The following is a 60,664-nucleotide window of genomic DNA, read 5'->3' as shown; positions in this document are numbered from 1 at the left end:
TCGTGCAATTGGGACCATGGAAGCAGCGGAGCGGCCCCAACATCTTGCTGTCGAACGAACAGATCCATACCGAGGCATCAGATACTCTATACGTTCAAGCAATCTCGCATCTACATTGCCACCCATCGCCATTTTCCCCTTTTCCTGGATGGCCTTTGCGGGGGATTAGAAAACCAATGCGTGACCCGAACGAAGAAGGTGACTAACTGGATCGGGACAAATCTTCACCTAAAGATTTTCGACGATTCAAGAGGATCAAGCTTACTGTTATTATCTCATCGTTCCATCTTGATGGGCTCCAACCTCGCGGCATCATCTTCCATGGATCAAACTACGGGCACACGAACTCTGCGATGCGGCACGGATTGTGGGGATTGAAGAATGTACTAGGTGCTCTAGTCGTTGCTGCCACAAAAAATGATCGACATGGTGCTCTGGTAAATGGATTGGAGGACTTGAGACTCCTGTACCTGGACCTCAAATGGGGAAAGAATATGCAGAGATGTACTTTTGGCGATTTTCAGGGAGCATTGGAAGAAAGAGGGCATGTGGGACCTCTGGAGACAAGACAAAAAGCACGAGCAGAACGCAATGCTGGTATGGCTTCAAACGATGTCGGGCAATGGGCTTCGAAGCAAGCTGAGTTTCAAGATCAGTTCCCAAAGGAAAAAGGAACTCGAAAGGGTGCCGAAGGATCACAATCGCTCTCTCACATACTACATGTCTCTCGGGCTCCCTTTTCTGCACCAAGTGCATCAGCAGATCAGGCGAGACGGTGGCGTGATCGTGAGGGGCAAGTATCTGGCCCTGCCATATCGCTTCCTCACCGGATTGCGGGAAACGTGGAACGATATGGATAGGTCCCGATGCCGTAATGTTTGGCGCTCGCACATATATGGGCTAAGGCACGTCAGGGCTGACAGCGGGATTGACAGTCGAACAGTCGTCCAGCGACTCCTTCAAGATAGCCCTGGAGCAGGTATATGCAATCTCTGAGCTAATTCTTTGAGAACGGTAAGGCCAAGTGATTTCAGACTTGAAGAAGTATGGCGAGCAGGGTGTTACATGTAGTAAGAAGGAAGGTAGGGGTCTTTCTGTGGGAATGAAGGAAAGAGGCGCGTTGACGAGCATGCGATGACTTGAGAAGCCTGTGATATCGCGACTCTCAGATGAAAGTAGCCTTACATACCTAGATAATCAACAATTCAAGTGTGCGAAAACAAGTGTCTGTCTCAATGATCACTCGGTGTTGATGAACCCTACGTTGCGCTATTGACTTCCATCTCGAGCAGGATCAAAGGCGTCGCCGAATGCATTACGTTGTTGTTTATATCAGGCTAGACCCTCGTATGCAGCATCGAGGCGACGATTGGATGTTTCGTGTTTTGTGTTTTGTGTTGGCGCTAACGCGGGGTTATTAGCGTATACAGAAAACGTTGGAATACTTGGCATTGAGATTCTTATACACACCTTATTAAAAAGTAGTACTAAGTAGATAAATCTTCTTTCATATCGCATTCTATTATCTTTTTTATTATATTTAAAGCTTTTATATATCTCGCTTAATTAATTTCTATTATTTCGAAATATCTCTTATAACGATTAATAGAAGAGATTTATCTTCGCTTATTTAGTCTAGAATTATTCGTTTATTATTTCTATATTAAAGATTTAATACTATTATCTAGAACGTCTATTGCTATATATAGATAATTTATAATATTTAAGAAAATCTCTTTATATATAGCTCGATTTATAAATTATAATTTCGTTTTAAAAATATCTCTTATAAGCTTTACTTAATCGTCGAAGACTTTTTATTAAATATCTTAAAGATTAATTATAAGCTATATAGAAAGAGATAATCTAATTTCTTTAAAAGAAGTAAAAGTTTATTTATATATTAATTTATAATATTAAAAACTCTTAAGAGAAAGTATTTAAATAAGAAAATTAATTAAAGAGTCGAATATTAATAGAATAAGAAGCTTTATCTATATTAGATTATAAAACTTTTTATATAATTATAGAGTAACTAGTCTTTATAAATAAGACTTTATTTAATAAGTTTATGGGTTAGCGATATAGAGTCTATACTTTTATTAATTAGAATAATTAATATTATATAGATCTAAGAAGAGAGTTATTTTAAAGTATATTTTCGGCGTATATAATAGATAAATATCTATTCTATATTAGATTTAAGAAGAGATAATTTAATATTAAGATCTTCTTTTAATAGCTAGTTAATAAATTATTATCTTATTATAATATTTTCTAATCTATTATAATATTATTATTATAGATAATATTAATATATATTATAATTTTTATATTAAGAAGATAATCTATTAGTATAATTATAAGATCTAATATTTACCTCTCACTTATTAGATTTTAATCTTATTAAGCTCTCTTTTAACGTCTTAAAAATATAAATTTAAAAATACTTTTATAAGATATAGTCTTAGTTCTAAGAGAACTTTAATAACTTCTTATAATATATCGTAAAAAGAAGTCGATATAATTACTTTTCGAGAAAGTATTTTAAGTATAATATTATAGAAGATTATGTTGAAATATTCAAGAAGGATGAATTGATTACTCCAGAAGCACTCTGGGACAGGGTTCTATATACAGGACAAATTCAGGTGGCTGGTCCAACAAGGTGGCTGGGAAGGCTGGGAAGCTTGGGGGCCAAGAATTCCAACAATTCCAACACGCCCCTGCAGCTAAGCGTACCAGCCCATCAACAAAAAACATGTAACTATACAAACATCTCATCGCCCCTGCAGCGTCACAGGCCCTCCAGGCCCCACACCGTCTGGTATTCGCAAGCCCTCCAGGCTCTACACCGTCCTGGTATTCACACCGTCTGGTGTTCACAAGCCTCAGGCTCCACACCGTCTGGTGTTCAAAAAAAAACGCAATCGCCGCAGTGACCTCGTTCTCGGTACGCTTCCGCTTCATACCTCTTATCATCTTATGATATCACTTTAAAGCTAATTCCGGATACTCGATATAACACACTAATCTATACATCTTACCACACATCTTATAACTCTTTTAATTATCACTCTTACTTATAACCCCCGCATTTATAAATATACTAGCTATCTCCTCCACCTCCGTAAGCTTTAGCTTTTCCCCTTTTCTCTCCTCTTTTAAAAGTATATTTACCGCTTTATAAGCCGTTATATCGGGGATAATAGCTTAGATTTTAATTAAGTATTAAAGATAATTAAAAAGAAATATCGATAGATAAAGAATTATTTATTTATCGAGTATAAGTTTAATGTTAATAGCTGTAATACGCTCTTTAAGTAACTTAATATAAATAATATAGTCGATTACGAAGTCGAATTTGTTATATTTAATAGTATAGTATTATACGATAAAGCGTATAAATTCGTTATCCTCGATAAGACGGTAGAGATCCGCGAGATAGAATATTATTTTAAAGTTATAATTAAACTTATCAGCTGTAAGTTATTATTTAACAGGGCTATTAATAGTAAGTATTATCGTATTAACAGTTTCTTTAAAAGAAATTTTTTTATTTAGCTAGAGCTGTAACGATTAATATCTCGAAAGAAGTCTCTTAAATATACTTTTATAACTTTTATTTACGTAATAAGATATATATATTAATAAGTTACTTCGAGTAATTTATCTTAGTAAGTTAACGAATAGATAACTTAAAAGAAATAAATCTAAGATAACTCGTTAGACTATGATTAATGCTAGTGTTAATACTAATACTAATATAATAAATACTTGAAATTAATAGAGATTAGAATTAGAGTTTATAAAGATATATAATAATAATAATATATATAGTAGCGTTATAAAAGCGTCGAAACCGAGCTTATAACCTATTAAAATATTTAAGAAGAATAAATTAATTACTTTAGAAGCACTCTGGAATAGAGTTTTATATATAGGATAAATTTAGATAGCTAATTCAATAAGGTGGCTGAGAAGGCTGGAAAGCTTAGGGGCCAAGAATTCCAACAATTTTAATAGATTATATCTTTAAGATAGATATAAGAAAGTTAAATAAAGCTCTTAATAAGTATAATATTTAGATAAATTTAGAAGATTAAACTATATTTACTACTATTATTACTATTTTAAAATTATTAAAGTCTTCGTCTATCGCTATTAAAAGCTTAAATATCTTTAAATTTATTTTAAAGCCTCTAGCTAAAGTATTAGAAATCTCTAATTATATAATAATATAATATATAATAGATATAAAGTTCTCTATTACTTTTAGATACTTAATTATTTATATATTTATATTAATAATATATCTTATCTCTAAGATCTTATTCTTCTATATCGCTTTAGAGATCTAAAATTTCTTTTATTTAAAGAATTACTTTATAATTAAATAATCTAGATTTAATTTATCTATAGAACTTAAGCTTTAAGTAGAAATAAGAGAAGAAGTAGAAGTAGGCTATTAAGTAGATATTAAGATATATACTTAAAGTAATTATAATAACTATAAAGTATACGCTTAAGATAAATACGCTTAAGGTAAATACGCTTAAGATAAATACGCTTAAGATAAATATATTTAAAAAGGAGGCGGAGTATATAGTAATTATAACTAAGGCCTTAATAATTAATATTCTTATTAATATATAGACGGATATACTATAGACTAAGAAGATCTTTACTACTATTAATATAAGATTATTTATTCTATAAAATTCATTATAGATTTAGCTAATTATATTTCTAGCTACTACTTATTAAAGACTATATATCTTATTATAAAGTTAATAACTTCTTCTCTTTCGCCTTTAATCTCCTTTCTTTTAATCTTTTAAAGAGACTTTCGCGAGTTAATATCTATAGCGTTTTAATTATAAACTTAGAAATTATATAGCTTAATAGAAGATTAATAGATTAATATATTCGATTTATTATTTATTATAGTCTTACTCTAAAGAGATTACTAAGTATAATCTATATTATAATACTTATTAGAGTAATTAATAAAGTATTAGCTATTCTTATTTCTATAGCGAGTATTATAATACTACTAGTAATTAAGTAGCTCTTTATTAAAGTTACTAATAGTCTAAAGTATATTTATTTTAATTCTTACTCTATCTAGTAGTTTATCTATTTAAGTAAGTCTATTAATTAATATAAATTCTTTTATTAACATAGATATAGGTTTTCGTAAAGACTTATTAACTTTAATTAAGATCTCGATTTTTATAATTAATTTAAACTTCTAATTATTAGCTTTTTAAGTAATAACTTTAATAACCTTATCTTATTTAATCTTAAAAAGATTATTAATTAATTATAAGATTCGTATAACTCTATTATAAATAGAACGTATATTAATTATATAGTTAACGAGTTTTTAGCCTTTAGAGTAATTATCTCTTTTCTTAATTATCTTAATAAGCGTTTACTTAAATAATAATATACTAAATACGTTAAGTCTTTAAACTTTAAGATTTATAAATTATTTTAGATATTTATTAACTTATAGAGTAATTAATAAATTTAAAAATAGATTATTAATCTATTTTTTCGCTTTTAATTTCTTTACGTCTAAAGTAATTAACTCGTTTTAAATAATTCTTAATTAACGCTCTTTAGTAAGATAATATCTAGTTTTCTCTTCACTATATTTAGCTATCTCCGCCTCTTATTCTTTTTCTATTATTATTATTAAGTCTTAACTCTATCTATTATTATAATCTATTAAGCTTATATATTTTCTAGAATTATATATTTATAAGCGGCTTTAATATAAGAGTTTTTAAATCTAAAAGTAAGGATAGCTATGCTTTATAAATTATTATTAAAACTTAATTAGTTATTTTTAGTAATCGCTTAGATATAAAAGAACGTCTTTTTAGGCCTCTTAAATTATTTAATTAAAAGAGAGATTAATAGAGAGAGGGAACCTTAATTACGTCGATTAAGAGGTATTTTGAAATATTAAGATAAAACATCAAGGATTAGCTAAGCGAGATATATAGAAGCTTTTAAATATAATAAGAAAGGTGGTAGAATACGATATGGGAGAAGATTTATCTACTCAGTACTACTTTTGGTGGGGTGTGTGTGAGAATCTCATTTTTAATTTTTTTAACTTTTTTTGCACACGGGTTCCTCATATTTCAGCCCCCACCATCCTGAACGTGCTCAACTTCAACATTCGTCTCATAAAACCGTCCACTCCATCAATGCGCATGAAAAAGATACAAGCTCTATGTGAGGCGTGTCTTTCAGACCGCTTCCCGGATGACTAGAGTATGACCACGGCGTGGAAATGATTCGTTTCGTGTCAAGATGAGAGAAAAACACGCCGCTGTTCATCAGGCCCCCCATGCCAGGCTTTGCCGCTGGGCTCAGCCTTCATCCTTCCAGCTGTCGATGTAATTAGCTCGGCGCCGAAATGATTGTATAAGATGACTGCTGCAGCCCATCATACCTCCATCAACTCTCCTTTGCACTTTTCGTCCCGACGACGATTGTCCTGTTCTCCTTGATAACCCATTTAGTTACGCGATTCCCAAAGCAACGAGCTTCGGGCAAAAACATCTCACAGTTGCGTTTTGGGGAGGCGCAGCGTTTGCCGATGCAGCGCAGAGAATTGGTCAGCAATCTCTGCGCATGACAAATTGGAAAGCGGCGAACCTCAACCCGTATTCTTCAGAAAGCCTTGGTCTTGCGCAGAGTGCTGGATTTGGGTTTTCAAGTCCCATCTTCTTTGACTCTGGGCTTCTAACGTGAGCTGTTGCTCTCATTCTGGGCTTGAGATGCAGACATGGTCAAATAGCGCAGACGTAGGAACAATTACCCTGGCGCAGGGGAGCAAAGGAGAAGCAAGGAAGACGAAATTCGTCAACCTTCTATATCCAGCACAGAGACGACGCTGTAGTAGTCAAGATGCCTAACGGCTCCTTGATATCTAATGGATCATTCACGCTCAACCCTTTCGTCGCCAATTCAAGCAATCTGTTATCCAACGGAAGCTACCCCTTCAACGCATCCTTGCACTACTCCTTTCATTCCGGAAACCTGAACTGGACGACCCCTGGAGCAAACTTGGGAATCCTCACTTATGACCCCTCGAAGACCAACATGTGGGCCATTGGGAAAACCGTGGATCTGCTATTCCAGCCCAGGGTCTTTTCCTACGAGCAGAAATGCATATATCCTATCAGCGGCCAATACGGGTTCTTGCCGCGACTCATCTACTATCTCTTACTCATCTTCTCTTTGATCCTTCGGAAACATTCTTGGCTGTCAACAGCGGCGCTTGGAGCAGCCATGACCTACGCCGCAACGGCTTCAGTGCATGCGTTTGCGCTGCTCCTGCGATACAGGTACCATACGCCGACATTGAGAAATCTTGACTGGATCTATCTGCCACCCAAGGAGCTCGGAGACATTGACTTACAGGCAATTTTCCCTATCCTGGTTGCAGGCAGTATCATGTTGACGCCAATCTTAAATTTCTCAACCACTGTTCGACAGCATGAAGCGCATTCCGTGATTATCTTCTGGGGCGTTCTCCTCTTTTGTGCTATGGTTCCTACCTTTGTCATTGTAATTAAAGGGGTCGTACCGTCGGTCATCCTAAGCCAATTGTCAACTTGCGCTCTGGACGCCGCCAAGGGTTGCACCTTCGAGAATCTGTCAGTCACTAATAACGGCGTATCATTGGATCTATACAATAAGTGTAATTGTACCGATACCTGTGGTAAGGTTCATTGGCCCAATATCGCATGTGAGGAGCACTAATTCCAACCTAGGCGCTTTCGACCTGCCCCATACTCCCTTGAGGCAAAACCAAGGTGCCTCGGCGCTGTTGATATCTGACACAATCGGCATCCTAACAGGCAGCGAGCTCGTCAATAGTCTCTTCTTGGTCAACTGTCTGTTTCTTCTATGGATTATCGCACAAGGAATACTCGGGCTCATCGAGAATCAATGGGACCAGACAACGGTGCGGAATTGGGCCTTCCGCACTTTTGCCGGGACCACTCCGAAGAAACGACGAACTGCATTCGGATCAAGACTTCGGTACTATATTGGAAAGACAGTCGCAGGCTACTATTTCCTCATCGCGATAGCTGTGGCCTTCATTTGCCCCTTTGTCTTCGTATCATCAGTGATTATCAACGAGTTTAGCACCTGGAGTTGGCCAGTCAGCGAGAGTGAGGATGCCGTTGGACAGGTGAGCTTCACAAGACCAACCAACTTCAGGAATTAACGTCTCACAGTGGAGCACCTGGGTCAGCGCCTGCTTCGTCATCATCGCCGCGATCATTCAGAGATATCACCACGCCTGGTTAATTTCGATCAAACTTGGCTGCGCCACGGTGGTCCATATCATCAAATGGATTTGGGGGAAAGAGAGTCTCAGGAAAGAGCGCAAAGAGTTGAGGACGAAGGAAAACAGCGTGATGGAAGACACGAAAGAATTCTTCAGGCAATGCGCGAAGCCGTTCACTCACACGAGAAACAGTATCCTGAACACTCTACGCGCATCGAGGGACTACTGGAGGGAATTTAAAGAATGGCATAACGATCCCGTCGGAGTATCGACAAGACTTTTGGCCCAACATACGTCTCCAATTGACGGCTCTGTCGATGTTAAGGTGCATTCGGTATCCTCTTGCGAAGATGACACACCGCTGGAGTGTCAGTACAGACATGCCACACCTCACCAAGTACCTCTATCCTCATTCGCAACGCTTCCGCCTTACACGACCCTATCGCCCATGGGCTCATACCGGCCTAAGCCTAAGCCTACGCCGTACCCACGCTCACAGTCTGCCATGATATATCATACATACCCCTGGTCTTCAGAAACAGAGATCGCGCCCCACAAGCCAAAGTCGAACACCGGAGACACACACATTGCGGCTCGCCCTCTCCGACCATTCCCTCGATCGGCTTATTCCTCCACCGAATTACCTCCGAGCCAAGGCGAATTAGAGCCCCTCATAGCTCGGGGACATCATACCGCAATTATACCACCGCAAGCAGCATGGGCTCCCACTGTCCAACAACGCCAAGTGGCGCGAAAACAATTGCCCCGACGCAGATCGGAAATGCCATCCACCAGGCCACCCATGCCCGGCCACGCGGACCTTTGGTTTGGGGAGCCATGATTGGGGTTGCAGCATGCACATGCACATCCCATGCACATCCTTTTTAGGCGGTGTCAGCCTGGCGCACGGAGCTGGTGCCAGTCCGGTTGCGATTGCTGGATTTTTCTTCGAAGGATTCTAATAAATATACCCCATCCAAACGCCAAAGCCAAAAGTACCTGCCATTCCCTTATCATTGTTGAGATACCCACATCTACCCACATCTACTCCTTGTTCGTATGTTTGCTCAAGTGCTTCTTAGTGGCCGTTATTGAGCTTGGCGTTGTTTCAAGAAACATGCGACGTACAGGCACCAAATCGCGTGTCTTCCGTTCATGCGCCAGATCCACTGCGAGTGGATACCTCCCCAGCTACCCCATTTCCCCACGCGAGAATCCCAACTCGCTTTCATTTCCCAGAATCCTACGACTCCCCACCAGCTCCACCTCCCCACCCATTCCGTAGGCTTTTCGGAACGCTCCGACGTGATGTGCAGCTCTCCCAATATCGAAACTGACACTTCCCACCCCTTTCTTCCGTGACCGCCCGTCCCAGTATGAGCATGCGCAGCAACCTGTCTCTTCTTCTCCTTCTATGCCTCGCGCCCCTCCTACCGTCCGCCGCCCCCGGCGCCGGCCCACCCGACTACGCCAGCTGGCAAAACAACGCCCACCCCCTCCCCGCAGCAACGACAGCCAACTCCTCAAGCCCCAACTGCACAGACCTCAGCAGCAGTACCGGCGCCACGTACCCGAGCTGCTGGGACAGCCTGCAGATGAACGAGTGGATGTTCAACTGGAACTTCACGACCAAGACGTGCGAAGATGGGGAGATATGGTCGACGTGTTTCCTGCGGCTGGCGTACGGGAGCGCCGGGTATGATTGTTCGACGTTCGGGAGTTTGAACTGTTCGGCGCCGCGGCTCGGGGGCCCGGTCACGGATGCGCATGTGTTCTACGGGGCTTTTAATATCTACGGTAAGTAGCACGCAACACACACACACACACACACACACCAAAGATCAAATGATAAAAATCGCTGACCCGGCATTCTCTGCCCAGCAATCAACACCTACTTCACGACCTGGGAAAGCGCCCTCTACGCCCTCAAATCCCAACCCGCCATCGCGCAACTGGCGCAAACCCTCGGCGCCGACGGCGTCGCCGGCCTCCCTCCCACTGACCGCCTCCTCCCTGCTCGCGGCCACCGTGTCCAACTACGGCCTCGACGCCGCCGCCGACCAAGCCCTCGTGTCGATACTGCCGTCGGGCCGCCGAGCGACGCGGCTGGACACGGACGTGACGTACTACTCGACGCAGCTGGCGGCGCAGCTGGGCCAGCTGCTGGAGGGCCTGAGCGGGGACTTCTTGAACGGGGAGTATCTGCTGCTGGCGGACCACGGGCAGATGATGGCGTATACGGGGGAGAGTCTGCAGCGGCTGGAGGCGAGTTTGGCGGGGGCGGTGGTGGAGAGCGTGACCGCGTTGGAGAATGATCCGTAGGGCTAGCGTTCACGATCGGAGGTCTGATTGTCGGGATGATAAGACTTTGGTAAATCAAACACGCGGGGTGTGCACCGTGTTCACCTGTACCGGTGTGGTTGATCCTCGCGAGCAGTCTCCTGACAAGAGACCTCGCTGGATCGCTGCCTCTTGCATCCATGGCGTGTCAGGGTGGGAAGGCAAGGCACACTTTTTCTACAAAGGGATACAACCGTAGTCTAAAAGCCATAGCTCGTCGTCACAGAAAATACCAATACAAAGGGCAGTCTAGGCGTCGGATATCTTCGCGATGGGTACTCAGTGGCTGCGGATTCATGACAAGCAAAGCGTTGTACTATACCAGAACCGCCAGTCGAAGCCGTAAGGTACTTTTTGAGTCTAGCAGCCGTACTGGAAGGCAATACTGCCATTCCTGTGAAGCGGCCTGGACCTTGCCCGTTACAGATATGCGAACCGCACGTGGACGAAGACTCCCGGCCATCCCTCCATTCAGAACTCGCATCTGAACACCGTCAAAAGCGACACCACCACCTGTGGACGCCTTGCGAACGTCTATCGTCAGCGAATGCCGGTTCTGTGGGCGTAGAAGATGGCGAAACGTTACCAGGACCACGGACCTTGTTCCTTTTTGAGAAATGTGCCCATGTAGATAAAATGCCGAGTCAATAGAGCGGGATTGTGTTGATGATGACGCAGGTGAGCCGTACTTGCCGAATGGCCTTTGCGAGGATAGATACACCCGCGAGCAATGACCCTATCACAGGCATTCAACGAAGCTCTGATGCCCCAACCCGTGCGAACGTTCCCAAAGCCACAAACGCTACCTCCCCATAGTCTTTGGAGACCAGTGGAAGCAACGCAGGCCGCGGCCGATCTATCCCAAGTCACAACCCCTGTATCGAGCTATGAGTCGTACAGCACAGCTTCAAGGAAGACTCGGATGGACGATCCAGTCGATCGTGTAGGTAATCGATTGTCAGCGGGTATCTCCCGTGCCCTCTAGGGTTAGGAAACGCAGATTTCCTGGTTCAATTTCCCATTTTGCGCCCTTGAACATCTCGTGCCGAGACCCCATAATGTCCACCAGAAGTACTGCCTTCAATACGACAACTCCGTCCATCCAAGCCAGATCCTCATCAAGGACCGCTGCATCGAGCGCGCTTGTCCGTCTCGATCCTGGCAGCGAAGACAAATGCCCAAACCCGACCGACAGAGTTCCTGGCAAATTCGCAAGATTCCAGAAAGAGGGGGTAGGCGCAGCGCTGCTCTTTATTGATTGATGAGTCGAGCGCGGACGATTGTTGCGGAGCCGGGGTATTGGTGAACGTTTATTCTGGAAAGGGTGGTGAAACGGGCAGGGCTGTGAAGGGGTCGAACCGGTACCGAGGGAGAGCGGCAGGCGTGATGGTATCGGCGTCGAAGACCTAGTGGAATGGGATTGTAATCGGATCTGAGTTTGATACAATACCTGTTGAGAGTGAGTTAGGGGAGACATGCAATCCAAGCCCTCGCCGACTTTGTTATTCGCCTCCCAATACTCAGTGGTACACTACATGATAGCCTGCCCGTAAGCCGTGACCGTAGCCGCCTTAGCTGCTGTGCAAGTTAGGCTCGCTGAGCTATACTTCTATTCTTCTTCCGTCTCTTCGTGACCTTCTCTTTTCGTGACTGTGAGCCCAGACCGAGAGTTGCCAAACCAATAGCGCCCACCCACATATTCTCCCGAAACAACTTCACTTCAACCCGCACCTTCCTCCTCTCCCTCACAGCCTCAAGTAGCGCCAGCATTCTTCTCATGTCCCCCATGATTTCGACCCACACACGGTTCACACCCGGCATGAAAATATTACTGCCGTTCTCATCCTGATAAACCGCCAACCTGAATCTCAACGTCTTCGTTGCGAGCGTTTCGTCATCTTCTACCCTATCTTCCTTCACGCATCGTAAAAGTCTGTTCAGGACTCTACCAGTGACTGAGTAATACGCGCCTCTGTTTCCCCATCCCTACAGCGCACGCTCCGAGACGTTGATCCTGATATGCCGCATACGCGGGATGTAGAGCGGAGAGATGGCTGTGCAGTCACTCTTGACAGCCGATGACCAGCCGACGTGATGCACCAGCCCGGCGTATTGTCTAGGTACCGCACATTGGGCGGCAGGAAGAGCCTCGCAGGCGGCGTAATGGTACAGTCGATAAAGTCACAGGACGAGCTCTTCCAGTGGGTGCTCTCCCAGTGGGTAAAGTCGAAGGCGATAGTGCTGGAGGTGGAGACGACGGGTAAGGCTTCGAGGTAGATTTGTCGGTTGGTGCGACGGATGGAGCAGTCGAGGCCGGAGGTGTTGTAAGGAGATACCAGGGTCGGAGGGACGGTTATGGTAAACTGTCAGGAGTTTGGGCGGGTCGGGGCTGAGGATGTAGGGGTAGATTTTGAAGCGTAGCTCAAGTGGTAGAGCCATGAACAACATGGTTGTTTGTCAGTCTTTGTGATCGTTCTAAAAGATGTTGCTGGTGAGTGTGCTATCAATTTGAAGCTTTGTGTGGGTGACTCGGTGAAAACGACAACATGACCAATCGGCGATCTGTGAACGGTAAGGTAGTTTGACAAGCCGAGACTGTGTTTGCACTACACCAATAATCTACTTCAGACGGAGAAAAGCCGAGGCTTCACTCTATACTCAATGCCTCGATCCCTTGAAGGATCCCCATCTCACGTCGTTCAGCCAGCCATGGCTCCCATCCCGGCACCCTCCCGCCAGCGAAAGCATCATCACCGAATGCCTCGTTCCAAGCCATGATGTCCTTCGCTAAGAACTTCCTCACTGGACCGGGCATTTTGACGCCTTCTTCCTTGGCCTTACCACACAAAGTGTTCAGGATATCGCAAAGCAAGTTGTAATCATCTACTGCACCACGACCCGACCCACCGCTCACGCCCCGTACGAAAACAAGATTTTTACGATCGCCGTTACCGTAGACCTTGACGTAGGATTCCATCAAGAGGCAACACTGGTCTATCTGCGGTAGTAAAGATCCGGAGAGAGGGACGCCGCTCTGACCACTGAGGGTACTGAGGCGTTCTTCGAAGGTGGTTGGAATCTCAGGGTTGTTTTGCACAATGTTCCCACTCTCCCCTTTCTGAAGAAAGCTAGTCCACTGCAAGTCTGAGACCACCTTACGCTGCATACGGCGCTGAAGTGCAAAGAAGTAGTGTGCTACAACGAGAGTATCGTTTGAAGGAAGCACCTGAGACCTGATGAGCTCGGTGCCGTAAATGACGTTGGCTTCAAGATTCTTGATGTCTTGTCGTAAACAGAGTGTGGGATCCCAGAAGCGGAAGTACCGCAAGAGACGGCGTTGAACGCGGCGAAACTCTTTGCGAGTCAGGACGATACTATCGGAGGCAGGCGCTAGGATGGGCTCGTGTCCGGCAGCCACGCGACCCCGCTTGTCCCAGACGCAAAACTCGGAGGGAGGAGTGGCGTTCGCTTCGCGAAAGATCCATTCAGGAATGAAAAGGCAGCGCGAGCGTGGAGAGCAACGGCGGATGCGCAGAAGAAGGGGAAGTAGGCATTGCCAGTCGGGACATTCGCCCATTTCAACCATGTGCTTATCTTGAATTATGTGTCGTGTCTGTGTGACTATATGGGAGAACTTGCGTGCTTGGATGGTTATTGCCGAGTCCATGTGTGCGTATTCGAACCACATACAGCTGTGACTTAGGACCTTAGGGTGGATTTCTTTCAGAAGTGATTGCACAATTTCTGATCTGTTCGCTATACCATCGTCGTTCCTGATAGCGGATATCACAACGGCTGCTGCTTGCTCCAGGTCCAACCGCAGCAGCGAGCCTATATTGCTTTTCATGAAAGCGATATCGATCTGCGTGTCGCAGCATGCATATATGTTTGCTTTCAAGCGCTTTACATCAGGGTCGTTGGGATTACGGAATTGTGGCAGACGGCAGTCGAGAACGCAGGAAGTGAACAGAGCGACAAGAGCTTCTTCCGAGAGCGAGCTGGGGTGCTTGGCTGATACTTGAATCTCTTCGGTGTCTATCAAGTAGTTGGGTATGCATGGATCTAAGCGGACTCGTGGCTCGCCGTTGTTCATGACCATACCAAGGTAGGTCTGGAGTGTGTGGGTCAACTTGTAGGCGGTAAAGTGCTTCATGGCTGCGCTGTACCTGCGAAAGTTGGGAAAGAAAAAGGCTAAGGAGTCATATATAAAGGAGTGCTTCGCCGTATCGATGATTCACATCGGGCCCACCAGGCCGGCGGACTCAAGTCTGCCTTTAGCGTAACAGAATCCATGTCAACGCTTGGCATCACATTTTCCTGCGCCCCCATGGATCCAAAATATCAATTTCTCAACTACAATTCAGATCGTAAAGACATCTACATATAAAATAGACTCCTTATCGTTATTATTTAAATGCCGCTAAAATAACGAATGTTTATAGAGAAAGAATTTGCTATAGAAGTAAAATAGCTCTTTATTCTAATTTTCAAATCTTTCATACCAATATATAAGATTTCTATCAACATTCTCGCGATTCCAACCCCGCTACCGTCCCTAAAACCCAACTTGTAGTAACGAAGTTGATGATTTGGATCTATGAGGTGCGTAGGAAATCATAAAGCCAAGCATCGACACGCATTTTGAACACGCTAGAACAACTGGGCTGAGTGACGGGGCTGAGTCACCTTGCCCACCAGCACGACCAATTCTCGAAGCGCCACATTTAGCGCTTTCGAAAACCCCCAAGCGATGTTGGAACATTTGGCTATTCTTGGTCAGAAACTCGCGCTTCGTTTTCGCACTTCATCTGAACACGAGGTCATAAAACCGTGATGGTTCCACCCAGTTAGGTAGTACTGTTTTACCACAAATAAGGTGGAATCAAGGGGAGGTTCTCCCGGCGATTTGGTGTATATAAACTGGACCATGGACCCCTGCATGGTTGATTTCCTCATGCTCTCTCTGTCTACATATTGATGCTCCAAGTCTCCGTCTTCGAAGCCTCGACTTTTCACCGATGCGCCTGCAAAAGTCTTACAATGCTGTCATGGTCGCTCCCCTTCGCGATGGCTACCGCATCTCTTCCTTCCAGATCAACAAGCTCGGCATCGGCTCCGCGATCGAGCAGCAACTGCCCCATGTCCTGGTAGCCTTCGCGCGCTGCTCCCATCAATGATGAAGTCTATTCCGGCTCTATCCCATCAACTACCTCTACCCCACTGTCTAGAAGACACGACGCGAGCTCCATGTTGTCCCCAGCAACCACTTCTCGCAACGCTCCTGAGCCAGCTGCCCTCGCACCATGCCCTACGAGGAAATGGATGCGTTGCAGGGTAGTAGCATCGTCCGTCGCGCATCTCATCACCATTGTGAAAAGATCGTTGCCTCCGGCATCGATGTCTACACCGTGAGCGATCACGAAATCAACATAATCGAATCGATCATTTCGTATAGCAATTTCACTCTGACATGACCTCCTTGCCCCTGAAGGATGCACGGCTGGCGGTTCGATCTTGCGGAAGCAATCCGGATCACGGAGCCCAAAGGCTCGCGCAAGAGGGTAGCTACCTGGAACGCAGCGGTCTTGAGGCAAGGCCATGAGATGGACGCAATGCCTCGGTGGGCGAGAAAGGAGTCCCGGAGGTAGGCGAAGACCTCGGCCTGAACTCCTCGCGCTGCGGTCTCAGAGAGATGGATTATGCTGGCGGCACATGGAAGGTCATCACATATTCCATCGCCGGTCAGGTGGTGACAAACAGTGCGTTGGCGCTCTAAGGGCAGCGACGGGAAGCGTCGTCTCTAAGAAACGTTTGGACGCCTTCAATCTCGCCGTCTATACGCAATGCAAGAAACGGGAGAAGCGCCGACATTCGCTCATCGGATTTTTGGGAGGCCGCTTGATTCGCATCAAGGCAGCTGATTTAAGGGGGATTTAGCAGTTACTGTGGTTCACCACTAGGGTTAATGTGTTGAGGAGAATAAGAGAATAAGCCGAGTATAAGAAGAGCTGAGTGCTTGGATGCGGGTCTCTGCACTGTTACGTCAATCACGTGTCAACGCTAGTCTGATTACGGCAACGAACCACCAATTCGGCTGAAGGGACTTTTCATGCATGATGACCGCTCCCCGTCGCGCATTTATACGCCGGCATTCATTTGCGCTGACCATCATTTTGCATCTGAAAATTTGGGAGACGATGAAACATGCAACGGAGCGCCAACGGATCAAGCAACCCACACGCTGGCCCCCGTTTGATGGAACGTGTCCATCCCCAGATAGCGACCCCATCCACGTCGTCCAAACTTCTCAGAATCTTAGAGCCATTCGAGGGGAGCCGGTTTGCGCGCCTCTCAGGACCTCCTGTTGTCTAGATCTGAAGTCAATAGGAGAAAGCCAATCTTCGATCTTGCGGCGCTCTTTCTCGTGCTGCCCAATATTGAGTACACGCACGCCAACGCTAATATCTGAGGACACCTTCGCATATCTTCTACTGACCCCCCAATTGCGCCCCCAATCCAGTTTTTGGCGCGAACAAGTTTCGGACCATGTCCTTACCTATCTATCTTCCTATGTCTCTACTTTCACCTCCTCTCAGCTCGGCGAGTGTGATTCAGACTGCAAAGAACAACGAGTTTCTTTTAGAACTGAATACTGGCAATCGTTTGCATCCAGTTCATAGGGAGGAATAGCAACCTCTCTTGGATAACCACTGACACTGAGCGCCATTGCCGAGCATGTTCTAAACGCATTTCTCGTATTCGTAGGCCCGGACTCTTGGCACGCAGCTTTGTGATACCGCAGCCCAGGCGTGACACCTTGCATGCACCATCACAATCGTCAACACCTCATTATCGGGCATGGTTTACTTGGCGACATCCATCCAGTCGTGCAACGTCTCCACGGCCCATGCTTGCAGTCTGATAGGGGAATCCCCGATCCAGATCCCAAACTGCGCGGGCGATTGGACTGCTGTTTCAACAACCCGTTTCCCTATTTCATCTAGTATTGAAGCATCTCTAACCCTAGCTTCTCGCGCTTCGTATATAAGTATGATTTCAACATTAGCCGTCCCAGTGTGAGGGGAGCTTTAGTACCAAGCTGGCGGACCGCAGAAGACGGAATTGCAATGATACGCCGGTACATGCTGCGAGTATTGTAGAGCCTGAGTTCGCGCGATGAATTGGGCCTTAGTCTCTACCTTCCGCTACGAGTTTCCCAGATCCTAGTAGATCTACCATGAGGATCCTAAGCGGATGACGGCGGTAAGGAGTCCGGATTTCTTTGGTGCATCACCCGTGCCGAAGCTCGACATACTTGTTAGTCTGACGTGAAATACATGTGCATTGAGTGAGGAAGGTGTGGGGAGACAGCTGATGATCTTGCGGACTTCGAAGCAGGAGCCGAGCCATCTTTAAACGAAGAGTGGGTGGGGTGGTGTTGGGGGTGGAGAAGGAGGAGGAGGAGGAGGAGGAGGAGGAAGTGGGGAGGATGGGTGTGCGAGGTGGAAGATTTGTGTGCCGTGGTTTGGACCATGTATGTTCATTTCAAGATATTTGAACCCTTACTGATCTTTGCCTTTGTTAGCAGGAAGGTCTGTGGGCGATAAGCCCGGACAATGGGTAATGGAAGAGTCCGTGGATGGGTAAGGGTCACACTTCGTCTGCCCGCCAATCACAATCATCCTTCCAGTATTTCGCAAGTTCGTGTGACAGCCTTGCATTTGGCACCCTGACTCCAATCATCTTTCTCAACCTCCGAACATTTCCTTTGTGTATGTTTCTTGGGGCAGCGCGCAAGCTCGGGCTTTGTTTTGGCGACAGGGCGGAGGCTGTCGTCAACGTGGAGCTTTCAAAGTAAAGACTGGCTTGTTCATTTCACACTCTACGTGTACGTAGCCTTGAGGTAGTCTGATAGCAGTGCTCAAGTTTCGATCAGGGAGCAGATTGTGAGTAGGTAGAGTACATGATGACACGTGATACTCAACAAGGGATTGGGTGGATTGAAACATACTTTATGACGGGATCTTAGAAGCTACTAGACCATGTTTCGGGCTACTTATACTTTCACTTTTCGGCGATGGCGGCAGCCGACCTTGCCGCCTCCATAGATAAAGTCAATTATCATTACATATTCATTGAATCATTAAATCATTAAAACATTACTTTATTCGATCAAAAGATGTACAAGGTCTAGGGGGTTATGACGGAATCGGCTCGGCAAAATAATGTCCGCCCCCCCTAAAATGTAGATTCCGAGACTGATGTACAACAAAGTAATGATGTGATTATTTACTTGGCACCCCTCATGAACATTACCTCACTCCCATCATCATCATCCCCTCCCTCTTAATGCTCTTATTCCGAAAACCCTCACTCTTCTCATCTTCAACCTCATTACTCCTCCTCAAAACATCCTTCACACCCATCACTCAATCCACCAGACACAGACCCCTCACACACAGAACCTTCACCACAACATCTACCCTCACCATGCCCGACCCACTCAAAGAGTCCCACGTCGACTCCAAGACCGACCCCACCGTCGCCAATCAATGGGATGACAAAACGCCCAAGAAGCAGCAAATCGAGGACTTCTACAAGACGGTCGACGGCATGAAGATTGGCCTCCTGACCACCATCCGCGACGGCATCGGTCCCGTCGCTCGCGCCATGGCCGTAGCCAAGGTAAGCCACACACGCTCTGTTCTCACACCTACCTAACGTCCATGGACAACCCTCCGGTCATACATCCATACATCCATCCATACACCACACACACATACAAAGCCAATACACTCCCGACCTCAAGCTAACACATCCGTTCCCCAACCCGCAGCGCGAAGGACCCGACTTCCTCTTCCTCGCCAACACGCACTCGAACAAATTCTCCGACCTGGCCGGCGACCCCACCGCCCAGCTCACCTTCCAAAACTCCTCCTCCCAAGACTGGGTCTCCGTCACCGGCACCGTGGTCACGACCGCGAACGACGACCCGCGCATCAAGGAGCTCTACTCCAAAGGCACGGCGGCCTGGTTCGGCGACCTGGGCGACGGCGTGCACAACGGCACGGCCGAGGACCCGCGCATGGCCATCATTGAGCTCCGGGCCAAGTACATCAGCTACTGGAAGGCCACGGTGGGCACCTTGGGCTTCGTGAAGGAGGTGGCGCAGGCGAGCTTGACGGGGCAGGTGGCGAACACGGGGATGCAGAGGCGGTTGCCGGAGGAGGATATTGAGGCCATGAGGAAGGTGCCTTCTTCTTGAGATGGAGACGGAGTAGCCAGGGCTGGTAGATGTGGGCTTCCAGCTAGCTTGCTTGCTTACTGGAGGGTGGTTGGAAGTACACCGATGCGGTAGAAAAAGCGAAAAGGTCATCAGGATGAGTCACGATGGTCATGAAAATGCAGCGTCAGATTGAACACAAGTCCACCAACTACATTGATGAAAACCCCCCCAGCTCAAACCCCATCCAATCATACATCTCAAAATCATTCATACCCATAACTCATCCCTGCCCTACTCATACAACCCCGCCTCCCCCTTTCCCCTTCCCAACCCCAACTATACACCCACCCCATCCCCATCCCCATCCACACCCACCAAACCCAAAACACACCCCTGCAGCAGCGAAAACCTACCCCCATCCCCATCCTCCGCCACATCCTCAAACACCAACGACCGTCTCGGCCGACAACACTACAAGCACCGAAAGCGGTCAGCTCCAAAAAAGCCAAAAAAAAAAAAAAAAAAAAAAAAACACCCATGCTCCAAGCGAATCCGATCCACCGATCCAGATTGACAAACGAAGCACGAACAGAAAGAAAAAAACAAATCACTCCGCCAGCCCAACTCAAAAAGCCCTCCCCTCCCCCTCACTCACCCGAACCAACGTCTCCACCACCAACCCCCCTCCTCACACCCCGGCGCCCGCATCACCGCCCTTCGCCGCCCGTTCCCGTCCCCAACGCCCCCATCACCATCCACCACCACCACCACCCCATCCACCACCACCGCCCCTCCCACCGCGTTCATCCACGGGCCCCGGCTCCTCCCCACCGCGTCGGGGGCCACGGCGGCATCTTTTGCGCGGCGGGGTTGGCGAGGATGACGAGGGAGGAGGAGGAGGGGAGGAGGAGGGAGGAGGAGGAGGAAGAGGGGCCGGAGAGTGGGGAGGGAGGCGGCGATGATGTAGTTGGCGGGCTCGTTGATGGTCCAGATGGTCCAGACGAGGGAGGTGTCTGCCGGGGGGGGGTGTCAGGGCTGTGTGGGTGGCCAGGGGGGAAAGGCTTACCGTTTGAGAAGGCGGACGGGTTGGTGCGGAAGAAGATGATGAGGCGGGCGCAGCTGGCGACGAAGCCACTGCTGGAGGCGTGAGTCATGATTCTCTGACGGGTGGGTGTCACAAGTGGACCGACGTACATGATTCCGTGCAAGAAAGTCGCGGTCAACGCGACGCGAGCGGAAAGGGTGAGGTTCAACCTCCACGACAGGGGCAAGGGCACGACGAGCATGATGGCTCCGGTGACGACGTTTGGGAGCGTCATGGAACGTGCAAAGGCGACCTCGTCGATGCAGTGCCCGCCTGGGAGGGACTTGTTCCAGGCGTAGGCGACGGGGGAGCATTGGAAGAGGGCCGCGAAGGTGTTGGCGATGCCGGTGGCGACGACGACGGAGCCCGTCAGGTAGACGCAGGTGGTGAATGCTTTGTTGCTTGTCGTGAAGACCCGGAGGTAGAGGAGGAGGATGGCACATTTGGACAGCGCGATGGAGAGGCCGTAGAGGATCAACCAGGCCATGAAGCTCTGGGCACTTCGTCAGCGGTTTGGCGATGAGGGGATTTCGTGAGCTCACCTGGCCGAGGACCTTGCCTTCCGATAACTCCTCCATCTGTGTTATCACAATGGGAGCTCCGATACCTCCTATCCTTGGGACTGTGCCAAATGAATCAGCCGCTTCTCGGTCCAGAATACTTGGAGCCTCTGCCTCGCGGTAATCGTCTCTAATGGGACTTACAGGCCAGAGCAAGCGCGCATAGTCCGACGGTGAGGATGGCTGCAGTTAACAGCACGTAGTCATCTGCTGCAAGGGGAACCTTTCGCAACTTTCGTGAGACGAATCGCCCTCCCACCATCAAGATTTGCATGACGATTAATACTGCCGCGACGATGGTGACCTTGAACGCTCCATGGCCGTAAGAGGTGATGTCCACAAAGGAATCCATATTTTATCTGAGGAAGTTGAAGACAATTAGTCCCCAGATCAGATGACCATATAATGCTTTGATGAAGTGACAAAAATTCAAAGGCAGACAGAGGGTGGGGAACATGATCGGAGACAACCGAGCCTTATAGTAAAGCTGGGTGGAGTAATTGAGGGGAAAAGAATGCCGGTTCTCGTTGGTGATTCCATACATACTACATGTTCCGTTCTCCTCGGTCTTGACAATCATGCCATCTCCGCAATTCCTCACCTGGACTCCCTCGGGCGACTACAACATTTCCCATGGCGTGCCATGATTGCTCGCTTGGATGGTGGATGGCTGATGGCTGATGCCTTATGAGGCATCGGTCGCTCAAGACCAGTCGTCACCTTTGGTCGTTTGCTGAAATATTACAAGGAAGATCGGCGGTCAATTTCACCGATGTCTGATGGAGTATGGGTGGACAATACAAGAGGACGCGGTACAAACGATGATCGGCAGTCGATGTTACCGATACCTGATGGAATATGGGAAAATGGTACAAGCGAACGAGAAACCTGCAACATTAGAGCTCACCATTAAGGAGGGCGGTAGCGTCAAATGGATTTGCGTGGTGGAGTAGTGGAAAATGCAATGAGAGGGTCAGGAACTTGCAGCATTAGATCCCGCCATTTGGGTCTGGCATAGTAGCCCGGAAGAAGTTCGTTAAATGTCAACCTCAAATAGTGGCGATGTTAACCTACGACATATGATCAACTCCAAGGGAGGTTTTGGGCGTTGTTTTGGGTGTCATCTTGGGGGTCGTTTAGGGGAGGAATCGGTCCTTTAGTAAATCTGCGCCGCATGCGAGTAATCAGCCTTCCCATTGGCTCATGTTCCCAGATGCTCCGACGTAGAATCGAAGGTCGAAGCGATGGCGGCACGCGTCGTTGCGCCCTCCCGCTGATTTGACAGCGCCAGACTTGAGAATCATTCCTTGCCCTATGGAGATCATGATATTGCGTGATTCAGATCTAATCCTTGTCCAGCAATAGGCTGCGTGGATGATTGCTTTTTTCAAAGAAACCATCCAATTCACCGATGCTGCAGAGCGCAAGAATTAGATGTGAGCAACATCTTTGCCAGACGAGAAACGTGGCGCTTGATGTTCTTCTTCTAGACATGCAAGCAAAACGCGAGCAAAATTTGCGTCCCATTCACCGTGGCGCAGTATTAGGTTCCCATACAGGCGATTTTGTCGCGCCACCTACCAGCGATCCTCGGCAATGTTTAACAACCATGATAAGGCTTGAGCAATAGAATGCAAAAGCGACAAGAAAGATAGCAAAAGCGGTCCGAAATTTACATAAACATATTACGGTATTCTGCGCCCGTTGTTGAGTTGACGTTTGACGTTTCCACAGATCAGCACTTGTCAGCTGTCAGGCGCACCACGCTTTCCCTATCGGGCAGGTGCAGGGATTATGGCGAAATGGAATGTATATGATAGGCTGCAGGAACGGCAGGACCTGCATACGGACACCCAGACAATCATGCAGATTTAGCGAGGGGAATCTCGACTCGATTGCGTGACAGGACTAGGTACCGCTTTCTGGGGGAGTTCGTACCTGGACAATAATTCGAAGCGGCGGCGATCTGGACGCGATCTAGATTGGCATGCATCTGATCTTAAGAGGTCTTTTCTGCGATAGACTGGGTGCACGTGCAACGCTAACCTCACGTGCGCCCTCGAATCAATCGAGGTGAAGAGTTTCACCACCTTATCACTGCATGCGTCTCTGCAAGTTGAGTGCTCTAAATGCGAGGAGCCATGGCCAATATTTGAAATGATTTCCCACTTTTTCCGATACCGAACCTCTCTGGGCAGGCACTCTGGGCGACCGAGCCCTATCCAGTCCGGAGGGCGATTGTGTCACTCGACCGCGGAGATCAGCCTATGTCGACAGTAACCTGGAACAAACCGAACTTTTCCACAGGAATCAGCGATAGCTGGATAAGCGAAGCTCATGCCTTTGCCAGTAATCTTCAGAGGTGGCCTGATCCAGGTTCCGATAGTGAGGATGCTGCTGTTTCTTTGGGCCCTTCGCCTTCACAGATCACGAATAGATGGCGTCTGTGGCGAATGTTTGGCCCGAAGGGTCAAGAAAAGCCCTACTCAAATCGGCTAGAACATTCAAATACCCCGCCTGTTAGACCAATGGGATCTACTCCTCCCCCACGTGTACTGTCGTTCGATCGAGCGAGTGAAGACGGTGCAGCAATAGAACAACTCCTTGATGAAGTAGTGACAGCAGTACCTCAGAGATTCCAGTACCTCCAAGCCCCCTCGAAGCGGTAGACACTCAAACTATACCGAAACCTCTGCGCTTAAGCTTGTACTGAGGCTTTCATGCTAGCAGTTCTAGACCAATGTGTGGAAGGAGCGGATGAGGGTATCCGGGATTCGGGAAAGAAAGAGACGAGGTCGATCACAGGCTTACTCTATTTGCTGCAGATGTGTCACATTTCAAATGACCAAAAACCGCCCAGAAAGAAGAAACATACTACTCAAGTACACGGAGAGACCGACTAGTATCGTAGTTGTGGTACAGCCGCAAACTGCTTTGGTTAGTTAGGCTTTCCAACTTGGCGCCGGCGAGTTGAAGCAGATTACGCCAGCGTTGCCTGTAGAGCCTCAAAGGTGACGGACATCTCTGCATATAGACGGGGTATGAGCGAGGTGGAAGTTGAGATAAGTAGGAACATTGATGACATTCACCAACCCATCTGGCCTCAGACATGCCAAGCTAACTCGAAGGGCCTTAGCTAGCGAGGCTTGGCACGTCTCATCTCTGCAACCCGCTACTTCTTCCTATGCCCCCCCCATTCCACGCTCGACCGGACCTGTCGACCGCCGCTAGGACTACGGATGAGCTTGAAGCCTATCCGGACCAATTCTTTACGGATTCCAGACGTAACGTAAAGCCATGAAGCGTTCTCGAAAGTGGTGAAATCTCGTGTGGTCTGGTCTATTAGCGGGAGAAAAGTTGGAATACTGGACTGAAAAATCACACATATATCATTAAAAGTAGTACTGAATAGATAAATCTCCCTATATCGCATTCTATCACCTTTCTTCACTATATATTATATTGCTATACAATTGAGGGTTTCTAATACTTTAGCCAGAGGCTTTAAAATAGACTTAAAGGTATTTAAGCCTTAATAGCGATAGGCGAAGGTCTTAATAACTCTGGGGTAGTAGCAGCAGTAGTAGCAAATGTAGTTTAATCTTCAAAATCTATTAAATATCGCACTCATTAAGAGCCCTATTTAACTCCCTTATATTCGTCTTAAAAATATAGCCTCCTATAGCACTATGCTTAAAATACTCCCTCGGAAAGCGATCGCATCGACTCCCCTCACGGTATATCGTAAGAAATCATTAAAGTTCCCTTAGAACTGAGGTTATATCTCGTGAAAGTATCTTCAAATTTATACTCTAAGACGCTAAAAGAGAGCTCGATGGGATTGAAATCTGGTAAGTAAGGAGGCAGATATCGGACCTCGCAACTATGCTAACGGATTACCTCCTCGATAGGATAGCGGATAGTGTATACTAGCATTATCCATGACAATAACACTACAATAGGCTGGGAAGACACCGCAGTGAGGTAATAACTCGTCGACCGGCTTTGACACGAGGGTCTTCAGGTCTGGGAGCGGGGGTAGCTACGCTTGGCTGACTGTTGCTAGGGCCCGGCTGACTATCCTCAGCAATCGCTTAGACACGGGAGGACGCCTTCTTAGGCCTCTTAAACTGTCTGGCCGGAGGGGAGGTCGGTAGTGAGAGGGGGACCCCTGACTGCGTCGATTGGAAGGCATTTCGAAACACTAAGGCAAAACACCAAGGATCGGCTAAGCGAGATATACAGCAGCTTCAAATATGATGAGGAAGGTGGTAGAATGCGATATGGGAGAAGATTCATCTATTCAGTACTACTTTTGGTGGTGTGTGTGATTTTCTCAGTGCCAAGTATTCCAACGTTTTCTGCACACGCTAATACACGCTCCTTGTCGGACTCTCGCGTGTGGGGTCCTTGAAGGCCGACTGAGCCTGCAATCGTGTGCTGTGTGCTCAGTATGACTATTCCGATGCACATGAAATCCGCTGTAGATATAGTTGCGGAGGAATGGACGCTGCATAGAAGAAATATAGAGACTTTCCTGGATTAGCGAGAAAGTCCAAATATCGTTCGTCGCACGAGTCTATAAGCGCCATCCTTCTAACTTTCATTACAAGCAATGATGATGAACCCTTATTTTCCACCAGCCAGAAGAGAGCCGGTATACAGAAAGACCCATATCCATGTCTCGCTCAACAGGACGCTAAAGCGCGATACACACACGACGAATACATTACTCCCTCAAGATTAACCTTTTCATGCTCCCAATTTCCCGCCTATCGCCCTCGACTTCCTCTTCTCCTTTCAAAATACGCACCACTCGTGCTCCGTGGACTCGTCGGCGTCTGCACTGGCGTGTGTTCCCTCGGTTGCATGCCCATCCTGATCTCCCCTATACGCCGCAAGAGCGCCTGCAACGCCACTCGTATTTCCGATCCGGGCTCCCGGTTGAGCAGGTCTACGCCCAGCGGGTAGAAGGTCTCGATATGTCTTTCGAAGTCATCGCGGGCAAAGTTGGTATAGCCCTCCATGACGTCGACCACGACAGGGCGCCAGGCTTCGATATTGCGCGGTTGTGTTTCATCGAGAAGGACGAATGAACGAATGATGTCGGCGCACAGACTGCGGCAACAGGTCAGTATGTATTGTTTCAGACGGAAGAAGGTGACGTACGGTATCAGTGCAGCCTCTGTCTCGGCGCGGCTTCTTCTACGCTCCTCACCTTCGTCGTGGTACATCCGCAGCAAGATATTGACATAGCAGGCAGCACTCCCACTTTCCTGCTTGAGGAGATTTGGAGGTTGCTTCATAAAGCCTTCCCTCCACAACCTCATCCGCAGACCCTTGTTGTTGTTGAATTTCTTTGCAAAGGTGTAGCTACTCTTCAAGAGTCCCATCAGTCGCAACAGCTCTGAGCTTGGTATTTGAGCATACACTGCATCATTAGAAAACAATTCATTGACGGTTTCGATCATGAGCAGTTGCAACACACATCTGGTGATGATCTTGTTGAAGAATTTGCGACGCGCTGCTGTGACTACTATGGGCTGTTGCTGGAGACCGGATTGTGGACGGTAGTCTTCGAGCTCGGCATTTGCTGCAGAAGGGGTAGGTGGTGGCGAAATGTTAGTACGCGTTGAGCCTGCTCTTGAGCGCATGGACTGTTCAGCCAAAGTAGCCTCGTCGCTTTCACTGGGCGCATAGTGAGCCTTGTCCAGCTTCGTAGCCTCGGGCCCAGCGCTGGCAAAGGTCGAGATAGTCGGCGAGGTAGTCAAAGGTAAGTCTTTGATGGTTGAGACTTCTGCTACAGACGGTTTTCGAACGCTCTCGTCCTCGGCAATACTAGAAGAATCGGAGGAAGTCGTGGCTGCGGAGAAGAGTTGATGCGCCGTCGTGCGCTCGAACAACTCGACAAAACTACCCACTATCTTGCTCCAGTGCTCAGGTTGAAACCTCGTCACGTTTTGCAATATGAGCTGCTGCAGGCAATTGCTTCCGATGCGGGCGATGGTATCATTCTCCTGGCATATGCACAAGGCCAGCAGGTCGAGGAAGCGGTCCAACATGTATTCCAGAGATTCGAAGTAATGAGTGAAGAGGGTGATCATGTTGCGCAAGGCCTGAATCATGGTAGTCGAGAGCCATACAGATAAGTCTTCGTGGTTTAAGACATTTTTCATCTCGGACTTGGACTTCAACACCATGAAGATGGGATAAAGCAGCTGGCGCCAAAGTATGTCCCAGAAATCTGGAGGGAAATCACCACCATACTCTTTCAGAATGTCGAAGAGATAGTTTGAAGCCCTTCGTTGGGTGTTAGTGTAGGCAAAGACGTAGATTTCACAAGACTTACATTGATCGAACCTCCAGATCCTCGCCAGTCATAAGGATGTCGTGGAACGCAAACAAGACAGGGAACCAGAACTGTTCTTCCTGAGTCTGCCTGCTGATCGCTTTGGGAAGAGCGTCTCTTTCCTCGCTGACTCCGTTGGTGATTGGCTTTATGCGATGCGAAAGGGGGCATTCCGGAGTCCTGAGCATTCTCGGAACAGTGGACTTCAGCGTTTCGATGGCCGCTAGAGACTTCTTCTGGAACTTGAGATTCTTAGAAAACTCTGTCAAGCAGACGACAAGGTCGGCAAAAGCGCCTTGCGAGATGACAACTCCGAAGCGAGTATTGTAAATCTGAGTAACGTGGTCGTAGGCGAGATTTACAATTGTCTCTGCGGCTCAAATTAGCAACGGTAATATGAGCAAATCGCACTTGAGATCTTACCATATGGTTCTCTAGCTGCGACGGTGAAGACCCCAAACATTGTCTTCCATCCAGATCGGATGTTCTGTCCTCTCGCTTGGATCATTTGTATTAAGCATCTGAGGACCATATCCTTGACCGTCACTGCAGAGCTGTTCGCCATCACGTGCTCAAAAGGTTTGAGGAAGTCCTTCTGAAATTTGAACCCTGGCAGTTCTTCAATCTCCATGAATCGCATTGACAATTGTCGCAATGAGTCCAACGCGAAGAACACTACATGAGTGTTCGAATGACATCCAACCTCATTGAAGTGATCGCCAAGTATTTGCCAGATGTTCGACCATTCAAATCTGACACGAGTCATGTTGTAGTAGCTTATCTCGACGAGTTTTTGGAGGCTGTAAGTCCGTGGCGAGTCGCTCTGGCCTGAAGATTGGATTTCCTGCCAGCTGACTTCGCTCAACGCGCGTACAAAATGAACAATAGCATCTCCAGACAATTGGGCGGTACTCGTAAAGATTTGATCCACCTTTCTGATCATATCTGATGATCGACTCTCATGAGCTATTTCAATGTGGTAGCTGGAATTGTTCGCGATTGCAGCTGGCCGTGGGCGATTAGGCTGTCGTCGAGACGTATTTGCGGGTGCTCTCTGAATCCGAGCTCTGTTGACATCAGGGACAACGCCTTCGTCGACCCCCCAGAGATTAGCTGGAATCGATCCAGCTGGCTTACACACGTCAAGACGTCTCGCCATGATCCTTTGAGCATGTTTCCTTCCGATTGAGCGACTTCGATGAGCACCTTCAGCGCTTCGAGATTCTTTGCCATCATTTCGCTCAAATTACCAAGGTTCGTGAAGCTGGCAAGTGCGGTCACAAAGGCTGTTCGAGGAGTGTCGAGGTCAAACAAGCAAGCGGTTTGAATAGCGAGCTTGAGGCCCTCCATGCAGAGTTTGATGACCTCAATGTTCTGAGTGGTCTGCATCTGACCAGAAAGTCCAGAGAAAAACGACATCCAGGTAACATCGAACATTGGGCCAACATGCTTGAATGAAGTAGCTGGAATGAACTTCGGCATTACATTCTTCACAGTCGTTTTCCGTTGTGATCGTATCATATTGCGAAGTCTCTGTTCTGCTTTTTTCGACATTTCCTCCGAGGCTTGGGCATAAGCCTCTCTCTGCAGATCTCGACCAGCTTGAAGAAAAGCCTGTCCAACTCTTGAGGCGATACCACCCACAGCAGGTTGAGGCATCATGCCAAGAGCTGCAGCCGTTTCACGCTCTGTATTCAGAACAATCTCATTTTCTGCAATCTCGCTGTAGATGCCAGAAAGGTACTCGTCCGGTAAGTTGGCATTATCATTGATGCCTCTATTGTTCTTGATGAAATCATCAACAGTCATTCTTCTTTGAGCTTTCAATTTGACACTATGCTGATCGGTATTCAGCATGATCACGGAATATGCCAAGACGTAGGCTGTGTCAGCATTGGCAAACGCATTTGGATTGCCGGTAATGTAACGCTCTGCAAACTTCAACATGAAGCGGTCAATCTTCTGCGCCTCTCCTGGAAGACGGAAACTCTGTAGAAACTGCCGCAATGCATCAACAAATCTTCTCCTTGTAAAGTCCATCGAATCCACAAAGGCATGCATGATGGCTATGTTCTGTGTTTCACCTTCGCCAAGGTACTCGCCGATCATTGCCTTGTCCAGAGCCTCGGTTTGTAGGATGAAGGCGGCAATGTCTTCAGGGGAGTCACTCCTGATGAATCCGTCCGTGATCAATTGTTTGACTCCACGCTTTGGCTTGAAGTTGAACTGACGAATGCCGTTGTTGAGTGCAGTCTTTCGATGCTTGGCTTTCTCCAACTGCATAGGATCATCCTCGAGGAGTGGCGTTGAAGGAGCAATAGGCGTGCCTGCTGTGGACATCCTTGGAGAGCCGGCTGCTGGAAGGCGCTCTAGAGATTCTCTAAACCGATCCCTGGGATCCTGCAACTCCATGTCATGCAATTTTGCAGCGCCTGCGGCAAGGCTATCTTGAGACCAGTTGACAAGTGATCGAAGTGTCCGGACTAAGCAATCCAAGGCTTGCTGCTTCAGTAGAAAGTCCACCGGTAGATCCCACTCATGGTTCCATGGAGCATTGAGACTGGCGGTCGTCAAGGAGGGTGGGAGTTTTCCATGGTCATGCCAATCAAGATCAGCATCACTTTCCTTGGTGTACTGATCTTGATACTGTTGCTGCTGCTGGGGTGATACGATGGCGGGCGGGACGGACATGCCGGACAATCTGGACAAGTGTTCGATCGATCTTTGAAACATGTTATCAAGTGCTGTTGATTCACAGTCATAGTTGAGGTAGATTTCAACCAAGGCTCTCGGGTCTGTGGATAATCTTTTTAAGATCTTCATGACATAGAGCTTCTGGAAGCTTGGGGCGTTCTTGCGCTCGAGTATAGCCAAATAGATCTCTTTCAGAAACAGTTCGATTTCCCTCTGCTCCAAGTCAGTGATAGTTCGCCCAGACACATTGAAAGAAGACAAACCTTGAGACCGACTCTCATGTCTTTTAGCATCAACCAGAAAATCTCTGCGGTTATCTCGAATACTCGCCTGACGGAGCTTGCCCCATTCCTACTCACACTCAGGCGGAGATACTGATTGATGGCTTGGCCAAAGCTGGTGGGCTCATTGTTCGTGCCTCGTATGGTACACAGCGGTGACGTAAAAACGGCCATGTTGTTATTCAAAGTCGTACGGATAATGGCAAGTGATATCATCTTTGAGCGCATGTTCGAGGAGTGGATATCTTGCTGCTGATCTGGTGGCAGCTCTTTGTGGCTTAACCTGCACATGGACCTGAATACTAGAAACGCATCTTTCACGAAGATTTCATCCTCTTCGTCTTCGTCCGGAGTCTCGGGTCTGCCGTGCTCTTCGTCACCATTTGTAGAAGCTTGTCCCGAGGCAGCTCGCTTTTGGGCTGATTTTGCTGGTGTCACCATCGTGGGGGCGTTATCGCCAATCCTTCTATCGTCGAAGCTCTTAGCATTTTCCAAGCTCTGCAGAGTCAATCGTTCTCCTGGCTCTTTTGGGACCGGCTGATCCGAGTTCCATGTTGAGTTGGCTTCGGAGACTCCGTCCGGCTCAGGATTGGCGTCTCCCTCCCCTGATTCCAAGACGGAGCTGCTACCGTTGATTTCGACTGTGCTGCCGTTTAAAGTACCTTTCTCCGAACCAATTTTTGCCAGATTCAACCGAGCCTCTTTCATTGACAGTCTCGTCATGACTCGCTCAAAGACTGTACCCACCATTTGAGTCAGTGTTCCTTGTGCCACTTGCTGGTTTGTATTCGACTTTGAGAGTAGGAAAATGTTGTAGACTTGGCGGACAGCCTTCAAGAGACCCGACCCATGAACAATAAGTTTGTCATTCAAGACAGCTGCCAGCAAAGATTTTACAATCTGGAGCTGTATCTCGTATGGCGTCGCTTCGTTCTGAAAGCAGTCGCAGATCGTTTCGATCGCTCGATCGATTAAGGGGAGTTGCTGGTGGGAGCTAGGCGGAGCATTAGGGTCTTGGACTCCGGGGGGTACGGAGAAGTAGGAGTAGCTAATAAGTTTTCCTATGCAGTCAAGCGCCGTCGTAGTCAATGGTATACTAGATGTCTCTGTCGCCAGTCGCAGAGGTTCGAAGATGACCTCGGGAGGTGGCGAGCCATCCAATCTTTTGATAGCATCCAACGCCTTCTGTGCGGCGTCTCCGAGCTCTTTCTTCTTCCTAGCTTCTTTTGACGCTGCAATCTGATCCAAAGCTGAGACAACAAAGACGATGGAGCTCAAAGGTGCCGAGGATCGCCGGACAGCAGTCGTACCATTCGTAGCTTGCGTGGACTGACTATCAGACCGCTGATGTATCGTTGTGCCATTCATAGTCGTCGTGGATGGGTGTGAGCCTATGCTTTTTGAGGCCGTTGTAGGTTGCTCCTCCTCTCTGTCTTGAGGCGGAGGCTGACCTTGCTCGTCCTTTTCCGGTAATTGAGGGGCCGACGGAGATAGAGGCTCCTGAGTTTGCTGCGAAGATGTCTCGGCGGCGTCTGGGTTATTCTGCTCATCTTCAGGAGGCTCAGTCAAGCCATTGATATTGTTCCTATCTTCCTCTGGTGTCTCCGCCACTTCTATCTCTTTCCAACTTTGCCCATACTGCAGCTCTTCCTTGTCGCCTGCCAAGCTTTGGTATTGAGCTCCAGAGCTTTCGGAAACAGCTTCATTGGGGTCCTTGGCAACGTTGGCTTCAGCTGATGGTGCGATTTGCTCGCTGTCCGCCATAGGAGAGATCTGAGCCCCAGGCAGCCACTATAGCTCTTGCTCTCCTGGAGACCTTCCGATTCCGCATTGAGCTTTCAAATGTTACGTAGGAGGGATGTAGCGGGTAGAGCAAAGTTCCGTGGCAATAGAGTGTCGTATCGGATGCCTGGTGAGTCTGTACAATTCTTCAAGACAAGAGCTGTCCAATCGCTGATTGGTCACGGCGATCGGTCTTCGGCGAAACATTTTGCCATGGCTGATGCCAAGGCCGCCCAGCATGCTCTAGGAAAATCACCGAGAAGTTTCAATCCTCTACATACTTGACGGCAACCCAGTCAGCATTCTCCTTTTGTATAATGTCTGGAATGTATATGCATGCTTGATTATAACCTCCCATTTCTCCTGAGCCAACCTCACATCTTGGCCTGCAATGGCTGCCTCTGTTTTGCTCCGCGCTCCGGTGCGAGCATGCCTCCGAGCTCCATCTAGCTCGCTTGGAGCTTCAGCTCTGACACGGTCACAGAATGCATCAAGGTGAATTATAACCCCGTCCAATCTACAAGGTGCATAGTTGGCTTAGCTTAGATTACCTTTGACTTATACGATCATGTGTGGTAGATACATACCGGCCCTGTCCGCCCTCGCCCGTCTCTATGCCTCGAAATGTAAACTCCAAAAGCCCGGCCTTTACTGGGTACAACCAGCTAACAGTATATTTGCAGCATTTCCTCCTCATACAGTCGTTAGCATGCCAGCATTATCACCTACGATGACAGCGGGAAATATTGGGACATGGCAGAAAAAAGCGGGAGATGCAATTGCGCCAGGAGATGTGCTGGTAGAGATTGAGACAGATAAGGCGCAAATGGACTTCGAATTCCAAGAAGACGGTGTGCTTGCCAAGATCTTGAAGGACTCTGGCGAGAAAGACGTTGCGGTTGGGAATGTTAGTCAAAAATACTCTTGCATTGACCTGCGCTGACATCTATGTAGCCAATTGCTGTTATGATTGAAGAGGGTGGAGATGTCTCAGCTTTCGAGTCATTCAGTCTCGATGATGCAGGAGGTGAGAAAGCACCACCGAAAGATGCGCCGAAGGAAGAGGCAGCAGAATCCTCCGAGCCTTCAGACTCAGGGTCGAAGACGTCGCCCGATACCCTTAGCAAAGACGAGCCAAAGTCAGCGCCTCCGCCAGAACCACAGGAGTCGGAATCTTCGGGTGGGAGACTGGAAACGAGCTTAGATCGTGAGCCTAAAGCCAGTCCCTCTGCGAAAGCTCTTGCACTTGAGCGTGGTGTACCGATCAAGCAAATCAAGGGTACCGGTCCAGGTGGCAGGATTACAAAACAAGACATTGAGAAGTTCAAGCCTGAATCAAGCGCAGCGCCAACAGCGGCCGCGGCGGGTGCTCCAACATACGAAGATATTCCAGCAAGCTCGATGCGAAAGACCATTGCCAACCGCCTTACCCAGTCTTTCAACCAAAATCCACATTATTTCGTTTCCGGGACTCTCTCCGTCACAAAGTTGCTTAAACTCCGACAAGCTCTCAATGCCTCGGCAGACGGAAAATACAAACTCTCGGTCAACGACTTCCTCATCAAAGCTTCCGCCGTCGCCTGCAAGAAGATTCCCGCAGTGAACTCAAGTTGGCGTGAGGTTGGTGGTCAGGTCGTCATACGCCAGCATAATACTGTGGACGTCAGCGTTGCCGTCGCTACACCCATTGGCCTTATGACGCCCATCGTCAGGGGTGTGGACAGCCTGGGCTTAGAGGGTATCTCGGCGCAGGTTAAGGACCTGGGCAAGCGCGCAAGAGATGGAAAGCTGAAGCCAGAAGAGTACCAGGGCGGTACGTTCACGATCAGCAACATGGGCATGAACGCAGCGGTTGAGCGATTTACGGCTGTCATCAATCCTCCGCAAGCCGGTATCTTGGCGGTGGGCACTACGAAAAAGGTCGCGATACCGTCCACTTCAGAAGATGGAGGAGTTGAGTGGGACGATCAGATCGTGGTGACCGGAAGCTTTGACCATAAGGTGGTAGATGGTGCCGTTGGAGGAGAGTGGATTAGGGAGTTCAAGAAAGTGGTGGAGAACCCACTGGAGATGATGCTGTGAGTGGGTGAGAGCCTAAGAGCTGTGTAATATGTCCGCGTGCTGTGTTTGCAAAAGATGTCTTCAATGATACGGCATCGTGGAAGCGTTGGGGTTTTACAAATGATACTCGTCAGCTTTGATACTGCATTGCTGCCCTCATTGCTCATTTCCATTGTTTCAGCAAGCACCTGCTCAAGGCACGTTTCCAACCACCCCGATCTTACACTCAACACGCTATATCTAGTTATGATGCGTCTACCAACGTTGCCTCGCATCCCTTTTCGCCTCCTCCGCCTCCCTTCAGAGATCCTCGACCTTCTTCACCTTAGCTCTATGCTCCTTACTACTCTCCCCAAACGGCCTCCCCTCCGCCAAATCCCTCGCAATCCTCTCATCAGCCTCCACCTGACTCGCCATCAACGCGACCGCCTTCTCCGCCAACCCTTTCGGCAAACACACCACGCCGTTCAGATCGCCAATCAAATAATCCTCCGGATAAACAATCGCTTCTTGCTCCTCGCTCTGCAACCGCACCGGCACGTTCACTTCGTCGACGCGCAGAACCTCCTGCGGTGCCGTCGTGCCTACATCTTTCGCGAAGACGGGATACTGTAGGTCCCGGTGTTCCTGCAAGTCGCGCACGCGGCCGTCGACGATGGTGCCGACAGCGCCGGAGTGTTGGGCGCGGGTGGACATTAGGCCGCCGTAGACTGCGTTGATGGTGTGGGAGGGGGCGGAGATGAAGAGGATGGAGTGGGGTGGGATGGTATCGATCTGTTGATCAAAGGAACATCAACGACAGGTATCGAATCGCAAGAAAAGCCAGGAAATCAGAGGAACATTGCTCATAATCTAGCGAGGTCGGCTTACGTAGTGCCCCTGATGCGTTGGAGCTGTGCCGTGATTCTTGCGGACGTACTTTACCGTGTATGCCGGTCCGATCACCTTCGTAGGCCCATCTTGCCGTTTCGGCGACCACATTGTGCTTGTGCCAAGGATCAGAGCCGTGTTGAAGATATTCATACATGTAGACTAAACAAATAGATGATCTCTTACAGATCGGCCAAGAAACCACCATGAGGATGGTTCAATTTGAGGAGGGCGTCGGCGACATCGCAGCTGTGGTACATATATCAGGAGCGTCGCTTTGAGAGTAGGGTCTGGCTAAAGGGTGTTCTAGTACCTGGTGAAGTCGTGCAAGGCTCGGACGATGGGATCACGAGACATGATGGCTGATTGAGGTTGGACCCGTGGCGAAAGGGGTTCAATCAGCACTATGAGAAGAAACAAGGTGCTTGAATTGTTGCCCGGGAAAAGTATAGCTCAAGAGGTGCGCTGCCCGGAAGATGCGACAGTTATAACGAAATGAACCTCAAATATTATCTGTGTGAGTGAGGGGAAGCTACAATATCGAATCCCTTTCCTTTGGGGACTTTGAAGATGAATAGCCAACGTATTCTGGTGGATACTCATAAAAGTGTGCAAAATTGAAAAGACCTGAGCATCGTCCCTTCTTTCAGCAACTTGTATGATTGCAGGACTCTATGCACGACTTTTGCCCGGTATACTTACAGGATTGATAGATAGTCATACGATTCTAAAGCCGTTTGACTTGTTACTTATGATCCGACTTGTATTAGAGTCGTGAATTTGATGTATTGGGTCGATGCATTTCAACAGGACCATGCCAAGCATTGCAGAGGGGTTTGAGTACGCTAATTATGAGTTGCAAAACCAACGAGATTGCTTGGCAAAATTGATTGCGCGCCATCTCTATTTTTTGGTAGCCAGCCCCACCAAAATTTATAAAGATTGTACTTCTCAATAATTGTTTTTTTTTTTTTTTTTTTTTTTTTTTTTTTTTTTTTTATTTTTTTTTTAATTTAATTTTTTTTATTAAATATTTTTTTTTTTTTTTTTTTTTTTTTATATTTTTTTTATTTTTTTTTTTTTTTTTTTTTTTTTTTTTTTTTTTTTTTAAATAATATAATTTTTTTTTTTTTTTTTTTTAATTTTTTTTTTTTTTTTTTTTTTTTTTTTTATTAAATAAATATTTTATTTTTTTTTTTTTTTTTTTTAAATTAAATAAATAATTATATTTAATATTATTTTTTTTTTTTTTATTTTTTTTTTTTTTTTTTTAAATTTTTTTTTTTTTTTTTTTTTTTTATTTTTTTAATTAATTTTATTATTTTTTTTTTTTTTTAAAAAAAAAAAATATAATAAAAATAAATATATTTTTTTTAAAAAAAAAAAAAAAAAAATTAAATAATTTAAAATTTTTTTTTTTTTTTTTAAAAAAAATAAAAAAAATTTTTAAAAAAAATTAAATAAATAAATAAAAAAAAAAAATATCTTTTTTAAAAATAAGTGTTTTTAAATTAGAAAAAAATTAAAAAATTATTCTTTTTTAAAAAGTTTCTTTTTAAACTATAAACGATATAACGATTTATAATATATACTTCTATTAATAATCTAGCTCGATATCGTAATAATATAAAAAGAGATAATATATATAGTATTCTTTCGATCTATATTACTAAAAACTATCTCTTCTATATCGAAATTAAAAAGAATTATTACTTTAAAGAAGATCTTCTTATCTAGTTAATAAACTAATTATTATCGCTATATAATAAGTATCTTATTAAGTATAATATTATTATTCTAGATAATATTAATATTTATATTAATTCTTATATTATTAAAGCTATTTACGCTAAAGACTATCTCGTTAAATATCTATCTTCTTACTTATCTAATTATAACTCGATTAAGCTTATATTTAATATTCTAAAAATCTAAATATAATATTATTTTAAGATCTTTTAATTAATATTTTAAGATAACTTTAAAGACTTTTTACGATATATAATTAAGAATAGTAACTATAATAGATTCGCTATAGAGTACTTTAAATATAGTATTACTAGCTATATATTTAATAATAAAATAAAGACTTTTAAGCGAGATATAAATAAATAGATAATAAAGTTAATAGAATAGCTAATTATCGTTACTTTTAAAAATAATAAAAACTCTATATTATATAAATTTATCTCTTTATTAATCTAGATTTTCTAGAGTATAAGTATATTAATAAGTTTCTCTCTAGAGCTATTTAAACTTCTTAAGATTTACTTTTAAGCCTCGAATAAGACTATTAAATAGTTTATTACTAATTATATACTTATAGATATTAATAAACGTATTTATTATAGACTTTATATTCTCTAAACTCTATATCTTATTTTTTTTCTTTATCTAGATTTAATATAGCTAAAATTTCCTCGACGACTTTGTTAGAATATCAGGTATGTGATGTGTAGAACGGACGGATTGATTCTCCAAAACCTCTCCGGGGCCAGGTCCTAAATACAGTACAAAATCAGGTGGCTGGAAAACATGGTGGCTGGGATGCGCGGAGGCCAAAAACATGGTGGCTGGGATGCGCGGGGGCCACATTTCAACACTCCCCTGCAGCCACGCTCCCAGTCCACTCAATAAGAAATGAAGCTATACATAACTTCCAATAACAGGCCATTCCAGCCGTAACAATAACAAGTCTCAACAACAGGTTCAGCCTCAATAACAGGTTCAGCCTCGATAATAGGCCATTCCAGCCTCAATAATAATAGGCCATTTTAGCCGTAACAATAACAAGCCTCAATAAACAATAGGTCATTCCAGCCTCAATAACAACAGGCCATTCTAGCCTCAACAACAATAGGCCATTCCAGCTGTAATAATAATAGGTTATTCCAGCCGTAATAATAGGCCATTCCAGCCGTTTAATAACAAATAGGCCATTCCAGCCCAGGCTATTCCAGCCTTTCAACAATAAACAGGCTATTCCAGCCTAGGCCATTTCAGCCTTTCAACAATAAATAGGCTATTCCAGCCTTTTAATAATAAATAGGCTATTTCAGTCTTTCAATAACAGATAGGCCATTTCAGCCTTTTAATAAAAATAGGCTATTTCAGCCTTAGAACGAATAGGCTATCGTAGCCTAAGCCTCCTCTAACTCGATACGCTTCCGCTTAATATCACTTTGCTATTAATATTATTCCGGGGCTAAACTAGGACGTTTAGTCCAACACATCGGTTTATATAGCCTTTTACACGTCTTATATAAGGGCTTATTAGCCCTTTCTTTAATAGCCGCAGCCGCAAATATCGTAGCCTCCTCTTTCTCCGAAAACTTTAATCTTTCTTCTTTTCTCTCTTTCTTTAGAAGTATAATATATGCTTTTTCTATAGTTATATTCGATATAACGTTTTAAATCTTAATTAAGTATTAAAGATATTCGAGAAGCGATATAAAGAGATAAAGAATAATTTATTTATCGGAGATAAGAATAACGTTTATAGCGATAATTCGTTCTTCGAGTAACTTAATATAGATAAGATATTCGAATATCGTTTCGAAGCTAATATACTTTAAGATATAGAATTCTTTAGTAAATCGTATAAATTCTTTATTATCTATAAGTTAATAGAGTATAATTAATCGAGATAGTATAAGAAAGCTATAGTTGAATTTATTAATAATAAATCGTTATTTAATAGAGCTATTAACGATAGATATTATAATATTAATAGTCTCTATAGAGAATTCTTTTTACTTAACTAAGGCTATTACGATTAATAACTCGAAAGAAATCTCTTAAGTATACTTTTATAGCTTCTATTTACGTAATAAGATATATATATCTATAAGTTATTCGAAATAGTTATTCTTATAAAGTTAATAAATAAATAACTTAAATAATAGATTAAGAATAGCGCGTTAAGATATAGTAATAGCGAGATATAATAGTAAAATAAGATATAGTAGTAGAATAAGATAGTAGCGAGATATAATAATAGCGTTAGAATCGAGCTTATAATCTATTAGAATATCAGATATATAATATATAGAACGAACGGATTAATTCTCTAAAATCTCTCCGAGACTAGATTCTAAATATAGTATAAAATTAGATAACTAGAAAATATAATGGCTAGAATACGCGGAGGTTAAAAACATGGTGGCTGGGATACGCGAAGGTTACATTTCAACAGACTTATTAATAATCTCTTTCTTCTATTATTAGAAATTCTCTATAATATTATCTTTCTTAATTTACTTATCGATCGAATTAGATTATAATAAAGACGTTATTACTCGCGAAGCTTCTAAAGTAATTTAAATAGATATAGAAATAGAAGTAAGTTACTGGCCGGAAAGGTATGGTATATTCTATGGGATATTTCATATCAAGTGATATTATATCGTATCCGGGTATGGTATGGATAGGGTCGGATATCATTTCATTTTTCTGGTATGGGTTCGGGATCTTGGCGGGATATCTTACGGTATGGTATATTTGTGGTATTATATCATGGAATAATATATGTATAGAATATATCGGTTGGGATTTCTATATTTATAGAATAATCCGACTGAGATATGTAGAATATATTTATTCTTCTTTATTGAGAGAGAGGGAATATAAAGAGTAATTTAATATAGCTATTTATCTTCTTATTAATAGTAATAATTAGAATAATAATTAGAACTATAAGCGTCTCTATTCTTCTTCTTAAAATTATAATATAAAAGAATATTCTAAATTTTAAATCTTTAAATATTATAAAAATAAAATTCTATAATTATCTTTATTTATATATTTATCTTAACGCGTTAGATAAGCTTAATAAACTTTATATTTATTCTTCTCTCGAACTCTTCGCTACTCTTCTATTCTACTCTATTATAATTCTTTTAAATTTCTTAAATCTATTTTTATCTAATTAAACTTATTAATTATTTATAAATAAATTCATTTTCTAAATTATTTTAGATCTCTTCTTTAAGACTAGATCTATTATTACTAACTCTCTCTAATTATAAATTTATTAATTATCTCTTTATATATTATAGAGTATTAGTAATATATCTTAATAAACTTATAAATATTAGACTTATCGGAGTATTTTTTATAAGCTCGTTATCTTCGTTAATATAATTATTATAAATATTAACTAAGTTTTTATATAAAGTACTATTAGCTCTTTTAATTTGATTTAATATATTAAGATTTCCTTTAAAATTAAGTCTAGCTTATTTAAGCTTATTTTCTTAATATTTTATATAAAGAATTATTATTAGAGTATAAAATATCGCTAGTAAATAATGCTTTTAAGTATTATAATATCTTTTAGCTATTAAAAAGCATCGCTTATATATAATAGCCCTCGCGGGAGAATAAAGAATATTATAAGTTATTCGAGTAACTATAGTATATTTAGACTCTAATTTCTTTTATTATTCTAGAATTAAAAGATTTATTAGATTATTAAAAGAAGTTTTATAAAGATTAGAAGTAAGATTATAATTAGAATAATAATTAGAAGATTTATTATTTCTTCTATATTATTAAAGCTAATTATATTTATTCTCATTATTTAAATTCTTAACCTCGAATTCTATCGCTTAATTAAGCGTATTTTTATTCGATTAACTTATTCGCTTAACTCTTTATAATTAATTACTTATATTAATATTTTAATAATTTTAAAATATTCTTCTAAGTATTTTCTAATAGATCTTTATTTATAACTTCTTTCTAGTATTAACCTTTTAATTTAATTTCTTTAACTTTATATTATTATAACTTAAATATAAAAACGTAATTTATTTATATAAATAATTTAAATCTAATTAAATTTAATTATAATAGATAGTTAATTTCTCGTAAGCCGTTTTAAGAGCTTTAAGAAGTTCTTTTTTTTAAGAAACTCTCTTTCTTCTTAATTTTCCGAGCTCTTTATTTATATAGTTAAATAGATAATTATAAATATTAAAGATATAGTAAATTATAATCTTCTTTCCTCTACTTATTAATTTTATAAATTTATAAAAAAACTTAATAAGCTAAATTAAATATTAAATCTATTAGAAATTAATTAAAAATTATTTAGATATCTAGACTATAGTTTCTATCTATAACTATTTCTTATTACTTAATCTTAAATAGATAGTTAATCTATTCTTTAAAAAGTGTATAATATTAATATAAAGAAGTAGAGCGCGGATTAATATCTAATAAGTTAAATTCTAGCGAGTCTTAATATTTTAAAAGAGCTTAAAAAAGCGTTTTTAATAATATTATTCTTCTTTAGAAGATTAATATTTATCTAATATTAAAATATTTTTATTTTAAAGCCATTTAGCTTATAGTATAAAAAAGATCTTTTTACGCTAGTTACTAGTATTAATATATATAATAATTTTTTAAATCTTAATATAATTAATAATATAATAATTAGAATAATAATAAGAAATATTATATCTTTATTAGAGTCATCGATAGATTAATTATACTTACTCGAACTTAGTTCTTATCTTCTTTATTACTCTAACTTTTCTAAAATTTCTTATTTATTAAAATAATCTTAATATTATTTAGAAGTTCTTTTAAGACTAATTAAATAATATACGCTATATAAAAAATATATTATAAATAATTTAAGAACTTAAATTCTTTAATATTAAGTGGATTATTTATTATGAAAATAGAAAGATAAGTAATTAAATCGTTAAAGAGTATACTATTATTGCTAGCGTTATTAATTATAAGTCTAAATATATAAAATTAAATCTTATATTTTACGAGAATTGAATTAATAATACTTATAAGTTTTTAACTAATATATTTATCTTCGATATATTTAAAGTCTATAAGAATCTTATACTATTATTAATTAATATTAATAAAAAAGATTAAAATTATTATAAATAATTGGCGATTATAAAGTAATTAATAATCTAGAGCTAGAGAGACTTTAATACTATTAACTAATAAATTCTTTAGTAATCTTATCTCTAGCTTTATAGCTTTTTTTATTAATTAATTCTTTATAATAGATATCGACTTTAATTATATATTAGAGTTAAAATAGCGTAAGAATTATAGTATCTTAGAATTATTAGTAATTATAAATAGAATATTAATATTTATAATCTAGCGATAAAATTATTTTAAGAAGTCTTTATATATAAGCTTTCGACTTTCTAGTATTATAAGAGAATTTTAATATTATTTTTTCTAGAGTAAATAGTAAGCTAGATATTCTATTTATCGTTTTATTTATTAATAATTTATATTATCTAATTTAGAAATATATCTAATTTTTATAATTATTAATTAGATTCGTTTATTATAAATTACTTAAATTAGATTTTTTAATATATTTCTTAGACTTAATATATACTATTATATCGCTTATTTCGTAATCTATAAATAGATGAATTAGAATCTTATTGTAGTAATAATAAATAATATATAGCTTCTTGGAACTAATAAGCGTATATTCGTTAAATTATATTTACTTCTAGAATTTTCTAATTTCTAAGCTCTAATGAATAGACTAACGATTACTATTAAATTTAAACTAATTTTATATAGTTTATACTATCTTTATTTATTACTATATCTATTATTTTTTATTATTAATATTAAAAAGAAAGTAAGATTTATTATTATCTTTACGCTGAAATATATTTATTAATATCTTATACTAAGTATTATTAGTTGAGAAAGTTAAGCTTATACTAAATAAAGGTCTAATTAATATTTTAAGATTAAGATATTTAAAGAGAAATTAAAAAAGATATATAAATGAATAAAATGTTAGAAATAAAATAGGATTAATATTTAATATATAAATCTTATCTTCTCGCTATAATAGAAATTTATATCGCTTTAATAACTTATATCGCTTTAATAATATATCGCTATATTATTTCCGATATTTTAAATTAAAGATTAATTCTTTCTAATTAATATTATAGTTAGTGGCTATATATTTAAGAGTATATAATAACGCTAATATAGAATTAATATTTAATTTTATTAATTTGAAACTCTAATTAGTTTAGCTATTAACGCTTTCCTATTTAATATAATATATACTTTATTCGCTTTAATATTAGTATTTATTCGCTATTATACTATTTTAATTATTAGAATTAGAGATTATATTTATTTAATTAATATTCTAATCGCTAATTATATTAATAAGGATATATATTAATATCTTAGAATTATTAAATTTATTTTATTAGATATTAATATAGAATTAGAATTTAGTTTAAGCGCTTTAATAATTTAATTAGTTAAACTAGTTATTATTTAAATCTCTTATATATAAAAATTAAATCTTTTATCGTATTAAGATTATTTTTAAGTATTAATATCTTTCTTATTAATGCGGCTCTCTTTTATTTAAGTAATATTATAATATCTTTTATTTAGATATTAAAATATTAGAATATTATATTCTTCGCTTTTAATTAAGTAATATTATCTTTAAGCTAATATTTTTAATCTTATAAAAATAATAATTAGTTCGTTATAGGCGAAGGCGAAAAAGAAATAATATCTTCTTCTATCTTTATAGTAGAAGGAGAGAAGAAAGTAAGTAGATTAATTATAAGCTATACGCGATTCGGCGTTTAAGGATAATAAATTAATAAAGTTATAATATTAGAATAAAGAGCTCTTTTTATAACTAATAAATATAAGATTAAATAGAAATTAATTAGATTAATAAGATTATCTTTAGTAGATATATCGCGTATATAAAGAATATCGAAATATATGAAATATATATGAAATATGGGAGGGGGCGTATATATATAGCTATAGATATTTAAAGTATATTTGAAATATAGAAAGAAGCGCTTATATATAGCTCTACGATATGTATTAGTAAAAAAGAAGTTAATCTCTTTTTCTAATTAGTTTTTTAATTAATATTTAGATTTAATCTATCTTTAAATAGTATTTTATTTTAATAAGGTTTTAGTTATATGATATTAGTTAGCTCGATAATAAATATTTAGTATTATTCTTTTCTAATCTACTCTCTTCTTTCTTAAAAATTCTTTTTATTATTATAGTATTTATATTATAGTATACTTATTTATTATAATACTATCTATATCTAGAGAAAATAGAATTATTTTCTCTATATCCTATAGTTAAATTAGATTAATAGTATTATTTTTATAAAGTAAATATATATCTAATAGCGCTATATCTCTTAATGCGATAATTAATTATAATATTAATTATAATTTATTAATATATAGTATTATTATCTATTAAAGCTATTAACTCGATAATCGCGAAAGTTTAAGAAATTTTTAATAATTTATTAACTGCTAATTTAGGTTTATTTAAATTATTAAAGTAAAGTAAAGATAAAACTTCGCGAAGGCGAAGATTAGAAGATTATACGCGAAGTTTGAAAAGTATAATTATAAATAAGAAAAGTGCGTAGTTATATTAATTATATATATCTAAATTAAATAGTAAGTTAATTATATATATTAATTATATTATTACTAATTAGACTTTAAAGCTTATATATTAAAGAAAATTCGCGGATAGTAGAGATTAATGAATTTAATTATTTTTTAAACTATATTTATTTAGATAGTAAAGGAGATCTTAATTTATATAGCTTTAAAATCGATTAATTCGCTTTGAATTTAACTCTCTATATTATATATACTTTAAGAAGCTATAGAGATAAAATTAGCGAGCGATTTTAATAATATAACTTACTTTTTAATAATTATAAATAAAGAAAATTACTAATTAATATCTAGCGGCTTAATTATATATATTTTATATAAAAAGAATTACTTTATAATTGAAAGATATATAGCTTTTTAGATAATTATAATAAGATATAAGCTTATAAGTAATAATATAGTATTATTAAAGTCTAGACGTAGTTTTTACGAAAAGAAAATATATAATAAATAAAAGGAAAATTATTCTAAGTTGAGAATAAGATATTCTAATTATTATTCTATTTATTACGCTTAATTAATAATATTTAGCTATTATACTTAACTTAATAACTTTATATATTTTATATTTATAGAATAAAATTTCTTAAATCGATTTAAATATAGATATATATCTATAAAAATACTACTGCTTTAGTGAAAGAGGCTTCTTATTCTAAAATCTATATTAAATTAAAGATCGTATTCCTATATCTAACAGCTTTAGTTTCTATAGTTACTACTAATATCGCGACCAAATTCGTATAGCAATAATACGCCTTTCTTATTAGTAGGTATTTCTATATCTAATAGCTTTAGTTCTTATAGTTATTATTAATATTACGACTAAATTTATATAGTAATAATACGCCTTTCTTATTAGCGAGTATTCTTATATTTAATAGCTTTAATTTTTATAGTTATTATTAATACCGCGATTAAATTTATATAATAATAGTATATCTTTCTTATTAGCGGATATTCCTACGTTTAATAGCTTTAATTTTAATAGTTACTATTAATATCGCGATTAAATTCATATAATAATAGTACGCCTTTCTTATTAGCGGGTATTTCTACGTTTAATAGCTTTAGTTTCTATAATTACCACTAATACCGCGACTAAATTCATATAATAATAGTACGTCTTTCTTATTAGCGGGTATTTCTATATTTAATAACTTTAATTTCTATAATTATTATTAATATCGCGATTAAATTCGTATAGTAATAGCACGCCTTTCTTATTAGCGGGTATCTCTATATTCGATAATTTTAATTTCAATAATTACTACTAATATCGCGATTAAATTCGTATAGTAATAGTATATCTTTCTTATTGATGAGTATATTAATAATTGTAAATAGTTGAAATATAATAGAAAATAGTAGATGACTCTTAATAATATTCGATTTTAAATCTATAGCTTCTTTATCTTATTTAGAAGTAAAGATATTTATATCTAAAATTTAAAGTAAGTAAATTCTAATATATAGTTAATAAATATCTAGATATAAATCTTCTAGTACTTCTCGCTAAGCGTTTAACGCTTAAAAGAAGAATATTAACCTTTAATTACGCTTATATAAATCTTTTAAAAAAAGCTATATATTAATAGAAAGTCTTAACTTATATTAATTTTAATTATAAAGATAATTATAATTATAATCTTAAATATAATTAGATATATAAATTATAAGACTTATTACTAGCTAGTAAATAAAAGATTAGATTCTATTAATTATTCTATTTAGTATCTTATTTATTATAAGAATATAGAGTTATCTTTTAAAAGCGAAACTTTAAAAACGATAATCGAATAATATAATATATATATAATATAAAATCTTACAAACTACGCGTTAAAAGGGAAGCTTTAAAATTATAAGATTAATTAAAATTTAATAGCGATAAATCTCGCGTAAAGCTTAAGCTATAGCTCGCGTTAATAATATATAATAAAGATAATAATAGCTAGAAGAATATATTATCTAATTTTTATTAATACTTTAATATTATTAAAGTAAAGATGATATCTATTAAAGCGACAATGGTATCTATTAAAGCGATGGCGATATCTATTAAAGTAGCGGCGATATCTAGTAAACGCTTTATTATAACGCTTTTAAATAGATTATTACCTCGCGTAGTCTAAAATAATATTAGCTTTTTCGAGGAGCTATTAATAATAAATTAAATATATATAAGTTAAGCTCTTTACGCGATCTATTTATATATTAGCTTAAAGTTATTAATAGATAAAAAATAAATATACGACTTAATATCTATGTTATACTTTAAGTATTATTATAATAATATTAGATTACTTAAATAGAAGTTTAAGATATAAAGAAGATAGTCTTATAAAAAAAAGAGTTAATATAAAAAAGAAAGTCTTAGAGAGAAGGGAAAGCTTAGATATCTATCGCGTATACTAAATATTTAGATTATTTTAAATTATTTAGCTTATTTTAAGTATTAATAGATAACACGCTTTTTCTTCAATTTTAAAGATTTAAATTTAAGCGAATTATATTTATTAAGCGTTATTATCTAGTATAATCTTATCTACTTTTATAATATTTATAATTATTATTATAGTCTATATAGATTAAAAGATAAGATATCTAAGAGAGTAAATTAATAAATAATTATCTTTATCTAACTTAATTAAAATAAAACTATTATAACTTATTAAAATTTTCGCGTATTTCGTTTTTATTTTCTTTTCTTTATATAAATAATTATTCTTTTAATTTAAAAACTATAATTAAAATAGTATACGGTATATATTCTCTATATTTCTAACTTCGGTACTTGCTAGAATTAATATATTTTTTTAATAAAATAAGTATTAATTAAAATTAAGTATAGTTTAGTATTTATAAATATTCGTATAAATTCTTTAATTCCTTTATATATATCTATTAATTTATCTTTTTATAGCGATTAAAGTAGAAGATATTAAGTTTAATAATTTATTATAATAAGTATTAAATATTAATAATAATAATAATATTAAAGAGTTTTAATATAGGTTAGTTAGACGGTAATTAAGTCTTTAGTTAAAATAAAAAGCGAAGGATAAGCTTAATAAAAATAAAAATATTAAGAGATCGCGATAGCGAATAAATACGTTTATATTTAAGAAGAAATTGATTAAAAAAGTAAAGAAAGCTAATATATTAGTTATTAATTATATTATAGTCTATAATAAGCGTAAAGCTAGATATATTAATATATCGTAATTAAAATAGAAGTAAGCTTTTAAGAAAATTAGATAAAATATAATAGATAAGCGATAAGTAGCTTCTAATTCTAGTTATTATTCTAGTAGACTTATATTTTAATAATATTATATAAAAAAAATACGCGAGCGTAATTTAGAGAAAGTCTAGAGTTTTATTTATCGCGCGAATTATTATATATATAGATAAAGATAAAAGCTCGAATTAGAAGGAAATAAATGATATTAAAGCTAAATAAGATATAAGTATTAAGAATAATCTTATTATATACGCTAATAATTAAGTAGACTTTATTTTTTAAACTACTCGAAAGCGCGATATAGAATTTAATAATAAGCTTTATTATAGTTTAAATATAATAGTATTAACGCGTTAGCTAATAAATATTAAACTATTATAGAAATCTTAAGATATTAAACGCGATTATATTTAAAAGATAAAATTATAAATCTTTATTAGTATATAATTAATTTAATATATAATAATAAAAAGTCTATTATAAAAGCTACGCTATTTAAATTAAACTTTAATCTTAGTTATTACTCTTACTATTATATAAGTAATATAAAGCTATCTTTTATTCGAGTATATCTAATTCTTAATTTTAATTATTATTATAGATATTATTAATTTATTCTAGAATTATTAAATATACTTTTATATACTTTCTATATCTTATCTTTTTTTAAATTAAATAGCGATTAAACTCTAAATTAAAATAAATACTTAGAAGAGAAAAGTTTATAAGTACTTAATTATATAATTTTATTTCTTTTATACTTCTTATAACTACTTAAGTAATTAATAATATATAATTATATTTTATAATTATATATATAATAACTAATTAGTAAGTTAACTAAATTATATAAAAATAAGTTATTTATTTTTATCTTTAATCTAAACGACTTAGCTAAGATAATTATAAGATTTAAATTCTTTTTTTATAATGTAACTCGCTTTTTATATATTATATAAAGGTGGGTATTTATTTAAATAGAAATTATTAGAGCTAACTATGAAGCGTAGTAATAAAAGGTTTACTCTTAAACTAACGAATTAGAAAGACTTTTATTATCTTATATAATACTTTAAAAGTGGATCTTTAAATATAATAGCGCTTTAATAGATTCTAAATAAATATAATCTAACGAATTAAGCGCTAAAAGAAGAGCTTTAAAATTATAAAATTAGTCGATTTTTAATAATAATAAATCTCGCGTAAAGCTTAAGCTATAGCTCGTATTAGTTATATATAATAAATATAACGATAATTAGAAAAATATATTATCTAGTTTTTATTAACGCCTTAATATTATTAAAGTAAAGACGGTATTTATTAAAGTAGAGGTGGTATTTATTAAAGTGATAACGATAGTAATTAAAGCGATAGTAATATCTAGTAAAGACTTTACTCTAATACTATATCTAGCACTTTAAAATAGTATTAGCTTTTTTGAAGAGCTATTAACGATAGATTAAGTATATATAAATTAAGCTCTTCGCGCGGTTTATCTATATATTAACTTAAAGTTATTAAAAGATAAAGAATAAATATACGACTTAATAGCTATATTATACTTTTGATATAGCTATAATAATATTAAGTTATTTAAATAGAAGTTTAATATATAAAGAAGATAGTTTGATAATAAGAAGGGTTAATATAAAAAAGAAAGTTTTAAAGAGGAAGAAGGGAGGAAGAAAAGCTTAAATATCTATCGCGCGTATTAAATTTTTAGATTACTTTATATTATCTAGCTTAAATTAGATATTAATAAAACACTTTTTCTTTAATTTTAAAGATTTAAGTTTAAGCGAATTACGCTTATTAAGCGTTATTATCTAGTATGATTTTAGCTACTTTTATAATAATTATAATTATTATTATAGCCTATATAGATTAAAAGATAAAAGATTTAAGAGAGCGAGCTAGTAAGTAATTATTTTTATCTAGTTTAACTAGCGTTAAACTACTATAACTTATTAAAATTTTCATATATTTCATTCTTACTTTCTTATTTTTAAGTCTTATTATCTTTATAGAAATAATTATTCTTTAAATTAAACTCTATAATAATATACTTATAATAACGCGTAATATATATTCTCTTTATTTCTAATATCGGTATTTATTAGAATTAACGCACTTTTTAATAAAACGAGTTTTAATTAAAACTAAGAATAGCTTAGTATTCGTAGATATTTATATAAGCCCTTTAATTCTTTTATATATATCTACTAATTTATCTTTTTATAGTAATTAAAGTAGAAGAGATTAAGTTTAATAATTTATTATAATAAGTATTAAATACTAATAATAATAGCGATATTAAAGAGTTTTAATATAGGTTAATTAAACGACGACTAGGCTCTTAGCTAAAATAAAAAGCGAAGAATAAGTTTAATTAAAATAAAAATATTAAGAGATCGCGATAGCGAATAGATATATTTATATCTAAGAAGAAGCTAGTTAAGAAAGTAAAGAAAATCGATATTTTAATTATTAATTATATTATAATTATTAAAAAGTATAAAGTTAAGTATATTAATATATCGTTATTATAATAGAAGTAAGCTTTTAAGTAAATTAGATAAGATATAATAGATAAGCGATAAGTAGCTTCTAATTCTAGTTATTATTCTAGTAGATTTATATTTTAATAGTATTATATAAAAAAAGCATATAAGCGTAATTATAAAGAAGTTTAAAGTTTCGCTTATCGCGTAAATAATCGTATATATAAATAAAGACGGAAGCTCGAATTAGAAGAAAATAAATAATATCGAAGCTAAATAAAATATAAGTATTAAGAATAATCTTACTATACGCGCTGATAATTAAATAAATTCTATTTTTTAAATTACTTGAGAGCGTAATATAGAATTTAATAATAAGCGCTATCGTAGTTTAAATATAATAATATTAACGCGCTAACTAATAAGTATCGAGCTATTATAAAAATCTTAAAATATTAAACGCGATTACGTTTAAAAGATAAAATTATAAATCTTTATTTATATATAATTAATCTAGCGTATAGTAATAAAAAGCTTACTATAAAAGCTACGCTATCTAAGTTAATATTTTAACCTTAGTTACTATTATCGCTATTATACGAGTAATATAAAGCTATCTCTTATTTAAATATATTTAATTCTTAATTTTAATTATTATTATAAATATCGTTAATTCATTCTAGAATTATTAAATATACTTTTATATACTTTCTATATCTAACCTTTTTTTTATATATCGCGAGAAGATAGCTTAAAGAAATATGGCTTATTATATTAAGCTACGATACTTTCGAGAGAATATTAAGAAATATATTAATTTTCCTAGATTAACGGTTTAGTAAGAAGGCTATAACTATAATATATATAATTTTATATTAGATAGCGATATCGAAAATACGTAATAAGCGTATAAAATTATCATTAATAACTTTGATTATAAAGTATCGGCGGATTTCGTATAACTGGCATTAAGAGAAGATAAGTTTTTCTTATTACTAGCAGATATAGCTCGCTTTCTTTTATATATATAGAGTAATAAAATATAATTATATTTAATTCTATATCTTATTAATTTAGCGTAATTATTAATTAGAATAATAATTAGAATAGCTACTTCTAAATATAGAAATCCTAATTAAGATATTCTATATATATACTATATTATAGTATAATCCCACAAATATATCATATCGTAATATATATCACTAAGATTCTATATTATACTAGATATAGGATTCTATAAATCTTAATAACTTATATTATATTAGAGTATAATATAATAGATTAATATTTCATATTATATCATATCTTTTCGACTAGTAGTAAAGAAGTAGAAGTAGACGAAGATAAAATAATTAATTAATATAAGTAATTATTATAAAAATAATAAGATTATTAAAAAGAGATAAATAAATAGAGTAGTTTAAGAATAATATTATAGTTATTATAAGTGCTAACTATCGCTAATTATACTCTTTATACTCTTTATTATATTAAACTTTATTTACTATTTAAATATCTCTTTTATATTCTTAAATCTAGATATTTTAATTACTTTATAACGCGATAATTAATTTACTTTATCTATAGAGATCTATATCGAAAGTTCTATATATACGCTAGTATAGTTCTAATTCTACTTTCGAAAAGTAACCCTATAGAGGGGAAGTCTAGAAATATCTTCTTATAGCGTATAGATGAGACTTTAGATACTTCTTTTAATTTGATAGAGATATTAAGCCTCGAAACCTAGCTAGAACTAGATGCGATTTCGAAGAACTCTAGACGTATTATCTAAATAGCCCTTTAGATAAGACGTTATTCGAAGTCTAAGCGTAAGAGTCTTAGCGGGTATAGGACTTTCGATATAGACCTCTATAGACTTTACTTTATTAGCGCTTTATATATAGCGAGAAAAGATTAAAACTTAATAATCTCGTTATTTTATATAATAATAGTCTATCGCTTTTATTATATCGATGTAAATCTATAATATTCGCTATTCTTATCGATTTAATAGATATTTTAATAATTATATATTAAGAATTAATACTTTTATTAAGTAATTAACTACTTTATCTTCTTATCTAAAATCTTATTTCGATTATAAATAATAATATACTACTTCTTTAGACGATTAGTTCTTATATATTAACGATATAAAAATTATATAAGTTTATTAATAATTTATATACTTCTTCTAAGATTAGTATAATTAATATAAATAAGCTTTATAATTAATATATAATTAGACTATTTTATCTACTTCGCTATTATAATAAATTTAACTCTAAACTTCTATTTATTAATAAATATATTATTTATAATAAAAGTTTAACGAGTTAATTAATAGTAAGTAAATCTCATCTATTCTCTAATCTCGATTAGTTTAATAATACTATATTACTATATAGTAATATCTATTAAAATCGATATAGATGTAATATTAATATAGATATTTTAAATAAGATAATTAAGATATCGAATTATATAGATAGAAGAGAGATATTAAATAGTAGATAAATGTCTCTATTAAGATACGCTAGGCCCGAATAGATAAGAGAGCTAAGTGATATATTAAGAATATAGAGTACGCTTATAATACTATTTTCTCTCTTTATAAAATTATATTCTATAATTAGTAAGTAGAAAGATAGAAAAATAAGTATATATATACGCTTAACGTCTAAAAAATAGTAAAAGTAGTAAAGAAATAATCGTGTCCGGGATTTATATTATTATATCTTTTTTTATAAGAGATATTAAGAACGATAGTAGCTCTTTATACTTACGTTTTAGCGATATCGCTAGTCGAGATATAGGCGTATATAGAGAGCTTAGTTAGAAGGAAATCGATATAGTATAGTAAAAATAGTATTTATAGACGTAGAAGTAAATAGTAATAATTTTCAAATCTATATCTAAGCGAATAAAAGATTTATGAAATAGCGCGATATAATTAATTAAGGGCTCTTAAATTAAATTAAATTAAATCGAGTCGTAGACGCTAAGAACTCTAATTTAATATTAACGAGTTTCTTTATAGAATATTATATAATCGATATTAATAGAGGCTATTAATGTTACGAGCGTACCCTTAACACACCACTCAGCCCTATAGCTAGCGGGCCTTGGCGGAGGCATCCCCTACCATATCATGCCTCCTTCCCACCTACATAGTTCGGTAGCCTTATTATCCTAGTTCTACCTCACCCATACTAGTATCGCACCTATGCTGGTCCTGACATTATAATAAGGCTCCTTCGTACACCCGGCGAAGAGAAACACATACGGGCCAATCAACGCACACTCACGCCCATTCGGATTAGCGGACGAATGGTTAATAAACAAACGCGCTGGCAGGGGCTTTGTCAAGATACTAAGTTGAGGTGTCAAGATACCAAGTTGAGACATCAAGATACGAACTTGAGGCATCGTATCCCTGGGTAAGCCCACCATACGGGTAACTCGATTCCAAAGAGCCTAATGGGACAGCGGAACGGCCTCGTGACAGTGACGAGGGATAAACAAGCACTGGATCATTCGTACTGCAGGCGAATCAGAAAGAAACTGACGGAAAACAACACCCCCCACACCATAGTGAGCCTGCTACAATGGCGACGGGAACAGACCCGACAACACGATTACGATTCGACCTCTTCACTGAGCATGTCGACAACACACACAGTGAGCCTGCTACAATGGCAGCAAACGTACGATCTCTTCACTGAGCACGTCGACAACACACATAGTGAGCCTGCTACCAAATGGCATTCAACACATTCGATTCTTCCCAGCCTCCTACCTCCCTATCAGACCCTACGAATCGACGAGTGCATGAGTTTACGGAAGTGGTCTATGTCAGTCAGGTCATTGGCTGCTGAGTACTCGCTATGGCAGCTTAGGACGGGTACATGGGACTGGCAGCTTAGGACGGGTAGGCCTACGGGGTACTGGCAGTCGAAGCGGGTACGTGGGACCGGCAGTCGAAGCGGTAGGCTTACAAGGCGGATGGATGCAATGGATAGCACTACGAAGCAAGATGGCTACGAGTTGAGGCAAAGGAGATGGAATGGAACGGAGGATGGATTTTTGATGGCAAGAGCATGGGAGACACAGGGCAAATCTACAGTGAAGCTCCCAGGCCAGGCTGCCAGTAGGTGTTGAAGGCGAAAAAAGTGGAGGACTATGACAAGAAGACCGGGCAAGGAGAAGAACTCGGAGAATCTTGCTGGCACGCAGGCAAGATATGGCCAATATCTCCAGGATCTCTGCAGGACAATGTGGGTATGGCAGGCATGGATGGCACAGTCAAGACCAGCATGCGATCCGATGTTTTCGACTACTACCACTACACCTCGGCAAATCTTCTCCGGTCGAGGCCTACACGGACTATGGATGTTTGGAGACACAGGGCAAGCAATGGGCGTGCATCTCCGGTCTACCAGCCATGGGGGCCATGGCTATTTGAGAGGGGGGGTTAGTGTTACGAGCGTACCCTTGACACACCACTCAGCCCTATGGCTAGCGGGCCTTGGCGGAGGCATCCCCTACCATATCATGCCTCCTTCCCACCTACATAGTTCGGTAGCCTTATTATCCTAGTTCTACCTCACCCATACTGGTATCGCACCTATGCTGGTCCTGACAATTAACGGCGATAATAAGATTTATAAATAACGTATTATAACTTCGAAAGATACTTAGATATCTATTAATAAGGGGATTCTACGCGGGAGATCTTATATAATATAATTTATAATCGATATGAGTCTAAGAAATTAATTCTTGACTTCTAAAAAAATAAGGTTATTATAAAAATATCGAACGGTTTTAATTCGATTAGAAATAAAGTGTTTAAGATAATTTCGATATTTTATAAGTTAATCTTTATAGATAAGACTCTTCGAAATATCGTTTATAGAAGTTATTTATTAGATCTTAGTAATTTTCGAATTTATCGCCATTCGTATTATATTAAATAGAGTTATTATCGAAATCTTCTTATTTAACTTTATATTTAAGATAATTATTAATTAACTTAAATATAAGTATTTCTTTAATAATCTATTCGATTTAACTATTAATAGTTATATACTTCGACGATAGATTTATCTATTCTAATAAGAGGTTATTTATAATAAGACTTAATAGATTAAGATAAAAGATATTATAAATTCTTATACTTAATAAAAGTTTTAGATAATATAAGATTCTTATAAGATCTATAATTTTAAATAAGTTAAGTTTTTTATAGTTTAATTTATAAGAAGAGCGATTAAAGGTAATATTTTTACTACTTAGAAAGATCTTATCGCCTATTTAAAAGATAATCTTTTATCGATACTTATTAACTTATATAATTATAATCTTCTAAGTACGATTTATATTACTTTTAATATACTTAAGAATCTATTTTATATAATTCGTAATATTCTCTATTCGAGTAGTATTAAGACGCTTACGAGTAGTCTTATAATTAATAATATTTAGATTAAAACTTATTTGAGAATAAAATCTCTTATTTATAAGGAAAGATGAAATATTAGTAATTACTAAGATAGTATTATTATTAGTAAACTTAATAATAGATAATTATCTTATCTAGTCGTTTTATATATAGTTATAGTATATTCGAAGATAACGCTTTATATTCTAATTTACTCGCTTAATTTATTTATCGATTTTAGAGTAAAAAGCTATTAATAGCTTAACTATAATATCTAATTACTTATAAAAGAATTTCTATATAATAGCTATAAATTAAGAGTCTCGATCTAATATTATTAAGATTAATAAGTTATATAGGCGAAATATTTCTTTAAGTAGTAAGTTAACTATCTTTTTAGTAATAATATCTTTATTAATATCGAAATAGATTACGTAGTAACGTTTCTTAGTAAGTTAATTAATCGCTATTTAAATAGCGTTATAGTCGTTAAATATAGATAAGTCTATAACGAAATCGATTAATATATCTTATTATCGTTTCTATAGAATCGATAGAGACTAAAGTAAATTATATTTCTAATCTCGAGATATCTTAGTTCTTTAATAGATATAGCAATTCTAAATATAGGTAGCTACTATCGCCCTTATTTCTCGCTAATAATACTTCCTTTTAAGTAGTTTATAAATATATACTACTCTAAGATAATCGTAGAATAGTTAATTATATATCTCTCGAATAATATTAGTATATATATTATTAAATATCTATAAACGATTCTTATAGTAAAGTACCTCGTTCTATACGAAGCACTTATTAAGAGTAATTTCTTAAAATTTATTCTTATTCTTAGCGATAGCGTTACGAATTTTTATATAATAGTCGTTTTTTTTATTAGCGTCTATTATCTTATAGTAAATAAGATTATTAATTATATATATATTAATACTTTCGCTATTTAACTTTAATCGATTAGAAATAAGAATTATTTAATACTATTAGCGTAATTATTTATTTTCGAAATTAATTAATTTATACTTAGCTATTTATATAAATATATTTACCTTAACGTTCTAAGACTTAAATCGATAAATAATTTTTATATTAAATTCGAATAGTATATCTAAATAGCGGGCCTGGCGATAACTAAGATCTCTTTCTTCGATAAAGTATATTAAGCTCTTATAATTCGTGAAGATCTTAATAGAAATATTAATATATTTTAATTTAGAATATTAATATTTAAGATAGCGAATAATAGCTAGTAACTTCTTATTGTAGATTTAATAGTTATACTTTACTAGAGTAAGATTTTTACTATAGAAGACTATCGAGTGAAGTATTTTTTTATTATTATATTAAAAAAGAATATCTTTATTAACGTAATCGAAAGAGTTAGACTTTAGAACGATATTTTTTATTCTATCGAAATAATATAGAACTAAAGCTTTAGTAATAGCGATTTTAAGAAAATGAAAGATCTCTTAATATACTGGGGATTAATTAAATATAATCTTTTTTACGATGAGTTTTACTATAGATTTAACTATTTTAGAGAAGTCTCTAATAAATTATTAATAAAAATTGCAAAATCTAATAAAGGCCTATATCTTTTTAAGGTTAATAGATGTAGTTTACTCGATAATAGTCTAGATTTTAATAGAGTTTATTTATAATCCGTTTATAGATATTAATAGATCTAAAAATTTAATTTCCTAGATATGGAATTCGTATTTAAGAATATTTATCTAGAGGCCGATATCTCTTAATTTCTAAAGGATTTATTTAATATATTAAACGTATTTCTTTTTTATCTTATTATAAATAAATATATTATCGAGATAGATCTAGTAGAAATCGTTTAGATACTCGAATAGAATATTATTTATATATTATTAATATGTAATTAAATCGTTAATTAGATTAAAGGAGAGAACTCGATATTTATATACTTTAAGAGAGGTAATAAAAGTAGTAAAATCCTCGCTATCGGGGTATATATATAGTTTATTAAACGCGGCTATAATATCTAATCGAGTAAGATATTTATATTTCTAAATTCTTATTAAAATCTTATCTATTAATAGAATTAGATATCGATTTCTTTTAGTAATAGCGTTTAGCTTTCGATAGTTTATATAAAAGTATAACTCTTTATTCGACTTTTTCGCGAATAGAATAGATAAGGCGAATAATATATAGCTTAGTATTATAAATCCCTTCTTTAGATATTCATCTAGATACTTCTTTATTTATTTTAGCTTATATTCTAATATTAAATAGATTCTACTTTTTAGAAGTTTCGTTTTATCGAAGCTATCGTTAAATTTTAGCTTATAATTATAAGAACGATATAAGAGAAGTATATTTATCTTAGTTCTATTAAAAATATCGAGATAGTTATAATACTTCGTAGATAGTCTATATTTTACTTTTTTAGAATTAATCTTATTAATATTATTAATCTAAATAGAATAATTAGAACTATAATATCTTTTATATTTCTTTTCTAAGTTATAGAGATAGAGTTTATTAATCGATATACGAGAACCGCGAGATATTCGAGTAATAAAAGATATATATAATATTAACGTATTTTTATAGATCTCATTTATTATTAATATAAATAGTTTATTACTTTTTTTATAGGCTAGTTAATAGTAGATCGCTATATTAATCTTAGCGATATTAATAAACTTAGATTTCTTACTATTCTCGTTCTTATTTAATAAAAAGATATTTAAATTAGTCTTATTATTATAAGTAAATAAGAGAGAGCTTTATTATTTTAGTATAATAGATAGAGAAATAAGTGATATAGATAGTCGAAGTTTCGAAGTTAATAGAAAGAAGAGTTCGTCTATTATTAATATCTAATTATTATTATAATTATATTAATCGAATAAAAAGAGTATCTTATCTTATAATATATTAAGAATTACTTCGTATTTATTTATTTAAGATTTCTCGATTATTATATTATATTTCAATAATATAATTAATATTAGATATATTTCTTCTTAATAGTTTTTTACTATTATTATTAAGAGTAAGTAATATATAATTAATTATTTTATAATTTAGTTATTATAATTTTTTAATAATTTAGATTATAATAGTAGAAGTAATTCTAGATATAAGACTTTATATATCGCTAGAATTAAGAACTCGTTTATGACTATATAAGTATCGATATATTTATTATCTATAAGAAAGTTCTTAAATAGATAGATTCTCTCTTATAAGAAAAGTATAACTTATATATAGAAAGGACGACGTATTAGAGCGTTATTAAGAGTATCTATTAAATATACTTTATAAGTATCTCTTATCGTAACTTTAAAAGAGGCTATTTATTTCTCGAATTCGATAAAGCATTATCGCTACCTATGGTATCGACGTTATTAATTTTAAATTCTTTATTTATATTTATCGCGTAGAGTCGTACTTTTTTAAAGGTCTTTTTATTAACTTTAGTTTAAGTAGCTATTATATAGATATTTTAATAATAATCTTTTTTATCGTAGTTATAATATATTAATTTCTTTAATTTTAGATTAATCTTAATATCTAGAAATATAGCGATTATAGCTCTAGTAATAGATATAAGACGTATATTAGTCGCGATTCGTGTGATAGTCGACTTAATAGTAGCCTTTATAAGCTCTATATCTTTTTATCTAACATAATACGAGTTATTTAATTTTCGAAGATATTTCTTTATAGCCTTTAAGATAATAAATCTCTCTACGATCTTTTATAAATTTCTTAGATTCTTTTTTAATTTATTTAAAAGGTAATACTTTATTATAACGATTTTATTAATATTAAGAATAGTATCTAGTCGAATAAAGTCTAAATAGAAATCGATAAAGAGTCGAATTTCTTACTATAGAGTATATATATTATATTATATATTATTACGTTAATCTAAGTTCTTATAAATATCGATTAATTTATTTATAATCTTAATAATAGATTAATATAGATTAATAGAGTTTTAAATTCTTCTATATATAATATACTATATAGTTTTATCGTCGAGTTATAAGACTATATAGATTATCTTAAAGTTTTTAATAAGATAATAATCGCTATTAGCTCTAAATTTCTATTTTATTTTAGAGAATTAATTATTTTAAATAGAATTAATATCCTTAAATAAATAGAGATAAATCTAAGACTTTAATTAATTTCTCTTTTAAATATCTAAAAGTGTATTCTTTATCGATCGAGAGTAGTTATAAATTCTTTATCGATTATAAATTAAGATTATTAACTTTTCGCTATAAGAAAGTTATATTCTTCTAAAAATCTTATATTAATTAATTTACCTTCTCGATTATTCTATAAATTTTAAATAAATCGTTTATAGTTAGATTCTTTTTTATTATAAC

General features: G+C 37.6%; 13 protein-coding genes across 13 annotated transcripts; 7 read left to right on the top strand and 6 right to left on the bottom strand.

The window, feature by feature from the left end:
- Window positions 1-353: 353 nt before the first annotated feature.
- HO173_009278 (uncharacterized protein) lies at window positions 354-860 on the top strand (the record flags this gene model as incomplete). The annotated part of the gene is made up of 1 exon (XM_037311169.1): window positions 354-860. The coding sequence occupies one exon, from the start codon at window positions 354-356 to the stop codon at window positions 858-860; it is 507 nt and encodes a 168-aa protein (XP_037162036.1).
- Window positions 861-6,654: 5,794 nt separating this feature from the next.
- Window positions 6,655-9,164, top strand: HO173_009277 (uncharacterized protein; the record flags this gene model as incomplete). Its single annotated transcript, XM_037311168.1, has 4 exons — window positions 6,655-6,770; window positions 6,852-7,747; window positions 7,800-8,224; window positions 8,271-9,164. 4 exons carry the CDS (start codon window positions 6,655-6,657, stop codon window positions 9,162-9,164), a joined length of 2,331 nt encoding a protein of 776 aa, XP_037162035.1.
- Window positions 9,165-9,699: 535 nt separating this feature from the next.
- HO173_009276 (uncharacterized protein) lies at window positions 9,700-10,638 on the top strand (the record flags this gene model as incomplete). The annotated part of the gene is made up of 2 exons (XM_037311167.1): window positions 9,700-10,120; window positions 10,205-10,638. The coding sequence occupies 2 exons, from the start codon at window positions 9,700-9,702 to the stop codon at window positions 10,636-10,638; spliced, it is 855 nt and encodes a 284-aa protein (XP_037162034.1).
- Window positions 10,639-12,250: 1,612 nt separating this feature from the next.
- HO173_009275 (uncharacterized protein) lies at window positions 12,251-12,451 on the bottom strand (the record flags this gene model as incomplete). Its single annotated transcript, XM_037311166.1, has 1 exon — window positions 12,251-12,451. The coding sequence occupies one exon, from the start codon at window positions 12,449-12,451 to the stop codon at window positions 12,251-12,253; it is 201 nt and encodes a 66-aa protein (XP_037162033.1).
- Window positions 12,452-13,310: 859 nt separating this feature from the next.
- On the bottom strand, window positions 13,311-14,816 carry HO173_009274 (uncharacterized protein; the record flags this gene model as incomplete). The annotated part of the gene is made up of 1 exon (XM_037311165.1): window positions 13,311-14,816. The coding sequence occupies one exon, from the start codon at window positions 14,814-14,816 to the stop codon at window positions 13,311-13,313; it is 1,506 nt and encodes a 501-aa protein (XP_037162032.1).
- Window positions 14,817-19,153: 4,337 nt separating this feature from the next.
- HO173_009273 (uncharacterized protein) lies at window positions 19,154-19,928 on the top strand (the record flags this gene model as incomplete). Its single annotated transcript, XM_037311164.1, has 2 exons — window positions 19,154-19,348; window positions 19,500-19,928. The coding sequence occupies 2 exons, from the start codon at window positions 19,154-19,156 to the stop codon at window positions 19,926-19,928; spliced, it is 624 nt and encodes a 207-aa protein (XP_037162031.1).
- A 400-nt stretch (window positions 19,929-20,328) lies between these two features.
- On the bottom strand, window positions 20,329-21,885 carry HO173_009272 (uncharacterized protein; the record flags this gene model as incomplete). Its single annotated transcript, XM_037311163.1, has 6 exons — window positions 20,329-20,360; window positions 20,555-20,902; window positions 20,956-21,026; window positions 21,084-21,466; window positions 21,516-21,595; window positions 21,678-21,885. 6 exons carry the CDS (start codon window positions 21,883-21,885, stop codon window positions 20,329-20,331), a joined length of 1,122 nt encoding a protein of 373 aa, XP_037162030.1.
- A 1,915-nt stretch (window positions 21,886-23,800) lies between these two features.
- On the top strand, window positions 23,801-24,202 carry HO173_009271 (uncharacterized protein; the record flags this gene model as incomplete). The annotated part of the gene is made up of 1 exon (XM_037311162.1): window positions 23,801-24,202. One exon carries the CDS (start codon window positions 23,801-23,803, stop codon window positions 24,200-24,202), a length of 402 nt encoding a protein of 133 aa, XP_037162029.1.
- A 2,103-nt stretch (window positions 24,203-26,305) lies between these two features.
- Window positions 26,306-28,825, bottom strand: HO173_009270 (uncharacterized protein; the record flags this gene model as incomplete). Its single annotated transcript, XM_037311161.1, has 4 exons — window positions 26,306-26,651; window positions 26,703-27,833; window positions 27,883-28,252; window positions 28,306-28,825. 4 exons carry the CDS (start codon window positions 28,823-28,825, stop codon window positions 26,306-26,308), a joined length of 2,367 nt encoding a protein of 788 aa, XP_037162028.1.
- Window positions 28,826-28,848: 23 nt separating this feature from the next.
- On the bottom strand, window positions 28,849-32,621 carry HO173_009269 (uncharacterized protein; the record flags this gene model as incomplete). Its single annotated transcript, XM_037311160.1, has 2 exons — window positions 28,849-30,789; window positions 30,840-32,621. The coding sequence occupies 2 exons, from the start codon at window positions 32,619-32,621 to the stop codon at window positions 28,849-28,851; spliced, it is 3,723 nt and encodes a 1,240-aa protein (XP_037162027.1).
- Window positions 32,622-33,030: 409 nt separating this feature from the next.
- On the top strand, window positions 33,031-34,721 carry HO173_009268 (uncharacterized protein; the record flags this gene model as incomplete). The annotated part of the gene is made up of 4 exons (XM_037311159.1): window positions 33,031-33,134; window positions 33,219-33,265; window positions 33,323-33,546; window positions 33,594-34,721. The coding sequence occupies 4 exons, from the start codon at window positions 33,031-33,033 to the stop codon at window positions 34,719-34,721; spliced, it is 1,503 nt and encodes a 500-aa protein (XP_037162026.1).
- A 279-nt stretch (window positions 34,722-35,000) lies between these two features.
- HO173_009267 (uncharacterized protein) lies at window positions 35,001-35,927 on the bottom strand (the record flags this gene model as incomplete). Its single annotated transcript, XM_037311158.1, has 4 exons — window positions 35,001-35,474; window positions 35,571-35,685; window positions 35,757-35,819; window positions 35,884-35,927. The coding sequence occupies 4 exons, from the start codon at window positions 35,925-35,927 to the stop codon at window positions 35,001-35,003; spliced, it is 696 nt and encodes a 231-aa protein (XP_037162025.1).
- Window positions 35,928-54,304: 18,377 nt separating this feature from the next.
- HO173_009266 (uncharacterized protein) lies at window positions 54,305-54,985 on the top strand (the record flags this gene model as incomplete). Its single annotated transcript, XM_037311157.1, has 1 exon — window positions 54,305-54,985. The coding sequence occupies one exon, from the start codon at window positions 54,305-54,307 to the stop codon at window positions 54,983-54,985; it is 681 nt and encodes a 226-aa protein (XP_037162024.1).
- Window positions 54,986-60,664: the final 5,679 nt, after the last annotated feature.

Source organism: Letharia columbiana (assembly GCF_014066305.1).
Source record: "Letharia columbiana isolate WasteWater2 chromosome Unknown Sc0000038_s0, whole genome shotgun sequence".
In the NCBI taxonomy this organism is placed as follows: Eukaryota; Fungi; Ascomycota; class Lecanoromycetes; order Lecanorales; family Parmeliaceae; genus Letharia; species Letharia columbiana.
The sequence above is the reverse complement of the archived record's forward strand: the minus strand, read 5'-3'. Positions and strand labels throughout refer to the sequence as shown.